General features: G+C 39.6%; 3 protein-coding genes across 5 annotated transcripts in view; 2 read left to right on the top strand and 1 right to left on the bottom strand.

Moving 5' to 3' along the window:
• Positions 1–3,517: 3,517 nt before the first annotated feature.
• Positions 3,518–52,336, bottom strand: tnn (tenascin N). 3 transcript variants are annotated; one of them, XM_037788692.1, is made up of 20 exons: positions 52,309–52,336; positions 51,912–52,044; positions 37,220–37,417; positions 36,642–36,842; positions 35,100–35,474; positions 29,032–29,165; positions 28,800–28,929; positions 26,515–26,697; positions 25,864–25,953; positions 18,245–18,508; positions 15,900–16,163; positions 15,057–15,320; positions 13,015–13,278; positions 10,475–10,605; positions 9,756–9,894; positions 9,451–9,602; positions 8,258–8,354; positions 7,993–8,157; positions 7,252–7,415; positions 4,827–4,970 (listed from the first exon to the last, which is right to left on the bottom strand). In XM_037788692.1, the coding sequence occupies exons 3-20, from the start codon at positions 37,413–37,415 to the stop codon at positions 4,827–4,829; spliced, it is 3,357 nt and encodes a 1,118-aa protein (XP_037644620.1). In that variant the 5' UTR covers positions 37,416–37,417; positions 51,912–52,044; positions 52,309–52,336. The 3 variants fall into 3 exon arrangements, with proteins under 3 accessions (XP_037644619.1, XP_037644620.1, XP_037644621.1); XM_037788691.1 differs by lacking the exons at positions 51,912–52,044; positions 52,309–52,336 and adding an exon at positions 45,804–45,979 and having other exon boundaries at positions 3,518–4,970; XM_037788693.1 differs by lacking the exons at positions 13,015–13,278; positions 15,057–15,320; positions 15,900–16,163; positions 51,912–52,044; positions 52,309–52,336 and adding an exon at positions 45,804–45,977.
• Positions 52,337–66,573: 14,237 nt separating this feature from the next.
• mrps14 (mitochondrial ribosomal protein S14) lies at positions 66,574–69,451 on the top strand. The gene is made up of 3 exons (XM_037786963.1): positions 66,574–66,702; positions 68,481–68,645; positions 68,828–69,451. Exons 1-3 carry the CDS (start codon positions 66,634–66,636, stop codon positions 69,008–69,010), a joined length of 417 nt encoding a protein of 138 aa, XP_037642891.1. The 5' UTR covers positions 66,574–66,633; the 3' UTR covers positions 69,011–69,451.
• A 2,330-nt stretch (positions 69,452–71,781) lies between these two features.
• Positions 71,782–72,089, top strand: part of LOC119498269 (calcyclin binding protein) — a 5,627-nt gene continuing 5,319 nt past the window's right edge. The window contains exon 1 of the mRNA XM_037786962.1: positions 71,782–71,958. Coding sequence (XP_037642890.1) covers positions 71,941–71,958 — 18 coding nt within the window. The 5' untranslated portion in view covers positions 71,782–71,940. The remainder of the gene's footprint in view (positions 71,959–72,089) is intronic.

The raw sequence follows: 72,089 nt of genomic DNA on the forward strand, positions 1-72,089 counted from the left end.
GCATGTAGGAGAACTGCTGTGGCCGACGCGAAAACGTGAATGGCCCTCTCTAGAGCCAATGTTTGGTTTGTCCATTCTGGGCTACTGTAGTCAGCTCCATGAAGAGGACCCTCTCCGTATGTAAAAATAAAGGTCTCTTTCTAAGGTAACGAAACATGATTCTTATTTTTAGGTGATTATATACTAAAGAAAACATACTAATATTACATTTCATTTCTGCCAATAGATCCCCCTAAATCTCCAATCCCACAAAGAAATGAATTTGTTAATGAGAGTTAATGTACTTCATTACTTCCGCTGGCTAAGTTACTTGTATAATGCTTCCATTGTACATTGGAACAGCAGCAACAAGAGATGTGACAGAGACGATGCAGCCAGAATGCAGTGTGAACAGATTTCACAATTATGTTGGCATATGTTTGAAAAAGAAAATCAATCAAGAAAAAAAAAAGGTTATTTATTTAAAAAATCTACAGGGCCACTGGGAGCCCACGGACCTGGCTGAGAACTCACACCGTGTCTATAATGTACCATATAACGCAAGACTTGCACCATGATCTTGGTGAGTCAGTGGTCAGAGGGTGAGTCAGTGGTATTTTTTTTGCTCCCATTTGCTGAGAGACATTTTGACAAACAGAAGTTCATTCTAAAGTCTCTTTTCTTCTCTTCCTCTCCTCTCTGTCTGGTCTGTACTTCTCTCTTTCCATGAATGGCACACACTCCACCCCTTAATACAAATACTCCCTTGTTACATTACCAAGTTCTCTCATGGAAAAAACACATCACACTTGAACCCACGGTGTAAGCGTCGACCAAAGCAACACAGGCAGACAAATGTGTACGTCTGCGAGCTTGTGCTGTACTGTATGTAACCACACAGACGAGACAGACAGAAAGAGAGAGAGAGGTTCTTTCTCTCTCTCTGTTTATGCTGGCACTAAGCAAACCACTTGCCTTGCTGAGCAATGGCAGGAACCAATCTCCTTAAAGTAATTTGCAATCACTGTGGCTGAAAAGGCCTTTCGCATCAATGAGCTTTTGTGAGACATTTCATTTGAAAGTTGAAATGAAATGCTATGCTAGAAATATTTGCTGCCAAATTTCAGGCAGAAGCCTTCTCACACTCTCATTTGATTTAGATGAATAAACACTCAAAAGATATTTTCTTTTTACTTCTTCATTTGGCCTTTGAGGAAGGAATGGCATTCCCAAAGTGGTGCAGTGTTTGTTTGATTAGATCTTCTTTGTGTTTAAATTGTGTAATGTGCTGTTTATATTAAACTTTTAGCAGCTGTGTGAGAATGGTGCCGTCTACAGATTACAGGATGTAGAATTGGGGAACTGTTGAGAGACCAGACGGCAAACAGTCATCAGTCCCTGCCTGCGAGTTCAGTTACTCAATTCAGTATGATGAAAGTGTTGCACTGTGGGAACGCCGCAGCTCTGCATAGAGAAACTATCATAGAGCGTGAGCACTCACTGAGCAGGTCTATTGTGTATCGTCCAAGTTTCATAAAAGATTAAAGCTGCAGTGGGTAGAATTGGAGCAAACATGATTAAAAAAAAGTTATTTTTATAAAAAAGGTGCCTGATAGTAGTGCATGAGGCAGGTAATCTGAAAAAAAGCATGTGTCTCTGTGTCCTCCGGTGCTCCTAATGGCATCTGCAAGATTTCACAGACCGGAGGAAAACAAGCAGTCAGAGCCGAGCTGGAGCCCGCCGTCTCTGAGCAGCTGTCAATCACGCGCAAACTTCGATCAAACGGTCAAACTAGGCAGCGCTGATCAAATATGAATCAATATTCTGTTACTGTGAACATGTTTCTCATGTTAATGAGAAAGTTTGTGACCCGGCCGCCATGTTGAGATCAGTTGAGGAAATACCAAGCACCGCCCACCAACCGGAGCAAACTTTCTCATTTTACAGCTAAACAGTGCACTACATGATGTTTCTGAAAACATTTGAGTCAGAAATAGGCATTACAGTAACAGAATATTGATTCATATTTGATCAGCGCTGCCTAGTTTGAACATTTAATTGGAGTTTACGAGTGATTTACAGCTGCCTCTGTTGAATGAACAGCCAATAGGAACGCTCTCTCTCTCTCTAGATTTTTTAAAGCCTGAAAACAGAGCCATGAGGAGGTGCAGAAGTCTAGTTTTCTCTCAGAACACTTAAATTGCAATATGCTGAAAGGTTATTATGGAATTTTTGCCCAATTATGCCAAAAATATTTTTCCCTACTGCAGTTTTAATAATGTGAATTCAAATGGAGCAAACTTCATCTGCTGCTGATGAACACTTGGATGTTGCTGAAAACTCAGGCAAAAAGCTAATTAGGTGATTTTTCTTTCAAATTAGTAATGCAACTTAGCTTTGTGAGGAGACGTTTGAGATGTAGATCATTGAACTAAAGCTTCTGACAATCTGTTGAAATATGTTTTTGGTAAAGGAGGCTGCACTTTGCACAATGGGATTCACGGTGTAGTGCAAGACCTAGCATTTCACTTGTTTAACTGGCTCACATCACAATACACATACGCTCATGTGTTTCGGCACGGAGCCTTCTTCAGAGCGTTGGGGGTATAGATTTATATACTCCAAACTCAAATCTGTATACTCTCCTACTCTATCATATTTTTTAGTCTGTTGAAATAGTTGAACAACTATGATTGGTTGTCAACACTCATGGTCCCCAGAGGATGAGTCCCAATGAATTTGGTGATCCCCCAACTCTTCCTCTATAGCACCACCAGCAGGTTGGCTTTTTCTTTCACAGAGTGAAATGTCTCAACAACTGTTGACTGGATAATCATGGAATCTGGTACAGATTCCCCCACAATAACTTAAATAAGTCCCTTATCTTTTAATCTAGTGCCATCATCAGGTCAACTTTTCAATTAGTCCAAATAATATCAAATACTCGCAAACTTATGACATCCATGGGCCTCAGCTGATGCTAGCACGCTAAACTATGATAATGAACGTTACCTGCAAAACATCAGCATGTTGTAAATGTCATTGTGAGCCATGAATGTATTAAAATATGGACTTAATTATCTGTAAATCTGAAGGGTTACTGGTCGCTGTAATTGCTCCTCCTGTTCTTACTAGCTGTGAAGATCCTTCTTAAAGCAGTTTTAATGTAAGTGATGAAGAACAAAATCATCCAGTTCAACTGAAGCAAATATAAGAGCTCCAGCAGTCTATAGTTACATTGAAATTGCATAAGGAAGGAAAAAATGGGATTGTATTCTTTAAGAGGGCTATCATAACAAAAGGATTTTGGCATTTAGCTCAGTGCAGCCTCACAGAGCTGCTAACATAAATCTTGTTTTATCTCAAGATGGATCAATACAGTGATACGGTAATAAAGCACTACAGTAGTAGTTTAAATATATAAACCCCCTCCTGATATTCCCATGGTAAACATTCAACTTCCACCTCTGCAAAAAGATACTCGCTTGTCATTCTGTTCAACTCGTAACCCTTTAAGTCTTTAGAAAATGACAATGTCTTCATGTAACAAAACCTTTATTTACTTATTGGGTGAAACTGTAGCAGGAATATGAAATGAGCAACTATAATGTTAGTCTGACAATACAATTAGTAAAACAAAATAGACCCATAAACACGTTCTTAAAATCCTATAGTGAGGATCCTCATTTCTGACCTTGAAAATCCTGATTGAGGATTGGTTGGAATAAAAGCTTATGGGCCATGAAGGTTTAAAAGGACGTTAAAGTGAATGCACAATTTATGACTAGCGGGGACTTTAGATGAGTTCTGGCAGATCAGCAGAGATGTAGATTGATGTGCTCCATCCATGTCTCATAAACCAACAGTTTGTAATAAAAGTGTAAAAATGTAATAATGTAATAAAGTCAAAGTCAAAGCAGTATTAATAACCTTTGTCAGCTTTCCAGATTGAAAACAAGAGTTTGTTCATTAAGTCCCTGCGGATGGGGCAAACACACTTCATCCTTATTGACGCTTGATGTAGGCACATCACGCTGATTGATATGCGCTGTCGGTATCTTATGAATGTAAAGCAGGAGCAATATGGTCATTCAAGACAGCCATCCATTGTAACTCTCTGGCTCGTCCTGCACACACTAATGTGATGTGACAGTGTTTGTGGCACGGCGACAGCTGAATGTGACACAGTCAGCCAACTTCATAGTCAATAAACTCAGGGCAATAAATCGCTAATCGTTCACACCTGAACTCAAAACAAAACACTTTTTTAAACATTTATGTTGTTATGACAATACTATACACAAGAAAAGTTGCTACTCAAACTCTTAATAGGACATAACATAAACAAATATAATACAAATAACCTGGGCTGCTGCCCTGAGGCTTGAAAAGAAAGTTAAAATGAATGCAGTAATTATTGGAGAAAAATTGGATTTTCCCAATTTAACTTAAATCTACTGTTTACTAATTTATAATAGAGGTTACTACCAGAATCAGTGAAACAGGAGTTTTAAAAAAAAATAACAATTACATTATAACTGATAAGACTAAACTTGTTAATGTTCACTTCAAAACAACTCCAAGGCATTTTTCTATTCGCCGCTTTCCCACAATCACACTAAACCCAGGAGTTTCTGATGAATCTCATTGTATACAAACGGATAATAAGTTACTATTGCATATTGGCATTTCTCTCTTTTCCCAAAGAAGTGCACATATTGTCCAAGAGTTGAGACACATAGAGGCATGTAGTGGGGACATATGTATGTACATATGTATAGAAACACCCAAATCTAGTGTGATGGCAGGTCTGTTTTAGTACTGTGGTTTTAGTGGGGAGTGCTCTGTTATTTCTTTTGGAGGTTTCTGCTCTTCTCTCTGGCCATCGACGATCGCCTCTTCCTGCTGGACAACGCTCCCAAAGGGCGGATCTTCATCTCGGTGAAGTCGAGGGACACCAGGTGGCCCTTCCACGGTTCCCAGTTCACTCCCTGACAACAGGACAGCAGATTGAGCGAGAGAGAGAGATCGAAGAGGGGAACGCAAAGTGTGGTTAGGAGGAGACGTTGGAGTGATGAAAGAGAGAGGAGAGGGGAAATGAGGGAGACATGAAAAGGGTGACAGACAGAGTCACAGAAGAGGCAGGCAGCAATGACAGGCGGAATGACAAACACTAATAAACGCCAGCCTCTGGCTTCATTTCATGTGAGTACAAACTTGTTTTGACTGTTATTGCATTTCGCCGACAAACATTGCGGGAGACATCTGCAGCGGCAATATTATGGATGAAATCTTGACAAGAGCAGAGTAATCCCCTGGCATTTTCTTCAGTATCAGACTCCCTTAGACATAATAACTGTTGTTGTTACCCTATCAGCCTGGTAAAAACACTTATGGTTTATAGCTGGTGTGAGAAATGTGTTTTCTTATCACCGCTGATGGATTTAGGCCATTTCTGCTTCATCTCGACAATCCAAACAAAACAACTAAAAGTGGTCTGGGGTGAAGTTGTCTTTGATTGCTGTCCAGGGAACGGCCTCCCGGTCAGCACTCTACTCTTTTTTTTCTGTTTGTCTTTTTGTAAGTATGTTTTGAAAGAACCCCTAAAAACAATGTTTTTTTTTTAATCATGATGGTTAGTTGAATTTGTTGTGCATCACTTTAGCACTAGCAAATCGATACAGGATGAGCAGCTTGTGAGTGGTAGCTGTACAACTACTAACTGTATTTCCTTAAGCATTTAGAGGTATGCACGATGAAAAATGAATAGAAAAATAACAGCAGAACTCTTCCTCATATCCTCCGATGACTGCTGAATTAATCAAGAACGCCACTTGCTGAAAATTTTATTTGCCACATTGACATTTTGAGCTGAAGGGGCAAACACAGAGAATAAAACAGTTTTGGGATCCACTTATTATTCACGGACAACAAGTCTCCAGTACAGCTTGACTTAATGAAGCAGATTCAAACTTTACTCCAAGTTGGAGAATAAAATAAGTCACTGGCGTGAAGGCGTGATGTTTGACAGGCTACAGCATTATCTCAAGAAGAAGACTGTTAACTGCTAACTTGGTTTAGTACAAGTCTGTCATTACATAACATTGCCAGTGCCACTTTAAGCCCTGGAGTAAGTAGGTGTAGAAGCACTTTGTCATGACTTTCTTGGGAGTTCTAAAAATTGATAATATTTCGATAATATGATGATGCTTATTTTGATGTATTTGTTTTGATTTTCTTTGAGCATACTTGCTAACCTTGAGACCTCGAAAATAGGGAGGATTTCTAAACCAAAGCGGAGAAAATTGTACAGAATGAAAATAACAAAATACGAATTTTTATGTTAAATAGGCCTACTTTCAATTTTACTTTGAATTCTCCGAAAAGAAAACTGAATAACCCCTCCGGCGTGAAGTTGTTTGAATCTCGGGCATAAACTAATGTTTATCAGTTTTCATTTATTCATTCATTTTTTGCCCCTCCTTGAGTCTCTTCCTCTTATTACTCTCCATTTCTCTCTCTGTCTCTCACTCGCTGAAGGCCCTTCCAGACACAATGGGACAACGGCACCACTGCGCTCTGAATCCCATTATTTCCAATGTCTTGCGTCACACCACAACGGCTTTTCGCTGTGTCGAGAAAAGCCCAACTTTGGGCGCTGCACGCTGTAATGTGAGGCGAACGCAGCTCAAATCGCGTTTCGTCGCGAGCAGCTCTTCTCCAATGGGAAACAACATTTGGTGCAGCTCTATTGTCGTCCGGGTAGAAACAGTAGGGCTTATTCTGTACAGTGCCAAAAACAGGTTAAGATAACAAAAAGGACAAAAATGTGAATTGTGACCCTGAGAGGCGTCGTTGGCAGGGTTAAAAGTATGATGTCTTTGAGCTGTGAGTGTCTTGTTTTAACTCTGGATGCTGAATCTCCCGTCTGCACAACAAACTAACCCTTTGAGTAGGTATCAATAAAGAAATCTTGACCACCTATTGGTGCGAAGGTACACTACACCAGAAGAGTCAACTTCAATACTTTGTCCTTGATGTTAAACCATCAACCTGTTATGTTTGTATAGTATTATTGTGAACAGTATGATTTAATACACTTATAACTAATTTTGTGCATTGTTGATGCAAGTACCTGTGAGTACCGGATGGACCACTCTATTAGCTGCAGCTCTTTTTAAACCCACATTGGCATATCCACACTAATGGCAGGATAGCACCTTATGACCATCATACATGATCCAATGCAGGACTGCCTCACTGCTCACTCACCAAACTGTGTCGGTTGTCTCCCCATTTCCCGTTGGGGTTGGCCAGGTGACAGTTTTTGTACCACCAGGCGCCACGGTGGGTCAGGGCACAGTTACCCAGGGCGATGTCATTATCATTATCAACGGTAGTCCAGGGTCGGCCTTGGTGGTAGGTCATAGCGTCACCTGGAGATCATCAACAATAATAATTAGTAGAAAACTCTAAAGAACAGCTGGTCTCCAGTTCAACCCTCCTCCATCAAGAATATATTCTCAGATTTTGCTGCTCACTTCTTCTTTTTCTTCCGTGTGTTCTCTGATGGAAGAAATTTAATAAAAGGCCAAAAATAGAGAGATACGGTATATGTTGTATCAGCACACTCTGCTATGTGTAGACACAGCATCCCACTTGCTGTGTGTCTGTATCTGTCTGGCTTCAAAGCCCACTAAAAACCTGCCTTCTTCTTCTCCTCATAGCTTCCGTCTATAACTAAATGAATATATGTTTCTGTAACAAATATCCTACATACTGTTTGTGTGTATTATCTTCCTCTGCACCCCACAGAATGATGGGTAGGGTGCCGACTGCTTGAAACTCCTGTATTCCCACCACTGTCTGTCTCATTGCCATCCCTGCCCTCTCTTCTTCTCTATAGCTCTTTCTATTCGAGTAAAGTGTCAGAGAGAATATAAGTTTTGAAAGCTACACATGCTGTCTATTGTATTGCTGCTGGTAGTTTGGAAAAAGGAACGAAAGGCTCACCTGCTGTCCCGCTGTATTTGCCAATAGTGAGTTTAAATTTCTGCTTGACCGGCGCAATCTTGAAGTTGTCGTATACAGCATAGGCTCTCTCGGCGCCCAGGCCCAGGTCAAACCTCAGCTCATATTGAGTAGGAGTGTTGGTCAGCTCATATATCTTATCCAGACCTGAGGGAACAGCCAGACAAGAGAATGTGAAAGCAAGAAGAAATACTCCATTACCGTTCATATGTGCATGTTTCAACGTCCGCGGGGAACCAGTGCTCACCAATCCAGAACTCGTCTGTCATGTTGCCAAAACCGGCTATGTACTGTCTCCAGCGTTTCATAAAGTCCAGCTTGCCAGTCGTACGTCGCTGGAGTACCTGAAAGCAGCGAGGGCAGGTTGTTCACTGACAGCTGTTACACAAATGTGTCTATCTACTATCTGCTTTGGGATGTAGGTTACCATCTCTGGACTAAGATTTAAAGGAACAGTGTGTAAGATTTCAGGAGATCTATTAGCAGAAATGGAATATAATATTCATAACTATGTTTTCATTAGTGTATAATCACCTGAAAATAAGAATCGTTGTGTTTTCGTTATCTTACAATGAGCCCTTCATATCTACATACAGTAGGGAGTGGAAGTCCGCCATGTTGCTCAAATAAAACATTGGCTCTATGAGAGCCTTTCGCAATGCAGTCTTAGAAAGGGAGGAGCGAGCGGAGGGGTATTTAGTTGGTTGCAATCTGCGACCACACCACTAGATGCCACCAAATCCTACACACTGTATCTTGTAAAAGAATAATACAAATTGAAGCATCAGAGGTCCAGATATCTTGACTTTTAGTCCTTAGCTCCAAAAACACTGGATCCTACATTACCCATAAGGCAACTCAACAGCATGTGGACATCATCAGGATCATTTTTCAGACTATGAAAAGCCAAAGGAGACATTACACAACTATTTTCACAGGCTATTTGAGTTGTTGGAATGCCCCTTTAATATTTACTGGTATAAATTAAGCGTACATAATAAACATTACTGTTAATATGTGGGGCAGCTGTGGCTCAGAGGTAGAGCAGGTCGTCCACCAAACGGAAAGGTTGGCTATTCGTTCTCCGGCTACTCCAGTCACATGTCAAAATGTCCTTGGGCACGATACTTAACCCAAAATTGCTCCCAAAGGCTGTGCCATCGGTGTGTGAATGAGTATTTAGATTAAATCCTGATGGGCAGGTTGGCACCTTGTGTGTGAATGGGCGTGTGAATGGGTGTGTGAATGGGTGCTAGCTGACATGTAGTATAAAGCGCTTTGAGTGGTCGGAAGACTAGAAAAGCACTATATAAATGCAAGTCCATTTACCATTTACCGAATAATAATAGAAGAATAAATCGTAGTATTAATATCATGAAACTTCATTCAAAAGATAGTCTTTCCATATTTTGGTCTGTGAAGTTTATCAGTGATTCGTACCAGCCAGCCGCCTCCATCAGTCTCCATGTCGCAGTAAGCCTCAATTGGTTTGGAGCGGTCGTTGTTAATATAGACGGTGTAGATGCCACTCTTCGTAATACCATTCCTCATGATCTGAACGCAGTCCATGGGGAAGGGGTACAGGAGGCCAACTAGGGGAGAGGTGGGACAGCATTATTAATGTTTATTTAATACTCATGATGTGATGTTACAGTGCAGAATAACATGACTTCATAAATGTCAGGCAAACCAACGTAATAATATGATAAAAAAGAAAGAGCATCATACACAGAAAACAGCAGTACCTGTTCTGAAGATGGTCTCTACCACCTTGCTCCTCTTGTTCCCTCTGTAGGCAATGATGGTGACAATATATCTCTTCCCCGTCTCCAAACTGGACACAGCAAAACTCCTCACTCTGGCCCCAAACTGCTTTTCAACCGTCTGAATACAATAAACAACAACTGCAGTTAATCTTACTAAACACTCACTGTATGAGTGATGACATCTCACCTACATTTTTTTTAAATCTTAAAAAAGGGTCAAGTAAAAGCTCAATCCTCTCATCCATGTCTTTAAAATACTTTGAGTGGATTCATTTTATTTTTGACCACAAGAGGTCAGCGTTCTACAGAGCTTAAATTGAACACACACCTTTACTGTTGCCTCAGCATATAGTGAATAAACTGTTTTCAAAGTGGTATTTGTATGCTTGTAAAGACAAAGGCATGACTTAGAATCCAGCATTGTATAGATCAATATTACCATTTGGCTACAGGATGCTCAAATGAACGGCAGCTGTTTTTACCCAATGCAGAATAAAAGGTTTTTGCATCCTCCTACACAGTCAAACTCAGTTTTCCATACGAAGGTGTGCTCTTTGTAATTTAATATAACAGTTGTATAAAAACTATATATGCAAATATACCCTGGTGCAGAATAGCTTATCTCTGTATTTATATATTGTGAGACAAAGAATTTAATACTTCAGTTGTGGAACATGTTTAGTGTGGTGTCTAAGTACCTCCATGTTGCCGTCCTCATCTCTGTAGGTGAGGATGTACCCGTCAATGTCAGCGAGAGGAGGAACCCAAGTCAAAAGAGCCGACTCCAGCTTCACATCGGTCGCCTTTAGGTCCTGAGGGGCATCAATGTCTGTGGATTGGAGAGTGGATTACAGCACAGGAACATGGTGTATACTGTATGTTTATTAATACATCTTTACAACTCAGGTCTGGATTGGGTTACCAGTGGATTTTTGGTGCTGCTTTTACTTGAGTTTGTTCACTAAAACTGGGGAAAATAATCAATTTGTGAGTGAAAATAGTCTCTTTAATTAAGCAGATGTTTTAACATTTTTGTTAAATCATCATTTTAATAAAAAATGCTTCAGTTTTTAGAGTAGAAACCTTTCTCAAACTCTCGTAAGTGTTTCTCAAACACAGACACATAGCTTTGCGGTGCAGCATTCATCCCACTTTATTCCTTTTCTCTACCTCAATGACAACATTAATGTATCTGACACTGTAGCTTTTCAGCCTCTCTGCATCTGAAGCACAACACCAGAGATGAATACCAGCCGCCTGCACAGTTTCAATTTGCCTCTGCAGATAAACTGGCAGTTATTCATCTGCCTTGCTTTGGAGGTTTGACCTGAAACACACGCTGAAATAATTTGCTTGACACAAAGATGCCTGCTGTAACGGTAGGAGCCTTAAACTCCCATGGCTCAAGAAATTAGAGGAAGCGCATATCACCATGACGCACAAAATCAGCCAAAGTCTCATACTTTCAGTCCTCTTCTGGTAGAAAATATTGCCTTCTGTTTATATTCAGGATTCATCCAATGTTTTTACTATAATTGAAAAAAATTAAACCGCTTTTCTGGTAATTAAATTGTAATGGGAGAAAATAGTATGAAGCGTGACAAATCTAGCTGTGCCATTGGTGCTATCAGTAGTTTAAAGCAATGCTGCTGAAAAGGTCTGTGAAACACACTGATGTTGGTTTGAGACAGTTTTAACGGACATATTAATGATGCTTGTTACTAGGTCCAATAAAATCACAAATGTAATAACACACGTGCTTTTATGTGTCCCAGATGATATCTTTCGACACAATGGCTTTCCTATCTGAACTCAGCAGCACCACGTTGGTCTGTAGCCACCGACGGTTTCTTTCTAATGAGTTACGACGAGACAAGTTTATAATCCAAATCTCGGCCATTTGCTGCCTAATTGAAAAAAGATCCAGCTTTCACTTAGAGCTCCCAGGTGATTTTACACATCGTCTGGCACACACAAAGATACCCCTGTTGTAACCCGTCCGCCATGTGCTGCAGCTGCTATTTTTACCCCTCACTAAGTTACCAGACATGCCCAGTGACCTGGCCTGGCCTGTGGGAAACAGTTCAGAGCAGAGACTTTTGGTGCTGGTAGTTTTGAAGTCTAGAGTAAACTCATTTTGACTTTGTAAGACATTTACAGTTTAATAAATCAAACGTCATACGGCACTAGAATTGATGGATGGCTGTTTTGGTTTTGCATAAATAACTATATAAATAAAGTGAATAAATAAAGCAATTTCCAAGTTCACTTGGGTTGCAAGATGTGGAAGATCATTATAGTTTGACTGAATTACTGTTTTTGAGACTATCAGCAGTTTTGGATGTTACAAAGGCACAAGTTACTGCAGGTTTATCAAAAAGTCAAATAGGTCTCGTACGTGATGCAAGCACCACTTGTAACTCTCTGTCCTGACGATCAACCCACATGTATTCCCTGACCTCCGATACTTAACCCTTGACCCCTGTGAATACCAGTGTATGCAGTATTGTCACATCAAGCAACATTAAAGAAGTAAAATACACCCACAATTGCAGGAATCCACAACCCAATTAGATGCTGTTTTCAGCATAAATTAAAATCATGAGATTTATTATCAAGGTATGAAATTACTGTAGTTTTTGTCCTTTTCATTGGAAAGGCTACAACTTCCTTTCATCTGCACAAAGATATTGACCTGTTCTGTACCGCTTCTACGGGGCCAATATTTCCCCAAACCAGGTGCACAAGTAGCAGACCCTGACTGACAGGAAATTCTTATCAGCATTGTCAGACTCAGGCGTTTGTTTTTAACAGTAAGATCAATAACCTGTTTGTTTATGCAAAGATACCTGGAATCCAGGATATGTTCGCATTACTTTTTTTTTTTGGTATGTTGCATATATAAGCGTTCATGTATATCATCCAGTTTTGCAAGAGTGTTTCACCTTATCTGGATTTAAAATGAATGGTTGATTTTATCATTAACAGACAAGACAAGCAATTCTCACACTCATATAAACATCAGATTAAGGCCTCGCTTCATTGGAGAAAACTATCTTGGGATAACATCCATTGGTAAATGTTTCCATATGTGAAATGCTGCTTTGCCTGTGTGAATCAATATCTTTGAAACTAAAAATCTAGACTGCCAAAATTGTCAAAAAATTACCTTGTTCAAGATGTTGAATTACCATTTCACCAGAGAAAGAAAATCCTGCCTATTCGTAGTTGTATTAACCTGTCTCAGCTTGTGTTGAGATCTTCCTTGTGGCTTTGCTCCCCTTGATGGCCCAGATGTTGACAGTGTAGAGGACACCAGGCCTGAGGCCAGTCAGCCTGTAAGAGGTGCTGTCAGACGCGACTGGGATCTCCCCACTAGCACCCTCAGAGGAGCTGTAGGTTAAGATGTAGCCATCAATTTCTGCCTGGACTGGATCCCATGACACGCTGAAGCTGGACTCAGTTTCATCTCGGGCTAAGAGGTTAGCAGGAGCATCCAGTTCTAGAGGAAGATGTTAGTGGAGGTGGTTATTATACTACAGATGCAAACTACAAGAACTACTGATGCAAACTACAAGATGTATCGTTTCATTTCTCGCCCAAAGGCAAACAAATGAGATCATCTGGCATGCATTTTCTAAAAACATTAGTAATATGATGGTTATTACAAGGAGAAGAATGTTTACCTTCATATATTGCATCATAAAAATAAGATACCCTCTCTCTTTATATATATATATGAGACGTGATATGTTTAAATCGTCCCACTATATTTGTCCCCTCTTACATGCTCAAAATGTAGATAGACTCTGGCAGTAAGCCTGTAAGAGACAGCATGGGATCCAAGGGGTGTCTCTGTGGTTGAGCTCTCATCAGAACAGTAGCTGAACTTACGTCCGTTGATTTTGACTGCACTTTGTCTCAAGACACGCTGACGATGGGCCAAGAGTTTGGTGGGAGCGCCCAGTTCTGCATATGGAGTCATGGTTAGAGCCAAGAAAACTTTGTCTGGAATAAGGACATGAGAGCCCCTGTGGCCGGATGATCCTCGCAGCTCAGCCAGAAATGCTGGAAGTTGGTGGCAATACCTGTTAGGCAAACGGTACGGACCGGGCACATTGTGACTCCTTGAATGTGCATCACTCTGAGAGATAAAGAGCCTAATCTGATGCTAAATTGTATCTATCCTATTCAGGGAGGAAAACTAAGATTGGTCTGAACATTTGGCCCTCTGGGTATGCTGGAAATGCCTGGTATCTCTGTCCAGAATAATTCAAACTCTCAACTCCAAGCCGCCAATTTTTCTTCCGTCCATGCATAGGTTCTATACAGAATGAACTCTATTCAAAGAAGCAGCTGCAAGGAGCTGAGGTTAGAAGGTGAAGAGTGCTCGTCATGGAGACACCCCAAGAAACCTGGTGGTGGACAGCAGGAGTGAAGGAGGCTGTCAAACTGAGGAAGGAGTCCTTCAAGGCATTCAGTTGTCCTCTTCTGGTAAAAGGTACAGTATAGAACAAGACTTTCTATTCAGATAATTAGGCAGCTGCTCCAAGGATCCAGGTAAATTGGGATTTTGCATACGCGTTAGGACGTAGGATAATGAAAAACAAAGAGAGGAATTGGGTGCAGAAATGCAGTGTGACAGCTGAGCCAAAGAGTCAATCTTCAATCCATCCTTCATCTGTGGTCACAAAAGTTGTGTAGTAAAGTACATGTAACTGAAATGATTGTCTTGTTGGATACAAGAGGCTGAGATGAGGTTCTCCAACGTGTTGGCTGACCTCAGTCTATATGACAGAGTGATAGGTCTCTTCCAGAGGAGCAGGTAGAGGTGTTTTGGTCACTTGGAAAGCATGGCCATGAGCGCCTCCGTATGCTCCATGCATGAGTGGCTGAGGGGAGACTGCAGGGTAGTCGCAGTATATGCTCGAGGGATTACACCTCTGAGCTGTGCATGGGACCGCTCAGGAAGTGCTGGGGTAAGTTATTGGGGAAAAAGGATGTCTGGACTGCTTTGCTCGCCGTGACCCGCATAAGAAGTTGGCAAATAGATGGATGAATACATTGGAAGCCTTCTTTAAACAAACAAGCTGATTAGTCTACCATGTGAGAAACACATTTTTCTTTTGGGGTTTACAAGAGAGTTGTGTTTTCAGAATAACTGTAGAAGATATGATGTATAAAACATAAACATGGCCCCACAAAAGAATGTGTGAGGCGGGTATTTCAATCAAGGCATGGCTAATTGGTGGGTTGAATAGACAATAGTAGATTTGACACCTGTCTGATCTTGTGTCGAGATCTTCCTGCTGGCTTTGTTTCCTTTGATGGCCCAGATGTAGACAGTGTAGAGGACACCAGGCCTCAAACGAGTCAGCATATAAGAGGTGCTGTCAGGCCCCAGTGGGATCTCCCCGCTAGAGCCCTCAGATGAGCTGTAGGTTAGGAGGTAGCCATCTATTTCTGCCTGGGCTGGATCCCATGACACGCTGAAGGTGGACTCAGTCACATCTCGGGTTGAGAGGTTAGCGGGAGCATCCAGTTCTAGAGGAAGATGTTAGTGGAGGATATTAATACATTAAGAATGCAAAATACTCGGGCTGACCCGAATGCTTTGAAGCTTCGACAGTTGCCATGGTAATCAACCTCCAAATAAGTATTTGGATGTTTGTTTTTTTTGTTTTTAATAAAAGTATGTAATTTGAATACCTTTGAATATTTCTCATCGAAGCTTCGAAGCCCAATAAATGGTATTCGGGACAGCCCTACAAACTACAGACTATAGATCAGTCCATCGAGTTATTCCAAGACCTGGTCTCATGACACACTGAAGCTGGACTCTGTTTCACCTTTGGCCAAGAGCTTAGTAGGAGCATCTAGTTCTACATAAAGAGTTGTGGTTTTTGTAATGGAGTAATAACACCATGGTTGAAAGCTACATCTAACAACCAGGTTTTGGTCAGGTCACCATTTAGGAAATTAAAAAGGTTTTAAAACGTATTTTCTTTGAAATTGTTTTAACATGCTAGTGCATGTAGATGAGCATTTAACCTCAAATTTTGGCATTAGCTGGTCAGACAATTAAATGCTTTGGATTTGAACAGAAAGTGGTAGATTTGAGACCTGTCTCAGCTTGTGTTGAGATCTTCCTGCTGGCTTTGCTCCCCTTGATGGCCCAGATGTGGACAGTGTAGAGGACACCAGGCCTCAGGCCAGTCAGCGTGTATGAAGTACTGTCAGACCCGACAGGGATTTCCTCACTTGAGCCCTCAGAGGAGCTGTAGGTTAGGACGTAGCCATCAATTTCTGCCTGGGTGTGATCCCAGGAGACCCTGAAGCTGGACTCTGTTTCATCTCGGGCCAAGACGTTAATAGGAGCGTCCAGCTCTGCGTGGGGAGTTATGGTTAGTACTAAAGGACATCACTACATCCAGAACAAACATAACAAGTACACACAGCCGATCCGAATCAGTAATGTGGTTCCCTCTTACACATAACCTTGGGTCACTGTGTTAGAAGGTAGAAACGTCAAACTTGGATCAAAGTGTGTGGAGGGTTTGATTTTGGTCCTTTAATCAAAAATAGTTATTTTCTCATCAAGAAAATGAAAATGTTTTAGAAACAATGTTGAAATAATTTCATTATTAAGCAATGAGACATAGAGTTTATTTTTCTCTTGAAGTTTTGAATCCAAGTTTGACGTCATATCACATTGTTATGTAAGCAGGGCTACTATGAGTACACTATGAGCTATGTTAATTAACAGAACATGCAAACTACTATTGCAAACAAAAGACGGTGACAGAACATTGTTAAGAAAAATCTGAACCACTGATGTTCTGTGATACAATATCACTGCGTTGGCTTCCAGATGAACCTGTATCTTGTCTTTGCTGCTCTACATCTCTCTGAATGTTTGCATTCTCCAAAAACGGGTAAAGAAGTGTCTACTAAAACACTGAAGATGAAAACTTTCAATACGTATACAGCAAATAATTCCACACATCTGTCCCTCATCATGACAAATAATACTAATAATAGTTACTTTTTCCCTTATTGCTCATGTCATAATGAATTGAGATCACAATTGCTAACGTCACCAGCTAGCAAAGTGAGTTTCAAGCCACTTCAGATATTTGCTTCCAAGAGCACTCCCGCTGGTTGATGTATGAGTGAGCTTATTGGAGCGAACATGTCTGCTTCCCTCATAAAAAGGGACCAGGACAAAACTGAAAACTCAACCTGATTGAAAAAGAAAATCAAATGTGTATAAAAACAGAAAGTAAATGGGAAAAAGGACATCAGATATATTCAGCAAACACAGCAAGTCAAAGTAGTAAACCATTTTTTAAAGCATTTGATGGAGTGTAATGGAAGCCATTACAGTACACAGACATACACACACCTGCAGAAGTGCAACTATAAAAATTATAAATTCAACTTATTATTATATATATATTATGATATACTGTATATATTATATTATAAATTACTAATTACAGTGAGTGTGGATTGTGCTGTGTGGATTTACATTTGCTGCTCTCCTACTGTAGCCTATTCCTGAACATATCAAACGTTTATACTGATGGTATTTATCAGTCACATCAATAGAAATGTGAGAACTATCTTCTTTTACTGCTGATATATAAATGTCCTGAAAGTTTTTTGCTTCTAAAGCAATTTGGATATACGCCAGTCATTACTCAAAAGCGTTCTTCTTCTGCTTTTTTCTTCAGAGACATAAAGGCAAGCAGACAGCAGCAGCTGCTAAACTTCACAACAGCAAAGATGAAGAGACAGGAGAACACAGGAGAAACTAAATCGCTGGCTTTGTTAACGAAGCAAAATTGGCTCTTCTCAAACTTCTTAAAGACATTCAGCTCCAGGCTAAACTAAACCGCACTTAAATGAGGTGTCCAGCCTAATTATGTTAAATAGTCTTTTTCAGTGAGGGTTCAAGTTTCCCTCTTGAAGACAGGCAAAGAGGGGTTTGTATGCTAAGTGTAACATGTCTACTGTGATGCTTTTTAACAAAATAAGATGAGGAAATTGAAAACCAACACAGAGAAAATCAAAGGGAAATGATTGGTGCATTGTATATAGAGTAAGTGCCATTTGAGGTAAGAGCATCCTACACAAAGAAGCTTAAGAAAAAGAGGCACTTCAAATATCTTTCCATCTGCTAACAGGCTGTAAAGAAGAAAGAAAGAAAAGAAACGCTGCCTGGGAACACTTGAGATATCTGAGAATCACAGGTCAAAACGTTTGTTTTTACATCTACAACTGTGTTCAAACTAAAATGTGTCTTATGTTCTTATGTCTAACCTTTGTGAGATTATTTGTTGATTTTATGTCAGACACCAGACCCTTTTCGTACAGCATTTATATAAAGGTCATTTTTGAAGCTCTGTAATTGTGGACACACAAAAGATCAAATGCATCGATCCCTCCTGTATTTCAAAGTTTACCTGTTTCAGCTTCTGTCGAACTCTTCCTGCTGACTTTGTTTCCCTTGTAGGCCCAGATGTAGACAGTGTGGAGAACTCCAGGCTTCAAGCCAACCAGCCTGTACGAGGTGCGGTCACGTCCTAAGGGGATGTCGGTGCTGGAGCCCTCAGCAGAGGTGTAGCTCAACATGTAGCCCTCTATTTCTGCCTGGATGCGATCCCATGAAACTGTTGCAGTGTCCTCTGTTACTTCAGTGGTGACCAGGTTGGTAGGAGCATCAATGTCTGAAGAAGAAGAGATTAAAAAAAAGGAATAAGGGACAAGCAGATAAATAAACTAGAAGTGCACTCGGAGAGCGCAGACCTCCGCCAAGACAGGTTTCATGTACGTTCATTTGAATCCATCATGGACTTTTGGAGTAATCCTTCAAACGGACAAACCAACAAACAAACCAACGCTGGTGAAAACATCAAACTCAAAAAAAAGAGTTGTAGTTCTTCACTGCTCCATCCACATTGGCTGTAAAAACTCAGTTAAGCAAGAAACACAATTTTATAGCACTCAATTAAACACTCCTTCTACCACCTACCGCACCACCAAATTCCCTTCTCAAATTAACACTTTAAAGTGTATTTAAATATTTATCAGTTAGGCCTGCTTTTCCACATATTTTCGATAATACACACAAACCACTCTTCACATTGGCATAAATTAGATCCACCACACAGCACTAAAAAAAAGAAAATATGTCACTGTTAAAGCTGGTTCGCCTGTTACTCCCATTATTTCCTTCTTCCAAAAACAGTGGTGAAGAGCACTAGGAGCAAATGCCAGAAGTGGAGTATTCATTAAAACAAAAGTATGACTGGTGTGTTAATTGCGTGCCAAATTAATCAGAGCACACAAGGCCAAATTTCCTCTGAAGTTACTGGTTGCTGACAAGCATTGTAGCATTTAAAAGACTATCTTTTAAACAGAGTCACATAACTCGCCCCGGGGCAACATAACATCAATTTCACCAAACTTGACGGAGAACAATGAGAGAGAAAAAAAGCATCGCCGATCTGTTTTAACTGAATATTCCCCGGTCTAGCTCAACTAAAAACACAGAATCCATCAGCACTTAAGCGTGTCATCCACTACGAACCTGTCTCTGCTCTGCGTACGTTTGTGGAGACTGGAGAGGCTATTATTGCATGCTACTTGTTCTCGGTTTTGGTAAATGAATGTTAGTTATCATGGTATCAGGGGTTAAATTGGCATATATGCGCTCCTGTGGCAGGTCTTTTGGACGCGCCCAAGCAACACCTAAGTCCCTCACTCAGATGAAACACAAGAGCAGAGGACATTAATGAGAATATTGTGTGAAGTTTTAGCTATAGCGCTCATCATTCTGCACAGCACCGCTGCAGAATGAATATAGAACCATCAACAGCAGCATGTGGCAGGTAAGCATAAGCAGTAGTCTTCAGCAGCGTTTGGCATGAAGGGACTATAGAGCACTTTGAAGAAATGCCACTGATTGTTGTTTTTTCTTTTTCAATCAGCTGACAGAGTGTGTATGCAGAAAACTCGTTATCCATATTTTTTTTTATATATGGACAGTGGACAGTGAAGATGACAAATGAGCCAAAGTCTCAAAGGAAAGGCTCTGTGAAGCTCTTCAAAAGAGCATCACTAGCACACAACCCATGCTCTGGTCCTGGTCACTGAGCTCCACAGGATGAGCTGCAGTGGGACGAGGACACGGCAGCGCAGCAGAACACAGAGCCTCTGTTTGTGAAGTCAGTCGGGCTCGAGGAATCACAGGAGACATATGGAAGACGCAGGCAGAGCGGTTGGTGGCGCATGTGTGTGGATGGGTGTTAGTCTCTGTCGAGGGAATCTCGATGAAAGCAAAGAGAGGGAGGGAGGCAGAAAATAAAAGAGTCACAGAGGCATAGTAAGAGAGACACAGAGGAAGTAAGGGGAAATGTAAAAGCAATCATCATTTAGGATGATTCCTCTGTGGCAGCGGCTCAGTGGAGGTCAGTCTTGTGTCAGTGCGCAGTCTGCATCATGAAAACTGATTGATGATGCATCCAGGAGAAGAAAGGAACCATGCTGTCTAACTCTATACCCGCTCTTTGTCTCTCTTCTCTCCTCCCGTTGTCACTTTTCTGTCCTTGTGGCTGCACTGCTTGACAGTCTGTCATGAGCTAAACCACAGAAACAATTTATAATAGCTCCTTTTTATTAAGGTTGGCCTATAAATGAGAAGTCAATCAGTAGTCTAAGTACCTTAAGTGAGGGCTACTAAGGGAGCCCACTACACAATGACGCAGCATATAGGCTACGGCTGTGCAATTAATCTAAATTCAATTTTGATTATGGTTTCCAATGATTATGAAAACAAGATTATCGACATAAGACGATTATTGTGCGGCATTTTGTTTTGCAATGACGCTCATGATTTGTCTTGCGTTATAAATCCAGCGCACCCCTTTCCTTTACAGCGGTGCGCTTTCGCCCCGCATGTCGGGTCAAGGATGGCCGCTTGGTGAGATTTCCTCCATAGTGGCTCCCTGAACCTGGCGCGATTGTCAACCAGGGCCGACTGTCCTCAGTGTGCGATGTCAGCAACCTGACCCATTTTGAAACACGGACCGTGTCTTGTTTACCATGCTTTGCGGATGTGACTTCTTTTTTTTTCCTGCGACGCGACCATTAATATCTATGCAGTCAATGTGTTTATGATTAAATTGTTAACCAGAGCACGAAGTTCTTCATAGTTCTTGCCTCTTCATTTTGCTCTAAAAGTGCACCAGATTGATGCATTGAACTTTAAAATGCAGGCTACAAAATGTTATTTCTAAATACATGATGTTTGCAGTGTAATCGTGTTAAATAATCAAGATCTCAATTTTCCCAGCCATAATTGAGCAACCCTAATATAGGTATCCATCTAAATGTTTGGTTTCTTTGAATACTTACTGGTGATAGGGTTGGGGCGACTCAATGTTATCATCAACTACGGAAAAGCATTGATTTGCATAGTAAGATGGCTGCGCCGGTCAAAGCACGCATTCCCCCCGGAGAACAAGCTGCAGCTACAAATCCTCACCCACGATCCTCCAAAGTGTGGGAGTATCTTAGACAGAGACCCAACAATGTGGTGCTCTGTAAACTCTAAGCAATTGGAAATGGGTTATCACAGCAGTACACAAACATAAAAGCGCCCAAGCATTATCAACACTCTAGAAAATGTTTCTGTTAGCAGTAGTCACTTCAAATTGATTTTCCTTTACAAGCAGACATCCACCAGTGCTTTCTGTCTGTATGTCCCAAGTGAAGACAACACTGGACTGAAACAGGCCTGAAAACAGCAGACCATTTTAATAACCATTGATAAATCTTAACATTTTACTACAAAAATTGCTTTGATACAGTCAGTCTGAAGATAATTTAATAAAAGTAAATTAAATGAATGGGCTTCAAACCTTCAAATTGATTTACAACTGTCAGAGAGCCCAAATGAACTATGAAAGTTAAAAGCATTTGATAGTATGCTTTTGATCCCTCACTTCAAATGAACTTAAAACCATCTGAATAAAGCTTGTATTCAACTATGCCTCATTCTCCGTTAAAACAAAGGTTCCCCTCTCCCTCTTTGGTGTTATGGTGTTACCCTCTGCAGTTCCTTTGGCTCTTTTGGGCGGTACAACTGCTGTCTGATATATCCTATATGTTATTACATCTTTTTTTCCCGAGCACTATACTTTCTGAGGGCGCCTTGCATTTGCTTTGAAGATACAATGTGTGATGGATTGAGTTTCTCCAGACGTTCTACCCCACTAGCTGCGTAGCGACAGTGGCTACCGGGCTACAGAACACGAGCTGCGGCTCCGGTCGTTTGGAAAACAGCTTATCCATTATGGCTGGCATGTTCAGTAGAGGCATCGACTACAAGGAGCACGGTAGCAGGCCATCTTTCATCCTTTACAGCCTCACTGTATAGTGGAAGCCATACCGTATGTCTGCAGATGGAGCCAAGGGAAAATATGTGTCAATAGGTGCCATTCTTTTAGACATTACTGTGTGTCAGGTGTGAGATATGCTTTGTTGTGGAGTCCTCTGGCCACCACAGGCTGGTTTCATGTTTACCCAACAATCTATTTGTACAGTAAGCAGCTGGTAGTTCTTTATGACAGAACTGACTTGTGAAAGGCCGCTTTTGCTATCATAAATCATCCGCTCATTATCCATCCACTGTACTAGCAAGCATGCAAATTTCACAGTTTTGGTAAACGTGCCATTAGACCAACAGGACTTCCTGTCAGCGCCATCTTGACTAAAGTGACTAAAATCTGCCGTTTTGGGGGAAAATAACATATGCCTGGGTGTAATATTTTGACAAGAAGCTAGATTTGTGTCAGTGTGACCAGAGTGTGACTGTAAAAAGTCATAATTTGACAGCTTCTTTTCACACTCTGTGTCATGGTGCGTTTTAGGTGCGTTGGAAAGCTAGAAATTTCTAGTTTCCAAAGATACCAAGCATGATATTGTAGACTTATGAGAAAATGATCGCGAATGTTTTGATCACAACTTGTTGTTATATTTACGAAGTTTATTTCTGTACAACTTTATTGTTAAAATACTTAGTATTAAGACATAGTTTGAACAACATGCAGTTGGTTTACAGATTCTGAAAGCTGAAGACCTCGGGTTTCCAAAACGGTATGGCATGCATAACTTCTATAAATAAATCATCTTACTATTTTCCTGACTTGTCTGTTTTGCCATCATAAATCATCCGCTCATCATCCATCCACTGTACTAGCAAGCATGCAAATTTCACAGTTTTGGTAAACACGCCATTAGATCAAATCACCAGAAAGACTCAATATATTATTTCCTCTCAAAATAACTAATAATAAAATCTAACTTTTGAGGATACAGAGCTGTGGTACAGTATGTATACATAAATACGGGCACAAATTGCAGATCTTCCAACAAAAGCCACACATAAAAAACAGCATCTCTCCTGTACCTGACCCTTGCTACAGACACATGCATGTACAACACACACATGAACAGGCCAATAGAGCTGTCTCTTATCCCCCCATTATAATGAACAGACAAAGAAGGGTTAGAGTTCACACCATTATCTTGATCAAATGTCCCTTCTCACATTTTGACTTGACATTTTCCTGGCACTACTGTACAGAGCTGATGGACAAGTCTGAGCAGACAGGGTTCTCCCACTGGGCCACATGAGGTGCTATAATGTGTCCAGATAACATAAAGACTCAACATTCATCTCCTCTACCAAAGCCAAGTCCATCTGCTTTTGGTTATATTGGCCTTGGTGCCGACTTTATTGAATCTAAATCAGCAGTAGCAGCCGTGTTATGTTGCGTTTATACGCCTTGTAATCTTTTGGCAGGTGAGTGACTGTGAAACGTTCGCTCCAAGTAGAGTATCCATTTGACTCTGGTGTTTTCATAAATGTTAAAGATACCATATAGCGACCCACATACGTATAGACTGCATATACGTATGCTGCAAGACCAGCATAACTCCAACATACCACAGGCTGAGAGAGGAGGATTTATAGAACCGCACTGGATGCACATATGGAAGTCAAGCTATAAGTATTTGAGCGCCATTCAATGACTATATACAGCATACAGTTCACAAGGCCAAGGCCATAGCGAGTACCAATTTCAGTACCATTCACAGCGTTGTCAATAAAAATATGTTTTCAGGTTTGGGGAAATCTTTGTCATCTTTGTCACACTGCCTCATTAATTCATTTATGTGGTAATTCAGCATTAAGTGGTGGCAAGTCAGGAGAGACTAAAAGAGTGAGGGACCATGACAAAATATGATTACAAAAAAACATGCCAATGGTGAAGTCAGAAATTGAGGAGGAGAAAAGTGACAAAAAGTGGAAGACAGACAGTAAAGATAAGTGAGAAAAAGAATCAGTTATAGCATACGGACAAAAGCTCAGTTCCATACCATAACAGCAGCTACACAATACGCACTGCTACATTATGTCACTGAAATTGCCTCTTTGTGACCTATTCATTTTTATATCCTGTCTTAGTCTTGCTCTTGATTTAACTATACATATCTTGATATCTCATTTTATCCCTTTTGTCCCTGCATTCTCTTATTATTTCTGCTAATGTTTTTACCCTCATTTCTTGCTTTAACCATGGCACTTACTGTCGTTTTTTTCTTTATTGCTGTTGCTCTTTTCTACATTTCCTCCTTATGTTCCTTTAATCTCTCATTGCGTTTAACCACGCCGGCCCAATGAAACCAGCATGTTCGGTGAGATAATAGGTGAGCGTGGTCTCTGTTGCACCATGCCAGACATCATGAAACCAACACATTCCTCGCTGGCAAGCAGAGCCGAGGACTATCCTCCTCAATCACCTCTAAGCCTTTTCATGCAACACCTAAAATGAAGGATTGTAGCTACTGGAGTGGAGACAAGCCACTGTCTGTCTGGTGTAGATTAGCACATTCGCACAAACACACACGCACATGCAATTACTGCAAGTGTAGGTGGCACACTCACACACAGAAAGATTAGCAGTAACAGGGGACCTTGAGTACCTGACTGCAAAAGAAGAGAGGTAAGTCTTGAGAATACCTAGCTAACGCTGATGACTAAAAACCATTAAATTGGCTGCCTCGGGGTCTAAAAACCGAAGAGCCATCACTGCTTTTGAACTGAGTAAGCTCTAAGGGTGGATGAGAGTGAAGGTGATGGAGGAAAGAATAGAGGAGAAATGAAAGACAGAAAATTAGAAAATAACAAAGCAATAATGAGAAGAAGAATGATGGGAGAAACTTAAGACCTGTCGTGCCATTGTGGATCATTCATCAGTCATTTAAATAATTTATTTTACGCAACTGAATGGCGTGACCAGCTGTTAAAGTGAAACTGTAACCTGAATTCCTCCTCGTGTCTTGAAACCAAATGTTAGACCAAATGCGTCAAACTCAATGCCACACCGCTGAAATTCAACATTCCCAGATGGACTCTGTAAACCACGCACTTTCTCACCTCAACCATCAGGGAGCATCTTGTAGTCGTTACACCATCCATATCATGTTTCCTCTTGGTGTACAGGCTCACCACAGCCATTACGACCTGTCCAGATTATTAGGCTGTGAATTCCAGCCTTCCATCATTAACCCATAACCGTGCTCCTTGCTGGCTGCATTCATTATCATTGGCTGTGTGAGGAGGATAATACCAGGTTGTATCATGCCGCATGTCAGTATTGTGTGTGACAGATTATGTGTTTTTCCTATTAGGTTTGGACCACTGGTGAATTACCGGTGGCTTGACAAGAGTTAAGAGCTGTCTTTGATGCTGCACCCAATTCAAAACTAAGTGGAATATGGATGTCCTCGCTGTTTCTTTAATGTGTTTCACTTCCACAAGTGGCTGATCCATCATTTTAAATGTCATCCAATTCAGACACAGTTGGTGGTAGCACAAATGGCAAGTCTCTGCAATTTCCGTCCAGCGGTAGTCCATTTGAAGAAAATTGGGCCCATTTTGTGCTTACTGATAATATGCAGAATTTGCGCTTTAGGTTAAATGGATTATGGGTGCTGAAGAGTTGACACTGACCTGTGGCACCAGTGACAGAGGAAGGTTTTCCCTCAGTAGTTCCTTTGATGGCCTGCACTGAGATCTGGTACTCTGTTCCTGGAAACAGACCTGCAGGAAGACACAGTTTTAAATCTTTAATATATTTCTGTTACACCATTATAGCACGTTTTTTTTTCTTTTTGACATTTCTTTCTTTGCAAAAAATACTGCTGGATACTTTCATCTTGTCGGGCCTTGTCAAATATACTATCTGAGAAGGAAATTCAGTTTTTGGTTAACCTGATCATATCCTGTGTCCACACTGTGGCCATAATCTATAGCCCCTTTCACAAAGCCTGTTCAAGGCGGAAATGTTGCGCCGTTATTCCGCCTCGCCGTTCTGTATCAAAAGGTGCGAATACGGAATGAGGAGACAGAGTTCCTGCCGGTAAGCTGGAAGCGGAGGTGATCACAGAGCCGAAATCAACGTCTGTGTAAAAGCGATACAAAGGCACTACACGAACACACACACACACTAAATGCCAACGTTTGTGTGTTATACGTCGCATCTCTTTTGCTTCTGTAATGCCGTAATGTAATCTAAAATCACACACTGGGGCGGCATTATGCAGGCGTTGTTTGGTTCAATGTAAAAAAAATAAAAGGCCCTCTGTCTATTACAATACTTACCAACAATAGTGTGTTTGGTGCGTGCCTCTTGGTTCCTCCGTACATTCATCTCCTCCTCCCGTCCTTCTGGGTCAGTGTGTATGAGCCTGAAGTGATCCACCTCAGCTGATGGGTTCTTCCAGTCCACCTGGATAGAGTCTTCTGTCTGGCCAAGAACTCGGATACCATCAATAGCGGACACATCTGGGAAGGATACAAGTGTCTGAGAGGAAGGTGGAACTGGGAGCACAGATGTGACCCTTAAACTGGAAAACCTGAAATCACAAGCATGGGCCCAGATCTACTCCCATGTCCTTGAGCTAGACGATGAATACCTTTCACCATGAAATGTAACCTGAGAGTCAGAGGTACTATACTGTACCATACCCAGACAGGGGTATTTGCCAAAGATTAGAAGCACTAAAGGTTTTTTTCACACATATGCCATTTAATAAATATATGAAATACATGTAACTGCGTGTACAGATAGGTACCATTTATAATATTAGCATAGCAAGGCCGGATGTCAGAATTTGCAGCATATGCTGAAAAAAGACCATCAAACCAAACAAATGGTACCAAATGAAAGGAGTTTTCATATTCCTATGCCAGCTATAGGGTTTTTCCAAGGGAAAAAGAAAAAAACATTTACTTAAACCCTCTTTTGAAGTAGATCATCGTTTGAAGTTGAAAACTATGTAACCAGTCTGCGTCATGCTGTGTGCTCCTCGCACAACCATTAGCCAGATGATGGCGTGTTTTCTCATGCCCATATGGGAATGCCATGCTCGGTGAGGTTTTCCATGACTAACCAGGCTAACCGCGCATTAGAGTCAAACTCAATCCCTCCCTCTGTCTGTCGGCGCTCACCAATCCTGTCTTGTAATCTCTTTCACTTCACATCTGTCTCTACCACATCTGTGAGAAAGTCCGATTTCCATTAAACACATCCGTGTAGCCATTTACTTATAATTGCCTTTAAATTTGATGGTTAACAAACCAGCGCTTAATGAAACACTAAGTAATGACAGGCTTCAGCTTGTTCATTGCTTTTTGGCAGAGTATTACCGTAAAAGACATTTACGGTAGATTTAAATACAGGAAAAAAACCTCCTCATCTTGCACATATCACTGCAAGTATTTTAGCATAAATTAAACAGACTGTTCATCCATGCATGGGTATATACCTTAATCATGTGACCGCCTATATTAAGAAGTGATCAAACAATGTTATTGTTCAAATCTGCAAAATCAATATTACAAATGTCCCTATCCCCTCAAACGTGTCGATCCTCTTGCTGTGTACTTGCCTCTTCCCTTAAATCTAGATTCTTAATCTGCAACACGTCCTCCCTCTAAACCAATGATCGTCAACTGGTGGCAGGCAGGCCACATACGGCCCGCCATAGCTTCCCATCCGGCCCGCAGAATATTAATTCACTGCAGGTGCAGCTGTTGAGCTCTCAGGATAATCTTTTTATATCTGCTATTCACATGTGCGGAAAAGAAATGCGTGAGAGTACGACATTGTTCAAATGAAGTCGGCCATATCTGTGGATACACTTCAAACATTGAATTTATGATGGCATCAGCCAAATGTGTCAATTAGCAGAACAAAACAAAACCAGACTGGACGGCGAATCAAAACTTCTGTGCTTGAGCCCCACTAAAATGGGCCTTCACATGTGCATTTTAGTCAGTCTGTTGTGCCTGCCCTAAATGAGCACAAGCTGCTGTTCAGGAATTATAGGACAGCATTCTACAGTTACGTTTCCGTAATTACAGATTTTAACCATCACTCCTCAGTGAAGTACCTCCTTGGCGGAAGTCTGAGAGCATTTTCTAGAGTCTATTTATCCTTATGGATTTCACATGTTTCTAGGAGTCTGTTCCCACTGACATAATAATGAAAATAACAATATTTTTGTTATTTGAAAGTCTGGCCCCAACAGTGTCTGCTTCGAAGAATTCTGGCCCTTGGACAAATGTAGTTGCTGACCCCTGCTCTAAACATTAAGAGCTTTAGGTTTAAGTGTTTTCACGCCTCATCACGCGCGCACAACTTGACCTCAAATGTGACCTTTTAATCCAGACAGTCAAACAAAATCCCCCCAGACCTGCAGGCCATACCTGGCTTTCCTGCCACATCAGGCTTTAATGGGTCACTTCTGCCTTTCAAACTACACCATCAAAACACCTAAAGGCAACACGCTGCACCCAGCGCCAGCGATGGATCTTAATCTGCGTCATGCTCATTTAGTCAAAAGAGTGACACACACATTTCAAGGCATCGTTGTTGTTCTCACCTGTGGTAGCTTCGATCTTGTCTGCTTCACTTTGGATTTCTTTGATGACGGCATACACTTGGACAATGTGGGTGACCCCAGGAGTCAGTCCTCTGATGAGGTAGGAGTTCTCTGTGTTGGGAACCCGAACCTAGGATACAGTGGATTGAAACAAAGGTGTTTTAAAAATGAAAAATATGCTACTTCCTTTATTTGGCACCTACAGATATGACCAACAAGAAAAAACACTTACTTGCTCCAGGTCAATCTCATCATCTTTGGGATGATATGTCAGAGAGTAATACTCTGCTCCACGAACTGATTCCCACTCAACCAGGAGGGAGACGTCAGTCACCTGGACCAACCGCAGACCCTGAGGGCTGAGTACTGACAGAGAAAGACAAGTAGACACCGAAAACATTTAACAGAGTTTGTAGCACATTTTCATACAATGTTCTATCACTTTTAGGGGTCACCCTAAAGGCCCTGACAAACCAAGCCGATGGTTGGCCATCCGTCGGCCTAGTTTTTGCAGTGTGTCCCGCACTGTCGGCTCTAGTCTGCCCGTGTTGGAGCTTTTTCAGTCAATTCAGCATGTTGAATCGGCGGCGCCGCCCATCGGTGAGAGAAATCACTCTAATTGGCTGTTCAGCTTAAACGAATCAGAGCACGAGAAGAGAAACGGACGTGTGGAAAGCAAGCCAACGAGTAAAGTCAAGAGGAAAAACACAAAAGGCTCTTCTAATTTTTTTATCAAAATGATCAGCAAACGCCGCTTTATTTCATGTACGTACTGTATCATAACAACGGCTTGTAAATTTATATCCGTCGTCCTCGGTCTTCCGGTTTTCCCTTTTAAATGACAGACTACCGCTGCCTGCTGGTATGAAGAGTTATTTCATCTCACGCAGGTGCAGAACGTACGTGGTAGTTGGCCGTCGGCTGTCGTCTTTGCGGTGTGTTCGAGTGCAACTTTTTGGCCTAGACAAAGGCGAAGTGAGGCGAGTCAACGGGCGGTCTTCGTCGCCGCTAGTTCTTTGATCTCGGGTTGGTGTGTCCCCAGCTTTAGGAGCCCAATTCGCCTGCCGATCTCATAGTCGAATTGTCGCAGTGGCGGAAAAATGTGGAAATGAAACAAAGAATCATTCCATTCAGGCTATATGGCGGTGCTGACTGTCTGATCTTACATAGAATTGCTTGATTTATCCCAATAAATCATGATACATAGCCAATTTTGGTATAAATATCACCCTATTAAATATACTGTTAATAAAAATTTGAAAATAACTCATGTTCTTTCAATCAATCTCCTTTGTGTGCGTGAATAAATTACCATGTAGACTAAGTTGCAATTGGCGGGACTACTGGAGCAGCATCTTGACAATAGCCTAAGAAAGACTAAATAACAACAACATAAAGCTGCTGTTTCAAAATCAAAGAAGACATTTATTAATCAGAGCGCTAGATATTTTTTGAATGTATGAACGATTCTCTAAAATCAGCAGAGGGTGGTGCATAGAAACAACTGTTTGCGGCTTGCGTCTATCCCTCTCTCACGTTGACTGTCCCTTTCGCTTCCCTGTCATTTCCCTTCTGTCTGTTGATTTCTACAATGGGGGTTAGGGCAAAAGTTATATTTACAATCACAAAAAGCAAGCAAGCTAAGAAACTGTTTCTCTCTGTCTATGGATCTCCAACTTTTCAGTACTTTGGACAGCACCACATCTACACACAGACACAACAAAGAGCGAAGCCCATTATTCTGAAATGACAGCTAAGCGATAGTTGCATGTATCTCAGTCAGCCAGCTAAGCAATAGTTGCATGTATCTCAGCCAATAATTGTTTTGTTTTTACTTTTCTACAGATAAACAAAGGGGGAACAATGAGCAAAAAAAACAAAAAAAACATAGGCAAGACCTGACCAATCAGATTTGACTGTTAAGTGAAGAGACAAGGCCATTTAATACATTACTGCTGAGCATTTTCCTGAGTATTCATGTTTCTTGATATCAGATATCAGATATCAGTGCTTGAGATACTGCAGGTAATATATCTCAATAAACAATATTTTATTTTACAATATATTTTCTGGTCACAGTTGGATCAATATTATTATTTGGCATGGCAGAGTAGACTTTTCAAAACACCTAAATAACCACAAAATGATAATTAAAACAGGAAATCATTAACAAAAGAAATGCATTGTACACTGAGGTTTCTTCCCAAACCTGAGATGGAAATTGGAAAAAAAATATATATTGCTTTTCAGTGGTTATACAAGACCAAAGGGCCTCAACGGAGATGATGGAAAAAATATGGCAGGGGGCGTATCAGAAGGTATATAACTGTGGTGGAGAAAAATAACAGAACAGCGGCCAAAAGACAGAAGACAGCAAGTCAGCAGTGCTAGGGAGGGAGGCTTTCCACAAACAAGAAGAACTTTCTGTGGGTACGATAGAGGGAAATAAATGTTAGATGGTGGTATATGTTGAGAAGCAGGCAACACACAAACGTAAGCATATTTCAGGGGAAAAATGAGAGATGGGTGGTGGAGGAGGCCACCTCCTTTGGCAGGGAAGGAATTCACATCAGGTTCAGATGCCGTTCCACAAGGCAAAGTCAGGAAGCTTAATGTTTTTTCTAAAATGTAGCAATCCTTTTCCATACAGTAGCAGTTAATATCCCCCTGTTGCTACTCTAGGCACGACTATCAACAAGCTTTACCCGCGAATAATATCTCAGAACAGCTGGGGTGAATAAATTAACATATTAAGATTGGAAAAAGTGGAAACTAATAGTGATTTGTGTCTTCTCTGAGGAAAATATGACTGAAACAACATGTTTGGACTTTTTAAAAAGGCTATAAATCTGCAGCAAGTGAGCACTAAGGTAGTATCACTGTTAATGTTGTTCAGAACGAATGAAGTGGGAATTTCTTTTTATTTGTTCCTCTGTATCTTATTATCTTTCCCATCCGTTTGTAAATATTAGACATGTGAATCAAGTCTCTGAGACAATTCACTTACAAACAGAACTTGAAAACCTCTGACACGGTACAGAAAAGTGGACAAATATGGTTTTGAGTTGAGGATAAAATTTGTTTTTGAGACAGTCAAAGGAGCTACAATAAGAATGTTAAATCCAAAGCATCTGCAATGTGTTGATATAGCGCCAAAGAAGATACTATGTTCTCTTTTAATAATCTCACCTGCTTCATATCGAGATCATTTCATTAGATGCGGTTGCTATACTGTCCTCTTTTTTACTCAAATCTGTTGAATGGACAAGAGTTCAGGCTACTAAAATATTTTCATTGTTGAAGCACCACTGATTCTCTGCCATCTGTCTTTGATAGTGGCGATAAAAAACAATATTGAAGCTGTATTAACATCGATGAAAAGGAATGAAACTGCATTATACAGGATGTACAGTATATCTAAAGCCACATTTCAAGAGTCATATCATCACCCAGGGAGCTGATTGACATCCATTATCCAGGTGCTGAAATGGCAAGTAGCCACATAAAACAGAGAATGTATTTTATTCTCCCAGTGCTTATTACCACTACTATTACTAACACCTAAAAACAACACTCCCACTTTCCCTTCCTCCCTGACTTTTCCTCTGACACGGTGCCACTATTGATGTTGGACTCCATTCAACAGCACCTACACACGAAGCTGCAGATCAGTCTCAAGCTATGCTCTGCCTCTGCAGAGCAAAACACAGCTTGAAGAAACTAAATCACCATCAAGGGTTTGACATAGCTGACCTGGCTGCTACTGTGAAGACTGTGGTTCAGGACCTGAAATTGGTTGTGGTGCTTCTTGTGGTGGAATCCATGTGTAGCAAAAAGGTTAAAAATCCCCAGCTTAAAGTATGTGCTCTGGGTTAAATGTAAAGGAAGAAATGCCATGGACACGTATAGCCAGAGCTTTCCATATATAGAATATTATTTTAAAGCTTCTTCTGCAGTACAAGAGACAAGCACTATGAAAAAGCTAAATTTTGTGTGGTTCACCTGCAGCTGAATCTTCAAGATATCCTTAGAAATAACTGTCACAGTATGAACTCAGTGAATTAAACTGTCCATGCCTGGCTGCTGCTGCTCACCTTTCTGCTTGCCTGGACTTAAATTGCCATAAAATGTAATTTTGTGCTCTGCTCCTGAGGCAGTACAGTAATAGCGGTTTGGTGAGCGGTGTATTTAGCACGAAAAGCGATGATTCTTCTAGGAGGGTCAAAGCCAGATGGAGGCCGTAAAGACTGATGGGTGTTCTTATGTCCCCATGGTATTACAGTATGTGACCTGATGTCATGTGTTGTTTGGAGGCCATAGCTGTCAGTGGTCAAGGGGTCAGCCCACTGAAAAGGCCCCATCAGCTGCTCCATCTGAAATAACTGGTGGAGAGATGCTTTGAATTCCCCAGAAGTAGGTCACTGTGGCTATCAAGATAACTGCCATAACTTTAGGTTCAGACAGAGACACTTTCATCAATGAAGTGAACATTTATTGCGAATAGTTATGAGTGAAATTTGGCCGAAAAGACTGCTCTTTGAGAGAGCTCTCAGAATCAGCTGCACCTCCAATATTTGGAGCAAATAGTTCATTAACGATAAGGTGTAAAAATAGGTATAGTTGTTATTTCAATGTGTCAAAAACATTCAATCGACATTTTATATCTCATGCTGTTCATCTCCTTTTCAGGTTGCATGAAGGTTGTTAACATTACGTGGATTACAACTCAAAGCTGTATCTGCAGATCTTAAATCCAATTGGATTTAAAGGATTCAATTTCAATAACATATTCGCAACATAGTGAGAGTGACTACTGTCAGGTTAAAAAGACAGCCCTGTACACCTGTATGAATATCCTGGGTGTTACTAACAGCTGGTAGGACTTCTGACACGAAAGTTTGACATAGTAGAAAAAACACAGGTGTAAATATTAAATTAATAAAATGCATGACTGAATTCCAGTTAGCTTTGGATTCAAGGTCCTGGTATTGTGCATACTGGCTCACTGTCACATTGTCATGGCTGGAATAGAACGGAGCCATAGTTAATGTTACTAGTAACACAAGCTTTTCTTACTATGACAGGTTGAAATGTCTGCTGTAAAAAAAGCCTAAGCCGATCAGTTGATGAGCCAAAGATGCTGCAGCATGAATCAAACAGACGATAGCCGATAAGCTGGAACAAGCATTAATTGATTGAATCATTCAGGTAGATCCTAAACGTTTTTACTAAATGATATAAGAAGGAAATTTATATGAAGGTGAACTGGGCTTTAGGGGCAAGTGTGATATTTTTAATGGTCCCAGAGCTCCTTGTAGCATCTGTGTTTTCCATGAGATGGTAGTTAACATTCACAACTTAATGTCAGCAGAGCCGTAGAGGTGACTAAAGGAAAAGGGTGAAAAGGGATTCTTAATTCTCACGGGAAACACAGATCAAACTAAATGTAAGCCTAGGTCGTAAAAAGTTATTATGCTGCTGCACCCCAGATATATAATGGTGGAATATGCTTACTCAGACACCATTTATCTCTTGGGGTCACATCGGAAATGGTTCTGGTTGCGGGGATAAGAACAAAACATGTAGGAATGATCTATTGTCTGCAGGGTCTGAAATTAGAACCCGCCAAATGCGGTGAAATCGTCGGGCCATCCACCACTTTGGCAGACAAAACGCTGGGGATGGGAATAGAGAACCGGTTCCTAGTTGTCCGATTCCTTGGCATCTCATGCCTCCGTGATTATTGATTCCTCTGTATTGATGCTTTCTAATGCCAAGATTTTTGTTAATCGATGTAAATATTTAAATAAAAATACAATCATTAATTTCTTAATCATTTGAATTGTGTTTTATGCAAATAACGGCATCAGATCTATTCCTTCATTTGGCACATAGATTTTCAAAGTGGCAGTCAGAGAAAGTGTCTGAGTAGTGACAGGCAGTGAAAAAAGTTTCTCACATTCAGAAATGTTTTTCTTTTTCACCAAAACTGTCAGACTGTCCGACCATCAGACAAAGCTTTGTGACGACGGCGTGACGTTGGGACCCCGTGACTGAGTCATGTGACCGAGTGGACGCTACTGCGCATGTCCCGTTTGCCCAAGATCCGCCAAGATACGGGTACTTTTCCAGATGGAAGTCGAGCCATTTAGGCTCCATGCGCCAATGAGCAACTCTCATAGGAATGACCGGGGCCCCGCCTCCAACGCTGTATCCAGTTCTTTTAATACATCTATGGTTATTACGCATAAAGTATATGCATAAATGTACAAAGAAACGTTACGCATTATAATAGCTTACCTAATGAGCAGTCTTCGCCATAAAAGCCTTCTTCACAGATGCACTGGCCGTCCACACACTGGCCGTTACCAATGCAGTCATTGGGACACTTCTGGACGCTGCAATCCTCGCCGGTGAAGTGAGGGAAACACACGCATTTTCCATCCACGCATTGTCCCTTGTCGTTGCAGTTGTCCGGACACATCAGCTGGCTGCAGTCCTCTCCTGTGTAGCCCTGGTGGCACACACACTTCCCATCCACACATCGGCCGTTGTCATTGCACTCGTCGGGGCAGGAGGACACCGAGCAGTCTGGGCCTTCCCACCCTGGGTAACAGAGGCAGCTGCAGGTGTCGGGCTGGTAGGTGCCATGGCCACTGCAGCTGGTGTCCACTCCTTGAGAAAGAAACAGGGGAAAAGGTAAATTATTTATAGGTTTAGGATATAACAAATTACTCTTATAAAATATACGATAAGATTGTTTCCAGCCTCCTTTACTTGAGTAATATACTACTACTACATCTCAGAGGCAACTACTTCTTACTACACTACACCAAGTGGATAAATGTAGTTCCTAGTTACTTTACAGATTGAGATTATTAATACAACATATTATCTACCATAGACTGTATATGATATATTATTGTAGATTGAGCTACATAGCAGTATATGAAGTTATTTAAATTAGCCCAACATTTACCAGCTGCAACATTAAAGGGATGTGCACATTAATCAAGCATCAATAATTATAATCCAGTGATATAATATAGGCCTATGTATATTATTCTGAAATGGGCCATTCTGCATAATGAGTATTACTTTTACTTTTGGTACTATATTTTGATGTTGAAGTGACAGTGTGGGTGTTTTGAAGTGGGGTTGTATGAGGTATTTATCCATAGTAGGTGTATTATAGTAGGTGTACCGACACCGGAGCAAAGCAATACACTGCTGTGGATGGGGACGGCAGAAAAAAACTGATTTTAGCCACCTAAAAGAAAGGCTCACCTAAAAAAAATCAATATCCGTTTAAGTGTACGCTTTATTTAGAATATTTTCCCCACTTGCCATCAGACGGCCCTTTCCTTCTCTTTTCCAACAGGGAACTGAACTGAAAGTGAAATTTGTGCTCTCTCCAAAGCCAGCAGGCTCAGATGACAAAAACATTATCGATGCGTTCACTTTCAGTTCAGTTCGCCATCGGAAAATATTCTAAATATAGTGCACGCTTAAACGGATAACCATTTTTTTAGTTTAGCCTTTCTTTTAGGTGGCTAAAATATGTTTTTTTGCCGTGCCTGTCCACAGTAGTACATTGCTGTGCTTTGGTGTCGTTACTCCTGTCTGTTGCTCAAAGCTGGGGGCACACCGACTGTCATCTACTGTAGGTAATACACCTACTATGGATAAGTAAAAGCAAAATCTTGAATGCATGACTTTTACTTGGAGCAGAGTATTCTACACTGTGGTATTCCTACTTTTACTCAAGTAAATGATCTGAGTACTACTTTCACCATTGCTTATGAATTGTGGGCCAACTCTACTAGATGTGGCACAGTTTACCTGCAGCTCCACCGCCTCCACAGCATCCCTGAGTACACTGGGTCTTTAGATAGTTGACTTCTTCCTCCAGCCCGTTGACTCTGTACATGAGTGACTTGAAGCTGTCAGACTCCGCACAGTCACACTTTGGTGTCTGCAGCCTGATGTTGTGTCTGAAGATGATGTCGTTCTCTCCATTCGTAGTGGTCTCTGTCTGCAGACCTACAGAATAGTGCATTAATTTAATTTCTAGATGCACTGCCATGGGATCACAATGCTGACACACAATGATACAGTATTTATATAATATTCATTCTCAGGTGATAAATCTAAATAGCATTACATTCTACTGAGTTGTAGTTGACTAATACCAAACTACATTCATTTAACATAATAATCTTCACATTTAAATACATGAAATTCAATTGTATATGTTAAAAATGAAAGAAAATCTCATTCTTATCATCTTTCTTACAAAAACAGTCTTGTTTCTCTGGTTGTTTACAGACTTTCATCCAATGCTGAGCATTCTGTATACTCATACTGTACACCACTGATCTCAGTTCTCTCTCGCTCTAATTCTTATTTATGTGTATGACCTGTTTCGTCCTGGGTTGGCAGACTCTCAAGTTTACAACTGGAGCTCCCCGGGATGTCAATTTTATAGACGTGGCTGAAGGTGAGTCCCTGCTGTGGGGCCGAGGGGTCCGGGGGGTTGGTGGCGGAGCTGGAGGGCAACACAGTGCAGAGTAGGACCAGTAGGCACAGGGCCCTCCACAGGAGTCTCGTGGTCATGGCTAGGACAAGATAAGAACAGATAACAGTTAATTTTTCTGATCCTTGACAATATTTTAGGGCAAGGGGCGGTTTCTGAGCCATTGGAAAGGATGTTTTTTTTAAGTGTAACCATAGAATGCAACAAATCACCCGATTCGACTGTTATCAGGCTGTTATCAGGCCATTAAGGTGGTTCGACTGTTATCAGGCCATTACGGTGGCTCGACTGTTATCAGGCTGTTATCAGGCTGTTATCAGTCGTTATCAGTCGCTATAAGCAACCTAGATGTGGTTCAACAGGGGCCTACTGCGGCTATTACATTGTAAAAGTGAAAGTGAAACTTAAAAGCAACATGTTATAACATGTTGTAAAACTGAATGAAATGTCACTTTTTGAACACAAACAAAAAGGATTCTTTAGGTTAAGGCAACAAAACTACAACTTTTTTTAGGTTTAGCCCAAAAAATCACCTTAAGTTTAGGGAAAATCAGAAAAACATTGTGTTTTGGGTTAAAATAACTGCGAACTTAAAGACAACTACACATTGCTGGATTCACATGCGACCCTGTGTTTTGTGTCCCATCCATCATCCACGACCTCCATTCCTTATGGAGTTTCATGCTGACTATAGTACAGCGTCTGACTTCTGTTTCTGCTCCTGTCATATTAACTACGGTCGCTAGAGGTCACTGTCATGTGTTTTTTTATACCTTCTTTCTGTGATCTACCATGTGAATAGATGATAAAACCTACTAGTGGGTGTAGCTGGCCCCTTTTGACCCACATCTGTGGGGCTTATAGTGACTGATAACACCTATTTAATGGCCTGACAACAGTCTTATCAGCTGAATAAATTGTGTCTAAAAACACCATTTAGGGAACTTCTTTGTAATATTTGTTTTGTTTTAACTGGACAGCATCTGTGATTATGCAAAGCACCGACTCAAAAGCAATCCTTTAAAACTGTGATAACTCAAAGAAAGTAGAGATTGGCCCCTTCCAAACTAAAAACTATTCATAAATTCATTGTTTCCCATGAAATAGTAAAAAGGAAAGAAGGGTTTGAACAGCAGTTATTGTTCCAGGATAGAAAACAAAAACACAAAAATAGTTACTTTTATAACAAAATTGTGGTAGAAGGTAAGATATACTTGGCAAAAAAAATGCTCGCCTCATAAGCACATCTCCCAAAAGGTAGGATAGAAGTTGTTTTTACCTTAGACAATAGAAACAGCAATGGGAACAAACTCCTCACTACAATTCACTTCCAAGATTCTCACAGAGTGGCATGAGACTATTCCTCATGTGGAGATGAAATACATATTCCTTCCATCTGTTTTTTTAGTGCAAGTTTATACATTTAGTAGAGATTAGATCTTTGGCATGAACGATTATATGTAACTGACTACCGAAACTGTAGATGTTTGTCGTCACGGCTGACTGGACCTGAGTCTCCGGGTTGAAAGAGGGTCACGTTTGAACTTTCTAGTCAGTGTTTTATAGAGAGCTGAGGACAGAAATACTGTCTGAACTATGCATAAGTTACATTAGGGGCACGCTGCTGTATATGTAATCTCTGGAAACCTGTACCATTGTGTTACTGTGGTGTGTCTGTGTGTGTGTGTTGTGCTCTCATTCCACAGTATGGCAGCAGAAAGTGAGCACTCATCACTTTGCCAGAGATCGTTTTGCTCTAGTCTAAACCATAAATTGCGCTCAGTCAGGCGTTTCAGAGCTTCACAAACTTCTCCTCTGTGATGATGTCATTGTGTCTAATGACAGTGATGTCATGTGAACTTGAAACCACGCAGCAGTAAGCGGCTTCCCCAGGAAGCCAAATTACATGCTTTCAAAATAGTAGGCCTGTTTTTGGACTTTGGTCTGAATTTAACATTCGGGTGTAAAAGTTTGAATTGCGGCAGGAGAACCCACTGATCTAACCGTTCTGAGTTTGTGTGTGGTCTATGGAAACACAAACCCTCTAATAGGGTGACTGAAAAGAAAGCTCAGTAATAAAATGTTGTGGGTCCTGCTGTGATCCTTAACAGCTGGAAAACTGCGTCGCAATATACAGTAGCATACATGCTTAAATAAATATGTTGGATCTGTTTGAAATGATACAGGATTATTAAATGGAATATGCATACACTGCAAAACCCCAAAGTTGATACAATACTGCACACAGTGTAGTCTATATAACCAAAGACAGAAACAGGAAAGCGAGACAGGAAAGTGTTATCCATAGACTGTATATAAGAAGTGGATGTAGTCACTGTGATGTCACCCATTGGTTTGTGGCCATCTTGGTCTTTTGCCATCAGAAGTGACACAAGAGGGTAGATGTAAGTACAACCTAATGCTGAATAAGACATTTTTAGGTTACCAAAATTTAATAATTAACTTTCATGTACTGCAAACACACTGTGAAAGGGTTAAAATTGTAAGACGAAAACACGGACAACTCCCAGACCGGACAACGCCATGGTAGCGACCTGTCAATCACAAGTTAGCCACGCCCTAAAGCATATCCTGCTTTATGGTCTATTTGACTCTAAATGGGACCATCATTTACTAAATGAACATCATGCTGTATTGAAAAAGACTTGAAACTAGAGATTGAGATCATAAACACATGTTTACAATGTTTACTGAGGTAATAAATCAAGTGAGAAGGATGCAAGTTTAAGGCACTTCAGCATTGTTTTCACTTTTCAGACCCGGAGGATGCCCACTGGTGATGAATTGTGATGAATGACAGAATCATTTCTTCATTCTTTCTCATTTTGAGCAAAACATGTTACAGTGGGAACTACAAAAGCTGAATAAAATATTTGTGTTTTTGTAATTTAGTCAAATTATTCTGATGTTTGCTAACTAGGTGCGACTTTGAAGAGGAGAAATCGACTAGTTGAATACCAAAACATTTGCTCGTTGAGCACCAAAGACTAAAACAGATGGAAAAGTAGAAAATGTTCAGAGAGAAAAACAGATCCTAAAAATCCCACTGGACACTGAGTATTCGCCAGAACATTAAAATGTCAACAAGTTGATCCAAAACCTGCCAATTCTTCTTACCATTATCAGATTAACAGAGATTCAGAGTAAGTGAGAAAACCTGATCTTTTGAGTATGTAAAGGTTTTTTTTTCAATAGCTAAGGTGGAAAGGGAAAACTTACTCAACTGGACGCAATTTGTTTTCAGTTAAATAAACTTTGGCTTATGAGTCCTCCCTCTGATGATTTACACAGGACGTAACCCAGTCCTTTAAATAGACATGTAATTACCATGACCTGTTTCTAACTGGTCCAAACTCAATACAGATGACCTTGTTTGGTTATTTTAGCTGTCTATGTGATTGCTGCTGGTCAAAAGCTTGAGGTTGGAGACTGGTGGCTGTGCAACAAATCCAAGTTATTACATCACTTTGAAATTGCCTTTTTGACCCTATGTGGTGGCCAAAACTTTTGTGGCTGTTTTATCAATGGCCAAGACTTTGGAGGGCAAACTAGAGATGAGGTAAAAGAGACATGAAGAGAAGGAGATGGAGACAGACAAACGGAAAGTAAGGGAAATAGAGATGAAGAGACTGTAGAGCGAATGATGGAGAGAGTGTGTTTGAGTCGGTGACAGTCTAGCAGTTAGCCACATTATAGGCAGTCTACTATAGCCATGTGGAATGGCACTGAGCACTGGCGCACTGAGATGCTTAACAAGCATGTTTATAGCTCCCTGTCAAGGGTTTTTATTTGATTCTTGCCATTTTCAGGCCCTTTTCTTATTTCTCTTGGAGGAGATGGCACTGTGACCTTCCAAGCATAGCAGAGGGCCGCTACTGAGTGCTAAGAATGTCCCGGCGAGGGAAAGAGAGACAGATGGAGGGATTAATGGAGAGAGGAAATGGGGAATAGGGAGGGAAGTGGGGCAGTCACATTTCAGAGTTACTGCCAGAGAGATGGATGGATGGATGGGGCTCTGTCTACATGTCCAGATATTTCTGAAAACTGATCTTTTCCTCTCTCCCTTTAAAAAAAGATTTTGTCCACACGACCTTCGTTTTACAAAATGTCTCCGTCCTAGAATGCAAAAACAACTCCAAAGGCTTGCCGGAGCAGTAGGTGGCGATAAAGGCTACGTGAACAATACATCAAATACCACAGAAGAAGATTCTAAGCATGCTCAGTGAGCATATTTTCCTTTGGCGACAATGAAGTAGTGCAGCAATACTGAGTTAAGATGTAAAGTAGTCATTAGACCTAGCAATGCTAACAAACCGGTTGTCCGCCATTGTTGTTATTGCTTTTGGTGCATGCTCATTACACAAAGCAACAATGGGCATGCATGAATTGAGTTTTGAAAGATTTGCACCTAAGAAGGCGTTTTCAAAAATCTACGTTTTAGGGACTTAAAATGCTGTTTGATTGTGGATGAGAGGCCAAACCGTAGAGGAAAATATCTGTTTTCAAAAATATCTCCAAGTATATGTGTGGACAGGGCCCGAGTAGAAGAATGGTTGGATGGATGGACAGAGAAATAGATAGAGAAATAGGATAGTTTGATTGATAGATGGATGGATAGATGATGGATGGAGAAATAGGATAGTTTGATGGATAGATGGATGGATGGATGGATGGAGATATAGGATAGTTTGATTGATTGATGGATGGATGGATTAAAGGAAGGGTGGATGGATGGATGGATGGATGGAATGAGGTATATCCTCTAGTATGGTATGCATGTTTAGGCTACTTGGAGATATATTATATGATGAAGGGAGCAGGTGGTTGGACAAAGATTAGGTACCACTGAATGAAATACTGAATGTATGCAGCTGTCACAGCTGACACATTGTAAAAACAGAAGGCATTTACTGGATATTCTCCAATGGACCAGTAACATAAAAATGTTGAACTCAGTGTCCAGCACATTCGTGCTCCAACTGTCATTCGTCAATCCAAGTCAACATACATGAGACTAAAGCAAGAAAACAGAGTGGCTTCAGTCCAGTGGACGCTCTCACTCAGCACATCGGCCATCCAGATAGCATTTCAACCTGGCTTCCAAACCCTCTCAAGTACAATTCAACATGTCCTTAAACACAGTTAAAAATTCCTTCCTGACAATAACTTCTCCATGTCAAAACCGAGCTATGTCAATGGGCCTGTAAAATGTTTGTGGACTACCTATAATGTGTGTTCACTGTTTTATACGGGAGAAAGGAGTGCCCATGTGTGTACAGTATGTGTGTGAAACTTGTCATTTATAGCTTACAGAGACGAGAGGGGATTGCCTCCACATGTAACAAAAGCAATTTAATCACCTACAGACAATGCTGTCTGGATCCACAGACACCTTTCATTGAAGGCTTCTTGACAAGCTGTATGTGTTTCGAAAACTCTCTGTATTCTCTCAGAGATTTGGAAACAGTGAATGCACTTAAGATAAAGAGGGAATGGGAGTGGGAGACCACAAGTGATACAAAGACAAACAGCTGTGGAAACAATACTTGTATTAGTAATACAGATACACACAAAGAGATTGGCAGAAGAAGAAGACTTGGTCAGTCTGTGCACATGCCCTATCCTCTCCAGAGAGCCATTAAGTCTCAGACAAAAGGCTGACTGTTTCGCCAGGATTCAACTCAAGACAAATCTCATTGGACCAAACCGACAAGGATGAGAAGAAGGGGAGGTTTATGTGCGGTTGCAAACTCATGGACGTTCCTTTCCCTTCCTCTTTTCCTGCCTTCGCAGCAGCTTGCAGACAGAACGGGGGGAAACAAAAATGAATAAAACGAAGCTGAAAGCAATTATCGTCTGAGAGCAGAGCTCATATCGTCACGATTCTGTCTGCCTCCCGCTGCCTCACAGACCACAAGTAGCCCTCGATAAGGCCCTCGCTTCATCAGAGCCATAGAGGCTCCATCCCCCTTAGTGGGGCTGTCAGATGAAAACCTAACCAACTGAAAAGAAAAATAACACAACCCGAGCATTAATAAAACCAAAGCCTAAATTCTAGACAGAGATAGGTTTTTGAAATAATAAAAAGTGTTTTGAGTAGCTTTCATGTGCCCAGGAGACATTTTCAATCAGTGAATGTAAATCGAAAAAAAAAGTGGTGAGGTTTCCGTCACGTTATGCAATCTGAACACTTTTCTCTAAGCCACCCACTCAGGGTCATGTGTGTCTTTCTTTTCTCTATCTCTCTATCATTTTGCATGGCTGAGGGCCCACATCTGTAGCTCATTTTGTGAGGGCTTCTGTGTATTCCCTGAGCCAGCACAGTAGCATTAAAGGTAAATCTACTGGATCGACAGCCCCGTGAGAATATCTATCACCCCGCCACACTGTTATTATAAATATTTATGTTATTATCAGAGAGACAAATTTGTACTGGCAGCTTTGTTGACAGCCAATATAGGATTATCTACAATACAATGTGGAACTGGATATACAAATCGTAAATAATAATGAAATTAAAGGCTGTCACAGCTGCTCCAAAGGGGAAATAAATCTGTTGACTTATGCAATATTGTGGGAATGTTAATGAAAGTTCAAACTAGCTGTAAACTCATACAAATTTCCAAATGTTTTAACTAAAATTATAACTTTTAAAAATACCCAATTTATGTGATTCATTCAATACACTAGGAAAACAATCTCAGTGGTGGAGGAAGTATTGACATCATTTAAGTAAAAGTAGCTATACCACACTATGAAAATATTCCATTACAAGTTAAAATCAAATGTTACTGAAATAAAAGTGCTCATTATGCAGAAACGATCCTGTCAGTGTAATATTATTATATTATTGGAGGATTTATTACTGATGCATTAACAGGTTGTGGTGCTTTAATGTTGTACAGTAGTTAGTCGAGGTTGAGCAAATTTAAACTGTTTCATACGGTTGGATATTAATATATATTATTTAGTATATTTTAAATATTACAGTATATGTTTTGTAAGTAAAATCTTAATTCGTAAAGTAACTAGCAACTAAAGCTGTTAAATAAATACGGAATAAAAAGTACAATATTTGCCTCTGAAAGGTAGCGGAATAAAAGTATTAAGTAGCATAAAATAAAAATGCTCAAGTAAAAGCACCACAAATATATACTATACTTAAAGGTCTTATTGATAACATTTTAATGTAGACGAATATTTTCTAAAAAACAACACATCCACAGAGCCTTTAGAAAGGTACCAAATAAAAGTATGGCTTTTCCTGAAAAAAAATGATTATGATTGTGAATTAATCATTTTAAAAATTTTGGCGGGTCCAAAATTAATGTTTTGTTTATCTCTGTGGAAGATATTTGGTGTTTGGTTCCCACTTCTAACAAGGCTTGTGAGCCAATAGTATAATGATTTTGGTATAACATGGTATCTCTGGGTCGTCAGTTAGTGTGGAGAAAACGGATAAATGGCTGAGATTGACGGTAAGCGCCTGGCAACAACTTGTTGTGAAGTAAATGCAATGTAACAGGGAGGGAGAATGCGACATCTAGTGGCTGAATGTTATCAATGTTATCAATAGCACCTTTAAATACTGTACTTGAGTGAATGGTACATGGTTACTTTGTACCACTGAACTATATACAGTACAGCGCTTTCAATGTTTTTTGTGAGTGTAGAAAAACATGTCACACTTAACAACTTTACACTGAGCATTCAGTGTGTCAAACCCCATCACACAACAATATTTATCACTGACTGAATACTTCCACAACTTTCTTATAGACAAAATGCTGCCATGCAAACCCAAACTAACATAAGAGGAGGTTCAGTCCCGGGACACTTCATAAATTCCAGGTGTCAAGTTAAACTTTAGACCGCCATGTATCTGACGACAGAGTCGGGGTGAAAGGCTGCAGATGAGGACTGTTTAATCTGTTTTACCTGATCATAGCCTCGTTGATTTAGAAAAAGAGGTGAGGCAGGGATAAAGAGAAAAGGTGAGAGTGAGGGAAAGACGGCTAAGATAATTTAAATGGATGGAGAGAAAGAAAAGCTGAGAAAAAGCTAAGACGAAATTTGTAGTGTGAGACAGTTTGAGAGTACCAAAAGAGAAGAAAACAGGTAATTGGTCCCTTTGGGATGATGTAGACAAACAAGCACTTTCTTAGCACAACAGAATTAACAATAATAAATTAACAACTGTCAGCAAAGTTGTTTTTTTTCCATTTAGTCTACTGCATGTTTAGAAATGTCATTACTTTAAATCTTGCATTGGACTGAACAAAAGCTACCAATAAAACTTCTGAAATGGTAACACACCTTCAGGTTAATTGGACGAGTAATGACCGGTAAACTTATTCCTTCAATAAAAAAAGACATATTGAGGACAGTAAAAGATTAAGTCCCATGCTTAAATCACAGAAAATGACAAAATGAAAAAGTTGCCTTACCCATGAGAGTTTTCTTTAACTTTCTCCTCCTCTGCTCTCTTTCTTTCTCTCTTTTCTCTGAAGGACTGAACGTCACCACGTCTCTCTGCCTCTGCCACCTGTTGACAGACCTCCACACTGCCAGTGACTTTTGCTCTCTCCCTCCCTCTTCAATTGCTAAAATCTCTCCCAAATGCCTATAGGCCAATGGGCAGTTAGTTTGGGAGTGTCTCCTCTCCTCTAGTGATTGAATGAAAAGGGAGACGGAGGGGAGGAGGAGAGAGTTAATGAGCAGCATTTACTACTCGTTTCCCCTGAGTTAATCTTGCTTTGCATCTTCATTGTCATCGCTTGTCACTTTTTAAATAACTTTTTTTAATAATCATTTTCCCCTCCCTCTACGTATTTGGTTACTGTAACAGAGGAGGTTGAAATTAATCTCTTTCGCAGAAGGAGTATTAAACACAGTAACTGGATAATGGTTGGATTCAAAGGGGCAAGATTGAAGCCAAGAAAAACATAGAGTCGGCTTAGGATAGAAGGAACCACTGACTGAGAAGTGATGTTTGACAAAATATATTTTCTAAAAGTCTACACAAGAAAACACGTAAAATAAAGGGCAAATTTAGATTCAAATGACCAGGCTGTAGCAGTAGTATACAGACCCTGTTAAAGATGGAGACAAAAAGAGCATTTTTTCCTGGAATAATACCTTCTGGGATGTGGGTTTTTAAAAATGTCCTTTGGAGCATTTATTGTTCGTCAGCTGATTGACAGTGAGACACCAAAAACTCTTGATTTGACGTCAACGTACAATTCTCTCCGAGATGTTCGTCAGGTTATATCTGTGAGAACAGGCCACCGCTAAGACTGCTGTGAGGACACATGGCAGGCTAAATCCCCCGATCAAAAATCACCTCAGACTTTATTATGGTCACTTTAAAACCCGAAAAAAATATTCTGTTTCAGTTGGGTTTTCTGTTAAGCATGTACATACACTAAAATTATCATGCAGGCAGCTGAGTGCATGCATAGAAGCAGAACACACACATCCGCATCGACCACCATGACCATCACCACAGACCCCAGGTGTCAAGGTTGGCAATACTTTACGCTGACAGCGGCATGTTTGTCTCTAAATATATAAGTACGGTCTCAAATTTCTGTGGGAACACAGAGGACGGTGAGATTGTTCAAGTGAAACTGGAGCTGAAGCTGAGGGGCCAGGTGTGGCTGTTTGTACAGAACAAATGCTGCCTTAACTTTTAATTGTACTCTTTGACACGTTTGACAACTATAGGTTTTTGGTCTATCGGTCTTTTTACCCAATATCTGATAAGACGCTTAGCACCATACAAAGCTTCGGTATTTGACGCCCTGGGAAAGAGAACAAGCTGCAGCACCACAGCACTCAGCACACAGGAAGGCATTAGCAATGCATGAAAACCGAGACTGAGATGTAGTAGTGAGCCTGTGAAGCAGTAAATTATCACAAATAAACAATTACAGGCCATAAATATAAATTAATGCAAATATGTTTATTTAAAGGAACGCTTTTGTTGGAAAATATTCTTGTTTGTCTGTCTTGAAAGTAATATTTTCTAATGGCAGTTCCCAGTGATAATTATTTAAACCTGCACTGATCCATTTCTTGGCCACCTGTGGTTAAGGCAACAAGCTGTAATCCCAATATTGACACATGTTGATATGGCTTACGTGTTGGCAAATTGTTGCTTATTTAACACCCGGAAAACACAGAGCAACATTATCATTCATTTGAGTTGTGTTTTGTCTAATATTCTTTCCCTTTAGCTCCGTTTTGGTGTCCACTGAATCCTGAGGGAAGTATTTGCCTCTTAGCAGCTAAATGCTGCACTATGTGGAGCAGCTAGTTGCTAACTTTGTCTGTATGCCATTTAGTGCTGGGTAGGTAGTTCAGAGCTTTTTTACTGAAAACATGTTCATCTTGAAATAACGACACGACAGCTCCCCAAAAGTGAAGCCAAAACATCTTAATCGCCCCCTGGTGGCTGGCTGCAGTACACGTCATAAAGCCCGCCCCCTCCATGATAGCCAAACTAAACAGTCAAAGTACACATCAAATAAATGTTTCCCAAAGATGGTTTCTGTCATTTTAGGTTTGTATCATGCTGATGTATGTTCAAGTGTTCATCTCTCTGATAAGTTTGGTTTGATTAGTTATTTGATGCTATAAAAAGGAGATGATGAGTCATGATTGACAGTTGTGATTGACAGCTGCTCTGAGTGAAGTAGTCGCGCAGCCGGAGGCTCAGGAATTGTATGAGAGAGGAAATTAAACTTTAACTTTCCATGACTGTCAAGAGTCAGCTTCCGTATCCGGTATATTTTGGCTTCACTTTTGTACAGTCGGAGGAAGTGGAGACGCGTCATCCATATAAATATATATATACAGTCTATGAATTGAACCAAAATGAGATGTGGGCAGTAAAACCAATCCTAAATCTGAGGGAACTGCACAGTTGGGTGAACATTTTGAGAGCGTTCATCACTACAAATGACACCTTTCACATTACACGTGGCCATTTGGACCATTGTTAATATGAAAATATTTACTAGAGCTGCTTTAAGGTGATGTCATTACATTTTGTGTTTATTGAGGATGCAGTGGTGATGATGGGTATGTCATAGATGATTTATGTGTTTCTTTTAACTAGCATATTTGCTAGTTTTTGGGGAAAAAAACAAAAAGAACAGTGACTATGTTGTTAGCACTGAGAGGCATCATAACTCCTGAGAGATAATATCTGTCACTCTGCTACAGTGTCTGCAGTGCTTTTAGAAGCAAACTGCTCCTCGGACCAAGGACAGAGATGAATGAACCACCGGATGCTCCATAATGACACAGTCATTACAGAGGGTTTACACTTCCTCTGGATGTTCGGAGGTAACCTTGGGACATCGGTGCATGTATTGTGCAGCCTCACATTTGGTCCTGCAGCACAGCTTTCTGCCCATCTTACTAATTTTCATGATCAGAGAGGTTTCAAACTAGGACACTTTCAATTATGCTATGCCGAGAGAATAAAGACTACAAAGATTAATTAAGTTGCCTTGAATTTTCATTTCATCATGTTGAAAGAATCCTTTGAACAAAGCAGTACAAAGCTCTTCAGTCTTTGTCATTAGAAAGAGGAATCTGTAGATGTATATTAATTAACTTTGACAGAGTGGAGGGTAATCTGAAATCAGATTTTTATGAAAGAAAGAGAAGAAAGGTAGTCAAAGGAGACTGATCTGATATCAACTGATTCTCTGTTTCTCATAAGCCTCAAAAAATGTCTCCCCTCACGGTATTGGTTATACTTCAGTTAGACTGAAGAGTCATATGACATTGCATTTTTTTAAAAACTGCTGTCTGAGGTCCATAGACCTTCCACAGAGACTTTAAATGGGAGCCACATTGTACATTAATAACAGTATTTCTCATCAATTCTGTGACATACTACTACTACTACTACTACTACAGAAATGCTACTACATGCAACAGCTGGTAGGCAGCAAGAGTTTGCATGTCCGGTATGTGTGTATGTTGGTATCATGATCGGCATGAGCAGACTGTTAGTTGTTTATCTGACATCAGCTTCAAATGTTTGGACCCAATTACCGACTCTTTGGACATAGGCAAAGTGACTCCAAAGCAGCACAGAGGAATGCAGTAACGCAGACAACACACACTGACCCATCACTCAAAAAGCAAAGTTGTCAACATGTTTGTCACAAATGTCAACGAGCATTAAGTTTCTATTTCAGCTGACAACTCGTCCACAAGTGCTTTTACAAATTTGGGGAACATTTGGCACATCAAAAGATCTTTTTACTTTGGCCCTTTGCGCTTTGCTTGAAAATATCGACCAATCACAAACTTGAAAAACATCCTTCCTTCCATCCCAGTTACAACTGCTGTAGTTTAGTAGTTACTTTGCATGAAGTTGTAAAAATAAGAATGTTGTAGGGGGTCATTTATGCTATATCAATTCACCTCTCCATCCCTTACAACACCTATCTATCCACTCATCTCTCATTCCCGTTGATCATTCCTAACAAAACAAGGGGAATCCTCAGTTTCAGCGAATATAAAGGATACACAGAATGTCAAATCGGCACACTCGTCTGTTGCTATGACCTGCTGGGCGGGGGGGGGGGGTGAATACATTTACCGCACTTCATGGGATGATGAGAAAATATCTCATGCATGTCGCTGTACTTTCACGGAAATGTGACCGTTACTTGTCGGGAAACGTACACCACATTAACAGCAGATGTAACAGAGCTCCCACAGAACACACAGCAGGGTGAATTTTATTATTATGATTCCTTTAATGTGATGCATGTCTGTTTCCTCTCGCTGAACACTTATTAGTGTGACCACGAACCTTCAATTCCCCTTCAGTTTATCCCTGTTCTTTTTTCTGCCAGACCAGAAATTGACAATATTAAAATGCAAACCGTGACAAGCTAAAAGGACAATTAATTTGCTGTATATCTGGTCTACTCCCATTGATTTGGCCTTTACTCACTGTAATAAGCAGGGTGCTGATTTCAACCATCTCCATCTGTCAGTTTGTTTTACTGTCTTTTGCTGCTTTGGAGTCCTCATTAAAGGTACAGTATGTAGGATTTGGCAGCATCTAGTGGTGTGGTTGCAGATTGCAACCAACTGAATACCCCTCCGTTCACTCTTCCTTTTCCAAGACTGCGGTATTGTGAGCCACTGAGTGCAAAAACGTGGTAGCGCTGTTGGTCTCGCTCAGAGGCCATCCTTACAAAAATAACACTACTTTAGGAGCGACAGAAGTCAGATGGCGACTGGCGGTACCACGGTTTTGCACCCTGTGGTTCATGTTACCGCAGTTTCACAAGCATGTCGGAGAACTACGGTGGCCTTCAGGTAATGAAAAAACGTAAAAAGGCTCTCTCTAGAGCCAGTGTTTGGTTTGTCCGTTCTGTGCTACTATAGAAACATGGCAGAGCAGCATGGCGGACTCCATGAAGAGGACCCGAAACCCTATAGATATGAAGGGCTCATTCTAAGCTAACAAAAACTATGATTGTTAGTTTCAGGTGATTATGCACCAATGAAAACTGAGTTCTGAATATTATATTACATTTCTGCTAATAGAGCCCCGAAATGTTACAAGCAAAGTTGTAACTATCATTATGTGAGACAGAGCTGTGATGCTTTTCCCTAAATTTTACGCACCTTGACTTTGCATCAGCAGCATCAGCAGCCTCTCACTCTTAAGGCTGCATTATTTTATTATTACGCATTTGTTGTCACATGCTGGATAGAAAAAAAAAATCGCCAAATAAATCAACACTTAAAACTAAAATAATAAATAAAACTTGTGGTAATAGATACGGGCAGATTTACAACAGTGGAATATTAGCCCAGACACCAGTTCAGCACCTACTTTTCAATTAGGTAAGGATCTGGTCAGTCAGGTTGGTCATGGCATGTGGTTTACATTGAGCCCAGATGCAAGCTTCAAAAACTGAGACAGTAAGGATATCATTATCAGGATAGAAATGTTTTGTTGTAAGGAAGGATATCCCTCACCGTGGTTTTGTATTTATTGGGTGATTAGTGACCTCACCAAATGCACACCAAAACCCATAGCCCGTAAACTGCGGTTAGCTAATCACAGATGTTGTCTCTCGGCATTGCTGCTAGTTTGCTGCATGAAGCATCCTACAAGTTAAGTTTAGTTGAGACATTGTAGTAGGGAAACAGTAGTGCTAATGCTTACAATTTAAGCTGAAGAGCATTGTTAAAATCCTCATAAAACATTCTTTCCTATGAGAATACAAGTGGGGGGCAACATCATTAGTCACAATAAAATTAAAAGCTTCATTTTAACCTCATTACAAAAGGGCAATGCAATTTTCTAATTATTTCCATAGATTCTTGGTTTTGTTGTGTAGAAGTATAACATTTTACGGTGCATTCCTGAGTCTTACTCACACACCTTTCATCAAAGAGTCATCATAATGAGCACTAATAAATCAAACTCAACAAAGTTACGTCAAATCTCAAATTGTGTAGTGTTTTTGATAGAGCTATTGAAATGATGAACATTGCTGACATACCTTGATCTTCCCTCCCGACATGTTCTCTTCAGCAGGTTTTGGGTTTGAGTTTGAATGGTTGCTGAATAGAGGAAGTAATTTACTGTCCACTCCTCTGCGCCTACTGCAGCTCTTCGCTATCATCTTGTTTTTCCTGCCAGTTAAGATAAAAAACAGCCCTCTTGATGCTCATATATTTCTAGTTAGAACAACCATGTGTGAGAACTTGCAAGCATTGTTTACAAAAGGAATTTAAGCAGCCTAATGTCCTGCCATAATCCACATGATACTTGGAATATAACCGGTTATACCAAAGATGTCATAACAGAATTAACTACTGCATTATTTATTACTGTGTGCCTTTCATAACAAATGTGTGTGTGTGTGTGTGTGTGTTGTGTTATCATTTGAACTTTACCTTAAAGAATGGTTGTTTTCAGCAATGTGCTCCAGCATCTGCATCTGTCATACACAAAACACAAAAGTCTCACATTTGCAAATGTATACTTCCTAGAAAATGTATTAAAATTTTCAAATAGACATGATGGGTTAGAAAAAAGTGTTGGCATACCCAATTTTGATATTTCTGGGTCTGGTATCAGTTCTGAAGAATACTTTTTGGGAAAAACTAATTCACTTTTTTGCTTAGATGAGATAATTCATACCACTCTTATGTCTGTATGGTAAATATGAAGCTACAGCCAGCAGCCAGTTAGCCCAGCTTAGCATAAAGACTGGAAACAGTGTGAAACAGCTTGCTTTGCTCTGTCCAAAGTAGAAAAATCCACCTACCAGTATCTCTAAAGCTCACTAATTAACAAGTTATATCTCGTTTGTTTAATTCATACAAAAATTGAGGGATTAAAAATGATTAGTTGTGGTTTTACAAGGAGTTATGTACTGGACTATTTCCTGGCTGGGAGCACAAACTTTGTTGTCACCATGACAACTGCCTCCAGTCTATGCTAAGCTAAGCTAACTGTCTCCTGGCTGTAGCTTCATATTTAAAGGAGCAGTGTGTAGGATATGGCGGTATCTAGCGGTGAGGTTGCAGATTGCAACCAACTAAAACTTCCCTATCTAGAGCCATTTGTAGGTCATTTGGAATAAAGCCAGTGCATGTGAATTGAGTGGTGAAGCAAGAGAGAGAGCGTCGGCGATGACAACAAGTAACGTTATCGACTCCGGCCCAAGCAGGAAAAGTTAACAGTGTTTGGTTTGTCCGTTCTGGGCTACTGTTGAAACATGACGGTGCAACATGGTGGACTCATGTGATGAGGACCCGCTCCCTATGTAGATATGAAGGGCTCATTCTAAAGTAACAAAAACACAGTTCTTATTTTCAGGTGATTATACACTAAACAGAGCATACGTATTAATATTATATTACATTTCTGACAATAGAGCCCCCTAAATGCTACAGACTGGTCCTTTAACATGGAGATAGGAGAGTGGTATTGATATTGACCTTCTCATCGAACTCTCGGGAAGAAAACGAATAAGCACATATCCCAAAATGCCAAATTATTCTTTCAAAGTTTAAAACTTGGCAGTCACTGTAGTGTTTTAACACCCACCATGGAAACACTTAGCCTGTATCATTTGGACTCTGTAGTTAGTGTCTGAGGCTACTGACCACACGACCATCTGTAATACTGCACGTCTCAAACAACCACTTTCAGTAACTTAAACCTGAACCTTTGGATCTTTGGATTCATTGGATCCTTTCAAGTACTATACAAAAAGCACATTAACTCTACTCTTTGAACCATAGGTTATATTTTCACCCACATGCTAAAGGGGAAATGAAACATCACTGATTGCGTGTTTCCTCGTGGATCTGGAAACTGTTGATTGAGAGGGCTGATTTGACCTGAAGGGGAGCTACACTATGAAGGGCTTTGTTCAAAATGGGAACTGACAGATGGATCCAAATAGCGCCCGCAGATATCTAACACATGAAATATGTTGAAAGACTGACTAAATGTCTGGCTTGTCTGGGGGTTATTAGGCTAGATTAACACAACTCAAAGCTAATTTTCCGTCATTGTGGTAAAAAGTTGATTTTTCCATTCCCGTCTAAACATTTAAAAACAGGGACATGTTTTCTCATTGTTTACGTGGAAATGACAAGATCAGATCAGAGGAAGCTGGGCCAAAGCTGGCATCAATGTCACATTCTGCATGTTTACACTCGAGAAATGTCTCGGAGGCTGTTTTTATTTTGTACCGGTGTAAACTGAACGTGTGTGACTTTGGTGGAAAGCAGATCAGATTAGAGGGCCCAGTGTAGATAAAGCCTAAGTCATTTAAGGGAAAACAAACTAATGCCATATGGAGGTTTGGTGAATGTGTTCCTTGTTGTGTGTGTTCAGCTTTCTTTGATGCCTACCACATTGTGCACAGACAAACAAACTTGTGGGCACACATACGTTAGCACTCACAAACCCACATTATATACGTTCATAAACTATAAGATGTTGCCCTCTCTCCAGTTATCTTTAATGCACACCGCAGTTCAAATTCATGTTTGTTCGTCAACCACACAGTATAGAAAAGGCAACACGTGTGCAGTAATTGTTCGTCTACGTCGTGATTATCTGCTAATGTTGTTCAACTACTGTGAGCGGTCAGCACATCCGGCTTTCAGATTCTCAAAGATTATTTTGGATGTGACTTCCATGTTGTTAGACAGCATACTGTATGGTAAAGACCAACAAAAATGATCTGACGATGATATGATACAACGGCTGTGGCCCGTGATGTCATAAGCACAGTACACATCTGCTTCAGATCACAACTTTAAAAGGGCGGGTACATTATTAATTAGTTTATTAATTCATTTTAGTATTTTTATATCATTCTGTAGCCTCCTAGTGGTGTTCCTTATGTATTCAAATCCGAACATTAAAATTTTGGTCAAAGTATGTATGTTTTAGCGTCAAAATGCTATTTTCCCTAACCCTCCTTTAAACCTTTTCCCACGTGACTGGATGTAGGTTTCTGCATGATAATGCTGCTACATGTACAGTATACTGTATATACATTCTCAAAGTCAGTGAATTATAGTTACATAAAATAACTTAGATGGCGGTCGACACGCTCTGGAGTACCGGCAAGGAAGCTAAGCAATACTGCCGAAAGTCACACAATAACACAAACAAACTAACTGCTGATCAATGCAGCGGTAGATCAGCAACTCCCATGTTCTGTGATGTAAAATTATTGTTTTTGTAAATGGAGATCTGTTTGCCACAAAGTGTGAATAATCAATTTGTTGTCTAAATTTTCACAAAAGAATGAACTATAATAAATGAAGGCACTTAATTAGGCATTTACATACACTACAATTCACAAAATGGGATGAACCTGCCATCAGAATGATTATTAATGAGTCCCTATTCATGTGCATGGAGTCAGCGCAAGCACATTAGCAAATGAGTTAATTGGAACAGACAAGACAAGTCAAGCAGCAGTCTGACAGATGAGCTGGTGTCAACAGCTGTTGCAGAGCTTCCTGCATGGATTGATGTGGATACCAGTCCTCAAGGTCAGGTCATCCTGTCATGAGACGCCGCGTGGAGACCTGACCCCGCGGTCCACCGACTGACATAACTCTGCACCGCTCAGGCTTTTTGATCTCAGGGAGGACTCACCGGTGGTTTATTTTTGCATCAGGGAAGAGAAACAAGGTGAGGATTTAAAAAGACACAAGCTCGAGCAGGTAAAGCTGAGTCACTTCCTGCTGACATTTGTGGCTGATGTTCATTTTACAGCGTTAATGTAACAAATAGATAATGTGGAGTCAATCTGAGGACCGCTTCCATAAAAGTATCATGGACTTTAGATTTGCACAAGAATGAAAATCCCCCAAAAATCCCCTCTGTGTGAGATATCTGATTTCAGTTGACAGTAAAAACAAAGTTGAGATAGCCTTTGACTGATAGGCCAAGACCTTTAGGGTCTACACTGGAAACTCGAGGTACCCAGTTACAGACAGAGTGACGGTGACAAATAACACACTATTCATGTCATCTTGTTCTTTCATAGGGAGTTCTAAATAACTCATTTCCTTCCTGTATTAATACTATTCGAACACAAACGTGGAAAAAGTGAGGTCATACGTATGAATCAACACTTCCTCAACTCACAAAAAGGACATTTTTTCAGCTTTGTAAAACGGCACCAGAAGTTACCCTTCACCTGATTCTCTTGGGTCAAGAAAGATTTGTTTTCAAAGTTTGCGGCCTACACTTCCTAAAGCATTGGTGGTCCTGTAACTAAGTGTAATCACAGATGTGTCTGTAGCCCCTCCTCTCTCTGTTTCTCTCTCTTTTTTTCTACGCTCCAAAGTAACTGGACTCATTTTAATTCCGATATCATCATATTAAAGTACATCTTTATATCCTCTGAAGTGGGTAAAAACATAAATTAGCTTATGTTTTTCTTTATGAGGTGACATTTCATTCCAACAAGTAGCGGAGCAGCTCTTGAATCTAAGAGGAAGAGTTGTTGCTTTTATAAAATCCTCTGCTCGGCAGAGCATAAGTGAATGCAGAATATCTGCAGATGGGACTCATCATTTTTACTTGACCCAAAAGTCTCAGCTACAAGTCTTACAATATTGTGATTGATAATATTAAGTTGGTAATATATCTGCCAGGACAAGAAAATGATAAAACAGATGCTACGAGACAATCACGCACACAACTGATGCTCACTATCCCGCTTTAAGAGTTTAATGTGTTTGATGGGCACAATTTCCTAAATGTTAAAAATGAAGAGACTTTGTATTTGTGCATTTCTGGAAACATCATAAATTATAAACGAAAGCTTTAAAAGTTAGACAGATTTATCAAGTGGTTTTATTATTGCAGTCTGGGAAAGGAGGGAATCTGTTTTTTCTAAGTTACACTTAAGTTTGCGCCCAGTATATGAATGCAAGTGTTCCTATAGCCATACAACCCACAAACGTTGCTGTTATAAAAACCTTATAACCTCAATAGAAACTTTAAATTGTAAGTTTTGCATATGTGATGATCAGGTTGAAAAAAAAAAAACATGCGATGGTCACTTTTGTTTTTCTCATCTACACAAAAATTTCACCTGACATTGGTAAAATGTGTCAAAAGTTATATGAATTACTCATTGTTCTTGTGCAATTTTTATATTTAATATATTTTTCTTTTTAAGACACAACATATTAAGTTATTATGTTATGTTACTAAATTTACTTTAGAATTACACTATTAATTGGTACATATTAGTAACTTTAATCCCGATACAAAGTCTCAGCAGACCTGATGATATTATTAATTTCCCTACAGTATCCATTAATTCAATTGGTATATAACCCCTATTTGTAAATTGCTCATACATCAGGCGTAACAATATCCTATTTCCAGGAAAGACCCTGTCCTTTACACTTGCATAAACATACATTGAAGTAAAGAGGTTATTCTTTGAAAGGTCTGTATTTGTGTGTGATTAATTGCCTTAAAATGTAGGCTATGTGTGAACTTAGTCATTAGTCTATTATATAAGTATACTTACCTGCTTGAATGCATGCCATAAATTTGACTAAGCTCTCTCTTTTCCTTTCTTTCTCTCACTCCTCGGGGAATGCTACACATTCTTGAGGTCTGGAAAGCAGAGACCTTTGAGTCATTCCGGTCATGACCTCTCATTAAATGAGCTGTATTTGCTTCAAATGCGATTTCTAAGAGGAGAAGGAGTTTGCATGCAGACAAGTCAGTGAAGGTATCGTAACAGCTAAAGACTGCTGATTCAGTGCCTGAAACCCTAATGTCAATGAGTACGCAACAGATAACCAAATAATGCTTTTACAGTGATATGCAGTTCTAAAAATCAATCTGAAGACATAAAGACTGTTTTTAAAAGGAACAGTGTGTAGGATTTGGCGCCATCTAGTGGTGTGGTTGTAGATTGCAACCAACTGAGTACCCTTCAACTCACTCCGCCCTTTCCAAGACTGTGGTAACGTGAGCCGCTGAGTGCAAAACCGTGGTAATGCCGTTCGCCTCGCTCAGAGGCCATCCTTACCATAATAACGATACTTTAGGAGCCACGGAAGTCAGACAGCGGCTGGCGGTACCACGGTTTTGCACTCTGCGGCTCACGTTACCGCAGTTTCACAAGCGTGTCAGACAACTACGGTGGCCTTCAGGTAACGTAAAAACATGAAAGGCTCTCGCTAGAGCCAGTGTTTGGTTTGTCAGTTATGGGCTACTGTAGAAACATGGAGCAACATGGCAGATTCCGTGCAGTCCTATGTAGATATAAACGGCTCATTCTAAGCAAACAAAACACAACAATTCTTAGTTTCAGGTGATTATTCACTAATGAAAACATAGTTAGGAATATTATATTCAATTTCTGCTAATAGATCCCCTGAAATGTTACACATTGTTCCTTTATATCTTTATATATTATGAATAACAGAGGTTTAAATGTAATATAAAAGACACTGCAGAACTACATGTTGACAGTATTTGTTTAGTTATAAAGTGCTGGAAGGCCTAAAAGATCTTTTTCACTCCTAATTTTGCTGTCTCAGTTCCTCCCAAGGCACACTTATACAGTGTTTAAATATAGTTGCATGACTGAATGAATTTTCCATGATCAAAAATCCAGTCTGAATGGTTTACTTTGTCAATGATTTATTAAATCACCTTTAAATACTGTAACATATGCTTGCTTCTTTTCATTTGGCAAAAGAAAGACGTCCGTAATAAAACAATGGTCCAGTTGAAGGCTTGCAAACCGTGGCTCCGCTTGTGAAGTTTACGACATCTCGAGGAGAGAGAGAGTTATTTATTTTACCATGCAGGGAGCGGGAATACAGGAAATGTCTCACGGTTACGTTTTTTCCTGTTTGCACCAGGTACTGTATGCATTTGATTATGGTTTCATATAGAAAGAGTGGAATATTTAAAATGGACTGTAATCATTTCACCACATTTGTATAGACTGGCCTGGCGAGACATAACACTTTCTTGACATTAAGTGACTATAATGTGTTTGGCTTAGATAAAAATAGGCACATGCTGAACTAAAGTAAAGAAATATTGTGAAAAAAAGTATAAACACTTTTTTGTACGTTGATCCGGCATGAATAGAATTGACTCATCAGCAGTATTTAATAGTTTATCTTTGAATAAGTCAGAAGGTCACCCAAACAATAACAAATTTAATTAATTTGTCCCAACCAGCTGATTAAAAGCTAAAAAAAAGTATGTTAATATATATGATATCTAGATAGTCATCACTTTACATATATGAATATATACAAACAGTTGCTTGTCTTAAAGGTCCCATATTGTAAAAAGCAAGATTTTCATGCCTTTTTTTTTATTACAAAGTAGGTTTAAGTGCTATATAAATACTGTGAAAGTATCGAAAAGCTCAATCCACAGAGAAATATACACAGCCCTTATTCAGAAACTGTGCATTTAAAACAAGCTGTAAGGATTTCCATAATTTTGTGATGTCACAAATATACAATATATATATAGTTTTAAACATAAGCATTCTACATGTGTCCTAGTTTATTTCCTGTTGCAGTCGATAGCTGCAACCTAAATTGTATACTATGCACAACCAATATGTGTACTATCGTTCAACATACTTGTGTGAATAAACAGCAGTATGTATCTTTTCGGACGCGCTGAGCAGTAGTTCATGTCGTCACTTCCTGAGAGCCTCCTTGCCGGTTGGAGACGTGTAACCATGGTAACCCGTGCCAACCTCATGTGACCAGAACGATGACTTGTGAGAATCAAAGTCTGAATTACTTTAAAATATATATTACAACTAGCAAAGTGAAATCTTATACTTAGTTAAATTGAAGTGGTATTTATGTTAGAGAGCAGTCCGTCAACCGCATTGCACTGTGAGATATTTATGCCGGCGTAATGTCCAGCGTTGTATACTGTAATATTTCACCAGAAATAGTATGCAATTTGCGTACTATTAGTTTCATACTACGGTTTCGGACTTACTAAAAAATCTCACATACTGTTTTAGTGTACTAGTAAATATAGGTTGCGTCCGAAAATCCATAATAACATGCTATTTAGTACACTAAAACAGTATGCACGATTTTTTTGTATGTCCGATACCTTAGTATGAAACCAATAGTTTGCGATTTGCATACTATTTCTGAAAAGATACATATTACTGTTTTATTCACACAAAAGTACTATGTTGAATGATTTAACACTACATCATTTAAACATGTTCTAGTACAAACACAAAATACAAGTACAAACCTAAAAATGAGCATAATATGGGGCCTTTAAATTATGACTTTACCCAGATCATTGGCAGGCTGAACAGCAAAGATTAGGTAATCCAAAGTTTTTCAAAGAGGCATGACCCTTCTGTTTTCTGTGCCAACTTCCATCACATTATGCCCACATATAATATTATGTTATATATATATAAAATATAAGGAGCATTTTGTTTGGGCAGCTGGAGATGGCGGCACCAGAACTACCAGATGAATATATGCTGAGATGTGATGCTATACTCTAACCATGACCTTGGCCTTGAGCAGTCTAAACTGAGATCACCTTCTCTCCCAGATGCCAAAGTTAAGCTTTGTTAAGTTTTATTAATACGTATTTTACTACTATTTCGCTCCTGAAGGGTACAGTCTAATTATGTGGGCATGATTTATGTTCACAGGATGGTCATGTTGTGCACAGTTAGGTTGAAAGTGGGAAAGCCCACCCACTTACTAACACAGCAGCTTGTTTATTGCTTTCAAGTTGAAATGTATCCATAAAGATGTCATCCTGATCAGAGGAGGCAAATAGAGACACGGCCATGTTTACCCTGGAGTTTAGACTTGTTTCTGTTCACATATGTTTGTCTTTGTCTGCATTTTTCACACTATTCAACACTGTAGTCATAAAAGAACAAAAAAAACTTAATAAGAATAAAAATAAAATAAAAATTAGCAATAAGATCAGTCTGATGTTTGATCAGTCAGAAGATCCTTTACTAGATTCATCTTGTTTACATTGCACTATGCGCTGTAAGCTCCTGCTATTTGAAAGCCAGAATGTAATCAATAAAAAAAAGTAGTGTGATGAATGTATCCAAATGTAACAAAGTAAAAGTAATGATTTTTCTCTAAAAATCTACTCAAGTAAAAGTAAAATGTATGCAGCATTAAAACTACTCTGACATGTAAAATTCACTCAAAAACGTCATTTGAGCACATGTAACAGAGTAAATGTAACTACCCACCTCTGAGAAGCCTACGTACAATATGAACATACATTTGATTAGGCAGTGAAGGTCAGAATAATAAAATTCATGATACATATTGATGCCTTTTGTGTGGAAAAAAACCCAAATATGGGTGCAGACAGTCCATCTATGTACCTGGGCATCATTGGATGACAATAAGATTACTATAGTGCTTCATGCGTTTCATGTGGTTTCAAATTCTACATAGTGCTTCAATACTAATAACTGTAACCAATCCACCCAATAGAGAGCTGCAGGGATGACGTATTTTTGTAGACCAACCAGGAAGTTAGCATTGCCCTGGTTCCCTCGACAAAAAGCCAATGGGATTTTTCTATTGGGTTTTGGATTATTCCAGAAAATAAGCTCTTTGGCAAACAAACGTTTATGATACTTACACATTTTGTTCCGTAAATTAATTTCCACATATGAACACCACTTTTATGATTTTTGAAGCGTAAATGCAATCGCCAGAAGTAAGAAGCTAACATTAAGCTATAATAAAATGTGCATGATGATGTTTAGTAGTCTCATTTAGCCACTTGTTAGCAACCGCCTATTTTAAGACATGTAAAAGCTTCAAAATTCAAAAGCGGGGTATTTATTGATATATTTTATGTTGTAGAACAAAGCGTTACAATCTCTTAAGCTTGTGTTAACCACAGACCTTATTTGAGACATCTAACCAAAAACCCATTCAAAAAACCCATTGACTTCGAGTTGAGGGAACTCATTTCCAGGTTTTAGGACTCATCCTACAACACTCAGTCTCAGCCTCAGTTACATCATTTTGACCATGTTCACTACACTGCTGTCATTTTTATGGATGAGGCCACTTGTTCGCTGTGCCACTGAGTAATCTTAACTTATCTCAGAAACAGATCAGTTCTACATTGCATGGATTTGTTCCCAAATCTCCCAAGTCTTTGCTTTGATTCAGCCTGAGGTCTTGATCCCCTGTAAAGCCTGAGACTGTACTGCTGTTAAGACACCTGTCTACATGACACTTTTATGTTCAATTGCTCCTTTGATGCCAGCTGATAAGAGACTGCAATGTTATTCTATACTCTCATTTGTATTATCCACTCGTAATGTCTAAAAGTCCAGATATCAAGGATTTCTTTCAATACTTTCTCTCCATGGACTCTTAACACAAAGCACTCAGAGCTACACACAACAGCTCAAATGTTTCTGATTGTCATTGAATTCAGTATGAGCCACAGTAAGCCTCAAACACCCATTCTTCACACTGTCAAACAGTAACACTGCAGAGCTGTTCATAGAGTAACCTATAGATTCCTTGTTAAAGGAAACATTGGTGACACTTAAAAATACTGCTCCAGCTGCTGTTAGTTGCTTGAACCACATGATCTCATGTTGTTTTTATTTTGTGTAATGCAGTTGTACAGCATATTAAGGCTGTGCATTTGCAAGAATCTGGCGATATGATACGTATCATGATACAGGGGTTACGATTCAATATATTGCGATATATTGCGATACTGTAAGCAAGGCGATATATCACAGTTTTTTTTTAGGGCTGTCAATCGATTAAATATTTAATTGTGATTAATCACATGATTGTCCATAGTTAATCCCGATTAATCGCAAATGAATCGCACATTTTTTATCTGTTCAAAATGTACCTTAGGGAGATTTGTCAAGTATTTAATACTCTTATCAACATGGGAGTGGGCAAATATGCTGCTTTATGCAAATGTATGTATATATTTATTATTGTTAATCAATTAATACACAAAACAATGACAAATATTGTCCAGAAACCCTCACAGGTACTGTATTTAGCATACAAAATATGCTCAAATCATAACATGGCAATCTCAAGCCCAACAGGCAACAACAGCTGTCAGTGTATCAGTGTGCTGACTTGACTATGTCTTGCCCCAAACTGCATGTGATTATCATAAAGTGGGCATGTCTGTAAAGAGGACACTCGTGGGTACCCATAGAACCAATTTTCGTTCACTTATCTTGAGGTCAGAGGTCAAGCGACCCCTTTGAAAATGGCCATGCCAGTTTTTCCTCTCCAAAATTTAGCGTAAATTTGGAGCGTTATTTAGCATGTTATTATCGTGTTAACTTTGCAGCCCTAAATTTTTAAAATGTTTAATTTAATTTTAGTTAACTGTCATTGTATAAAGAACACACTGCCATACGCATTAAATCTGAGTAAAAAAAAAGTTTACTTTTTATATTAGAACAGTGGGATCTGTATTTGCATTTATTACAGTCCCTATAATATCCAGCATCAAAGCACTTTAAGAGGGCACATACACTGAGAGGGAGCATCTCTTTGCAAATTAACTAAAGTATTGACTGAGTCAATCTTCAATCTGCATATAAACAATTAATTAATAATCCATACAGTGTTTTTGAGAATCAATACAGTATCAGAAAACATAATACCGTGATACTCGTTATTTTCGATATTTTACCCCTACTTATTATGCATAACTTTGCTCAAGTATAAGTCCTCTATATTGCATGTGCTGGTTGACTCAGCCAGTCAGATGAAAGAAAGTTTAAACTCCTCCAGCAGAAAGGTATTTCGCCAACCAACACAAAGCTTTACTCTTGCTGGCAGGACCTGGCAGCCTGGCATTTATCATGCATTTTACAATATATGAAAACTCAGAAGGTCACCTTTCAGATCCTCTCAAACCTTTGACATCTCTATGCTACTGGGGTAAAAGACATTACAGAGGGAATGATTTTACCTGCCTGATGATCTTGGAACAGCCACCTCAGGAGTTTGAAGCCAAAACCAACTGGGGGCCAAAAAGCAGTTTAACTATGATATACTGCTGCTGTCAAATGACAATGCTGCTCAAACAAAACCTTTTTTTCTTGCTTGACAGCCATGTAATTGTACAATCACGGTGACTTGAAAAGATGTGTTGCCTACTATCCCCGAACATAAAAGTCAGCTGAATATTTTGACCTCAAGTTATTTCATGCAACAGCAAAGACACTTTAATATTTTTTATTATAGTGGTTGTGGTGATGCTATATATTTAATATCAGGTTTACAAATACCACTATCTGTCAGATAAGCTACATTGATGCACTTTGTCTCCTGACATTTTTCATTTAATTCAAGCCTTTACAGATTTTCCAGCCGTCTTCATGATGTTGCTCTTTATAGAGGAAGCACTGCCTGCGGTGCCTCATGTGTTAATATTTAGCCAAGAACGCATCCGCTCAAGGCTCCAAAATAATGGGGATTGTTTGAGAAAACTTTAATGGAATCAGCAGCGATTGTTAAATTTCTCTCTCTATAAAAACCTTTTAGGACAGTGCCCCGCTGAACCATAAAAAGAAGACCAGAGTGCACTGTTTTAAACATGTACTCCCTTAAAACACAGGAGTTTCATTGTTAGTGTTGTCAGGGGAGAGAAGATGTGTCTGGGTTTCAGTAGATTGGAGAATAGGATTTCAGTCAGACGTAAGGTTCATATTCAGCTTGAGGAAAGACTACACTCCTTTGGTGGGTGGTGGGAAAAAGAGTCTGAGCTTAAACTCATAGAACGACACTGTCACCTGTTGGTCCTTAAGAAGTACTACAAGGGTCTAACAATGCAAGTCTCAACCATGGATTGACTCTTCACATATTCAGTTTGTCCTACCTAGGTAGCTTATTAGGAGTGAATACTTATATAATTTCTTCAAAGGGGATATCTACTTTCTTGATTATCCATCCATCCAGCCATCATCTGTCACCGCATATCCTATTCAGGGTCACGGGGGGGTCTGGAGTTGATCCCAGCTGACATTGGGCGAAGGCCTCTTGATTATCCATTATCTAAAAATTCAAAGGAAATAAAACGTTTAATGAAAAGTTCAAACACTGGCTGAAACTAAGCCAAACCTGTGATCACAGTACAAATGTAAATTGATTGTAATGTATGATGTTGTGTATTATGTGATTTAATGTATGATCAGGTTCAGGTTACTTTATTTGTACCCATAGGTACATTTAGTTGTAGTAAAACAGAAGGTATCCATCGTGACACACACATTTTACAAACACAGACAATAGACAAACATGATAAAAAAAATGCTCAAGGCTCCACTGATCACTAAAATACAATAAATAAATAAATAAATAAAGCATCTATACAGTGTTGTTACAACTTATTCATCTGAGTGATGGCTGCTGGAACAAAGCTATTTTTATACCGCTTTGTTCTACATCTTGGGACACTAAACCTCCGTCCAGAAGGAAGAAGCTGAAATTCACTGTTCAAAAGATGGTAGTCATCATTTAAAATAGAGTCGGTTATCCGCTGTAACTGTCTGGTGTACAGGGACCCTGGGTTAAGCTGTGACTCACCAATCAGCCTACTAGACCATTTCACAATCTTGATTCAGAAAATTTCTGTTCTTTAAAGATAAGTTTCCAAACCATGACACCAAAGAAAAGGACAAGATTGATTCAAAACAAGCACGATAAAATAAGGTTATCAGTGGAAATAGGTCGGTTTCCTCTAGCAAAACAGACTCTGTTGCCCCTTTTTGCACACAACTTCACAATTAGCTTCAAAGTTGAGTTTTGAGTCAATAATTGTCCCAAGATATTTATAAGTTTGCACATAGTCCGTTGTCTGACTTGATGCATATGATTGCATGACTTCATGCAATTCTATTCAATTCAATTCAATTTGCTTTATTGGCATGACTGTCAGGTGAACAATATTGCCAAAGCGTCAATTCAATAATAAATAAAAATAAAAAAAGAACAAAATAAAAACAAAAACATATATATACATGTATACAATTCATTAAGCAAATTACAATATATAGATATTTAAAAAGAACATGCATGTAAATGGAAGAAAACAATAAAGAAGTAATTAATGTTTGTTGTGTCAATAAAACAAACAAACAAATAAAAAACAATTAATAACAAAATATTGAGGATAAATGTAAAAAAAACAACAAGAAAAACCATGAAGTAGAGGAGTAAATAAAAGGCAGAGTGTGAGTTACATCTATTATGTGTTGTTGTTTTCTCTTAGGCTGTGACATGCACTGACATATCCTGCAGCTTCTATGGCGATGACACTATTTTCTCCAAGTAGATGTTGTATTTTATTTTGGTCAGAGAGCATGCATATGATGTTCTACTATGTATGTTTACTTTTTTCTTAAAAGCCTAACCAGGCGCAATATCTGCAAATTAGCTATGGCTAGAAGTCCTATATGCATTGCATCGGTTGCACTTTATTTAAATGTAACCATGTCTAGATGAATTGCACCTGTCAAAATAAATAAATAATAATATTAAACTACATAATAATAAGCTGATTTCAAAGTTGATTGGAAAATATTTTTTTCCATTTATCAATTAACCCTCCTGATCGATAGGTGGCGGTAGTGATATCTCCAGTGTGTTAACATCATCATCCTCCTTCAGTGGTTCTGCACAACATAACCATTCAACATGGCAGCCCACAGGATAACATGTTTAGGGTTAAATGCCCTTTACTCCTCTGTCTGCGCCCCAAAGCAGGTACTTATTATTATAAAGCTGTATTTAGTGGCTTAAGTGTTTTCATTAAGACTGCATGACATACTCTGACAGAAAGGAAAGGATGGAGAAAGCAACGTTTGTGGTGTTACTAGTATTTTGACGGTAGCTTCGTAGCTAATGCAGGTTAGCCTGCATAGAGACAAACGCCTTTTACATTGCTGCTAAATAACTACCTACTTGAGATGCATCCTTACCTGTTACACCACTCTCTCTCTCTCTCTCTGTGTATTGTCAGTCAGTTTATGCAGGTGAACGTATATTAATAATGTGATATATTATAAATTTAAATGTTAGCGCATAGGAACAAGCCTAGACCTGAGGGGTAACCAACATGTCAGTGAGAGCTCGTGAGGTCGGGGAGGTAGTTAGGGACACCAGTTGGGTGGAATACGCCAAGAAGGAGGGTAAACAGGGGGCTACGGTATGGTTCTTTAATGCTGTAAACTGTTATCAATGATGTTAAAAGGAAGCGTTTAATATATGTACAACATATACAAACAAAAGCTGTATTTCCTTTTGTTAATAAAATACAAAGCACACTATATAAGAAGGCTACAATTGTCCTTACAATGAGTTACCCCCTTCTCCTGACCTGAATTTGGACTATACCATTATCCCCTTACAGCACAGAGCAGTTTGTAAAATAAACATTGTCATTTAAGATAGATAGATGGATAGATAGATAGATAGTAACTTTATTGATCCCGACGGAAATTCAAGTTTCCAGCATCACAGTTCCATAGTGCAAAAACATGTTCGTAAAAAGTTAGTAGTGCAAAGTACAAAATAAATATACCAGATATAAAAATATAAGGAGATGAAGAAAACTGTTAAAACTGAATATAGTGCAGGGTAACAGCTGTGATACACGACTATTAAAAAAGAGAGACCGATAATTAATGGTCCTGCAGACAGATATTTAATGGTCATAATAGAATTATTATACAGATGAACTGTACTAGGCCACTGGTTCCCAAACTTTTTCACATCAAGGACCTCTAAACTTAAACAAATTAGACCCCATTTCACAAGATTTTGTCCCAGGGTCCTCCATCTCCATCTGATGGGATTTTTGCTCCTTAGATGTTCTATTACAGAAAGTGTATGAAATCCATGATCAAAAAAGTCATACATTCTGTCCTTGTGTTACTTATGGAGGGAGTTATGGTGAAATTAAATTATTCCCCTTTTTGCTGGGGACCCCCTGAAACTCCTTCAAGGACCCTTTGGGGGGCCCTGGACCCTGCTTTGAAAAACCACTGTACTAACCTACAGCATGAGCTGCATGGTCCTCTTTACTTGACTTTCACAAAGAACAAAAATGCATGAACTAATTGCAGTAGAATCAAGTTTATTTCTCTGTTTAAAAGACATGTTTCCTCCTATAATTTCTCACTCTTTAAATTTGCCTCCCTCAATATTGGTTATATTTGACAGCTACATGCTACATGCAGCTGATGCTACAATGATGAGTATTGAGGTGATGTTGAGTGATCATGCTGACTCTGTACTTGTCTGTAGCACATGATATGGATGAATCCAAAATGATCAGCCTTGTGATCACAAGAACAATTTTGGTAGGGATGTTTTAGTTTTTCTATGAGGGCTGTACTCATTATCCCCATGCAAACCTACACCTATATGTCAGTATTCATGTTTGAAATCTACTATCCGCAAAAAGGCTTTAAGGACAGCCTGTAACGTCAAGAATTAATAACATGTAATGTCAATAACAACTGCTGTAACACTGTCTGCAGGCCCTGAGGAGCTGCTGGGGCACGGTGGAGCAGGTGAGGGGTTACTATGTCGACTGGAGGATGCTGAGGGATGTCAAGAGAAGACAGATGGCTTTTGACTATGCTGATGAGAGGCTACGGATCAATGCATTGAGGAAGAACACCATCCTACCCAAAGAGCTTCAGGTACAATGCAATATTTCTACTCAAAGTGCAACTTTTTTGTCAGCTGTAGAACTGAGCTGTATATTAAATTTCACCATAATCAAATCTTTTGTGATCATTATGGGAGATGATTCATGAAAACCAACATCCAATGTGATTCCAAATCATTTAAAATACAAATAAACACTTAACATCTTTTGCAGGAAGTGGCAGATAAAGAAATCGCAGCATTACCAAGGGACAGCTGCCCTGTGAGAATACGCAACAGGTGTGTGATGACTTCCAGACCTCGGGGAGTGAAGAAGAGGTGGCGACTGAGCCGGATTGTCTTCCGTCACTTAGCTGACCACAACCAGATGTCTGGTATTCTGAGGGCAAGGTGGTGATTCATTGGACATTACAGTCGGATTGGATCATGAAAAAACAGTCTGATTCTGTGGTTATTGTCAGAAGAGCAGGACATCAGCAGGCAATACCGACTTGTTTTTGCCTTTTAGTGTCTGGAGTCTTTAGAGGTATTGACCGTAATAAAACAGTTCCACCACTATCCACAAAAGCCTGGAAGGTGTTATGTTAGTAAATGAATCCACTGAGATTACTACAACATACTTTCAGTATTTTGTATAGGCTGAGGACATGCAAATATCCTTTCTGTATATTATGTTTGTCCCAGTCAGTAAGTCGCTTCGTTTTCTTATGGCTCCTCTAAATAACAAAATACATCATATTTCAAAGATAAAATTATAATGTGACCCCTCAGAGGAGCAAATGTCCATGTAACTTACTGTACTCGGAAATGGATGAATAAATATTGTTGTACATTATGAGTGCTTGTCTTGGTTTATTGTATAATGTTGAACTTGATACAGAGACTAGCTGTTATTAGTATATAAATGTGGTCAAGGAAAACCATACTGCCCTCCAACATCAGAAGTTAGTTACCCTTTAAAAATGTGTTGAGTGACCCAGGAATCACCTAAAATTAAAGCTATGCGGCAAAGCCCAATGACTCAAATAATTGTATCAATTATATAATCAGAATAAAGCTGATTTTGAATTTAGAAAACCCAAATTAAGTTGAGTTGTTACCTACTGGAGTCCTAAACTTCTTAGAAAACAGGATGGTGTTTTAATATTGAATTAAACCACTAACCTTGATGTAAGGAACATTTGATTTTAATATATGCATTCAATATATATATATATATGTATATATATATATATATATTTACAGGCTGGCTTGCCGACCGCAATTAGTCAAAAATAATAAGAAGGAGGAGGAGGATCATTATTGCATTACAGTGGCATGAAGAGGTCAGACCTGACAGAGTGGTGATATGCACACATTCAAAAGCTGTTTTGGAAAGTATACAGTCAGGACTGCACAGACTAGATGTATTATTCTGTTGGGTACCAGCACATGAGGGGGTGAAAGGGAATGAGTTGGCAGATAAACTAGCAAAACGTTCACTGCAAAAGGAAATAACAGTACCAGTTTTACTTGGGAAAGGAGAAAGAAAAGCTGTGATTAAAAGGCAAGGAGTGGAGATATGGCAGAAAAGATGGCAGGAGGACCAGAAAGGAAGGAGATATTTCAAAATACAAAAGTCGGTCATAACAAAGAAATATAAAGAAAGGAACAGAAGGGAAGAAATCATCCTAACAAGACTCAGACTGGATCACACTGGTCTTAATAGCACTTTGGCTTTAATGGAGGGAAAGGAAGAGTGACAAATTTGGGGATTGTGGTGTTAAAGAAAATGTGCAGCATATTCTAATTCATTGTAAAAAGTATGAGGCTGAAAGACAAAGACTACAGGACCAAGTCAGAGAGGAGGGACGGGACTGTGATTTGATGGGGATACTGGGGACAGAGAGTGAGGGGGGTTGAAGGTACTAGGAAGGCACTAGTAATATTCTACTAATGCTCTTATTAATGTTATTATTAATGTTCTATTAATGTTCTTAACCCTCCTATTATCTTTGGGGTCAATTTGACCCCATTCAATGTTTAACGTCTCTAAATATATGATTGACATCATTTTTTTTGCTTCATATTTAATGACTTTTCCTAATTTAATGGGGACAACTGGGTTAACATAAAATTAAAATGACATGTTTTCAATGTCCTGTACACATGCTGTACGCATCGGTGTTCTTTGGGGTCAATTTGACCCCAGGCGGTTTTAGCTGTATAAAACATAGAAGAAATATCAACATTTTACACACATTTGTTTTGGATGATATTGAGGTCACTATAACATGCAACTTTATAATCTTCAAAAAGCTTTATGGTCCTAACCTAACATAGTCATAACTGTAGTAGTGCAAGAACCACTGTTAGTTCACACCACATGGGGGAGGGGAACATCATTCTCGCGAGAACTTTGATATTTCCCCACGCTTTTGGGGCGGCAAAATATGGTTCCCATGAAGATATTGATTTTATTTAAAGGGTTATTTAGGTAGTCAACAAACAAACATAAAGTAGGGGTGGATTTGTGGAATGGGTTAGGTGATGGGTTGAAGGGGAGCACAAATATAAATCAATTTAAAAAGCTATACAAGAAAGATATTTTTGGGAGGTATATGGTTGAAGAAGAGTTGTGTTAAAGGTTGGTTATATACTTTTTAACTCCGGATGTATTTGTGGGTTGTAAATAAACTTGGGATGCTGTTCATATATTCAACTTGGGATGTAAATAAATCTGGGATAGTTTTTATATTATATTATATTATCATTCTATGATATATGAGTTAATAGAGGAGAAGTGAGAAAGGGGTAGGGTAATATAAGTTTTTCTTCTACCTACTCCTTTTCGGACACTATAACTCTTGTTTTGTTTGTTATTATTTTGTATCTGTTTTTATTTGTTATATGTTCGAAATAAAGTCTTTCATTCATTCATTCATACCTGACACATAAACTTGGGTAACAATTTTAATTATAATCATTTTCTGGAGGTTTTAAATTGCTGGGGTCAAATTGACCCCAAGGATAAAAGATGTTAGTAAATTTGAAGGTAACAGGAGGGATTTAAGAGACACAGGATTGGTGGGTAGATTTTAAGAGTAGCAGTAGTGTGTAAAATGACATGATGTTACACACTCTTGTACAGTAGGTGGCGGTATGCAGCTTAAAGTTGGTTGCGATCCGCCAGAAACTGAGAGAAGAAGAAGGAGGAAGAGGAGGAGGAGGAAGTTGGAACAACGTCATTCTGGGTGAAAGGAAAGTAACGTTACTGCAGACTGAACTGGACCTGAAGAGCTCACAAGCACACTTCTGAACCTAGCTAACATAACTGATAACGCCTAAATGGATCTAACCGAGCAGGTAATGTTTGTAATCAGTTTAATAATATATGCTGACTAGGGTTTGTATGCTATCAGCTATGTAGCTATAGCATGCTAGCTAACGTTACATGATTCAACTGAAAGCAATGCTACGTTAGCTTAGCTTAGCTT

Source organism: Sebastes umbrosus, chromosome 12 (genome assembly GCF_015220745.1).
Source record: "Sebastes umbrosus isolate fSebUmb1 chromosome 12, fSebUmb1.pri, whole genome shotgun sequence".
In the NCBI taxonomy this organism is placed as follows: Eukaryota; Metazoa; Chordata; class Actinopteri; order Perciformes; family Sebastidae; genus Sebastes; species Sebastes umbrosus.

What these genes read in the sequence shown, in the direction of transcription:
- tnn (XM_037788691.1), bottom strand. An exon ending in CTCAACACAAGCTGAGACAG is followed by an intron (nt 15,321 to 15,899) that starts GTCTCAAATCTA and finishes ATCTTCCTCTAG; the next exon opens with AACTGGATGCTCCCGCTAAC. An exon ending in CAAATACAGCGGGACAGCAG is followed by an intron (nt 7,416 to 7,992) that starts GTGAGCCTTTCG and finishes GATGATCTCCAG; the next exon opens with GTGACGCTATGACCTACCAC.
- mrps14 (XM_037786963.1), top strand. Translation starts at nt 66,634, where the DNA reads ATGGCAGCCCACAGGATAACATGTTTAGGGTTAAATGCCCTTTACTCC. An exon ending in CTGTCTGCGCCCCAAAGCAG is followed by an intron (nt 66,703 to 68,480) that starts GTACTTATTATT and finishes CACTGTCTGCAG; the next exon opens with GCCCTGAGGAGCTGCTGGGG. An exon ending in TCCTACCCAAAGAGCTTCAG is followed by an intron (nt 68,646 to 68,827) that starts GTACAATGCAAT and finishes CATCTTTTGCAG; the next exon opens with GAAGTGGCAGATAAAGAAAT.